At 38.3% G+C, this 63712-nt stretch overlaps 2 protein-coding genes and 2 long non-coding RNA genes across 7 annotated transcripts; all 4 read right to left on the reverse strand.

Moving 5' to 3' along the window:
* Positions 1-7192: 7192 nt before the first annotated feature.
* Positions 7193-9639, reverse strand: LOC147481849 (uncharacterized). Its single transcript, XR_015204720.1, has 2 exons — positions 9484-9639; positions 7193-7437 (listed from the first exon to the last, which is right to left on the reverse strand). It is a non-coding gene; the product is annotated as an uncharacterized LOC147481849 (long non-coding RNA).
* Positions 9640-11050: 1411 nt separating this feature from the next.
* LOC147481850 (auxin response factor 4-like) lies at positions 11051-23292 on the reverse strand. The gene is given in 15 exon segments (XM_086576791.1): positions 11051-11403; positions 11406-11515; positions 11622-11812; positions 11890-12447; positions 12540-12646; positions 12738-12900; positions 20211-20286; positions 20364-20483; positions 20805-20969; positions 21053-21143; positions 21224-21308; positions 21415-21603; positions 22219-22275; positions 22384-22720; positions 22971-23292. Coding segments are annotated over 14 exon segments (2430 nt in total). The 5' UTR covers positions 22690-22720; positions 22971-23292; the 3' UTR covers positions 11051-11191.
* A 7158-nt stretch (positions 23293-30450) lies between these two features.
* LOC147481851 (Peroxidase superfamily protein) lies at positions 30451-32697 on the reverse strand. Its single transcript, XM_086580830.1, has 5 exons — positions 32543-32697; positions 32196-32344; positions 31879-32067; positions 31116-31284; positions 30451-31016 (listed from the first exon to the last, which is right to left on the reverse strand). Exons 1-5 carry the CDS (start codon positions 32616-32618, stop codon positions 30610-30612), a joined length of 990 nt encoding a protein of 329 aa, XP_086436956.1. The 5' UTR covers positions 32619-32697; the 3' UTR covers positions 30451-30609.
* Positions 32698-37583: 4886 nt separating this feature from the next.
* Positions 37584-42272, reverse strand: LOC147481852 (uncharacterized). Of its 4 annotated transcripts, none has more exons than XR_015204729.1 (5): positions 42147-42272; positions 40675-40896; positions 39228-39315; positions 38829-38915; positions 37584-38139 (listed from the first exon to the last, which is right to left on the reverse strand). It is a non-coding gene; the product is annotated as an uncharacterized LOC147481852 (long non-coding RNA). The 4 variants fall into 4 exon arrangements; XR_015204730.1 differs by having other exon boundaries at positions 37584-37897; positions 38047-38915; XR_015204727.1 differs by having other exon boundaries at positions 37584-38915.
* Positions 42273-63712: the final 21440 nt, after the last annotated feature.

A 63712-nucleotide genomic window follows, 5' to 3' on the forward strand; every position in this document is an offset into this window, starting at 1 on the left:
TCTTGAATCTTGGCCTTTAATCACAGAACTCCTTAGCAACCGACCTTTGCTCTGTTATCTCGCTAAAGTGGTACATTTCTGCATATAATGGACTTTGAAGCCTGTTGAAATGCATAAAAACACATAATAAGTATTAACTCTTAATTATTACTCACATAATTGGTCTAAAAGTATGACTGTTACAGGGTTAAAACTACAGTTTTGGGCTCTTATCAAACCACCCCCAAACAGCATTTTGCTTGTCCTCAAGCAAAGATGAGAAATTAGAATAAGTGACCAAAATTGGAGTTCTATCTACTCTCGTTTACTTTGAGTCGCGATTGCATTGACCATATCTGAACAAGGCCTTAAACCACTAGGAATTCCCTAGTGGACGAAGTTATAACCTCGTGAGAGTTTTCCATGAAGGTACTCACAAACTTCATCTATACTACAACGACTAAGAAATAAAACTATTGTTTCCTAATTCATGTCTCAACTATCTATACATCTCACTAGCAATTGAATAAGAATAACCAAGTCAAAACCTAAACTAATATATGCATAATAATCAATCATCTATGATACAAATATATATACTATGAGTAATACTATGAAATGCCTAGCGTGTTCGTTTCTGAAAACTTCGAATAAGCGTCCTTAAGTAGGTCCTCACATAAATGTCAAGACAAAAACCACTCTGATTTTTCCGCTCAAGTTTATTACTCCGATTGTGTCAAGCGATTGGCACACTTTTTACCTTACAATCTCAATGACAATAAGGAAGCCGAGTCGATCAAATACATCGCCACTTACTATCACACTAACCTATTCCTAATTGAGCTAGAGGTCTTTATTAGGTGTTCATGGGGATTAGGAGATGGTTTAAGAAGGAAGGAAATGGATATTCAAAAGACAAGTCCGAGATAGTAGAGTCTTCATATTATGTAACTTAGAAAACCTTGTTATTTACTTTTTGCTTCTACAATTTGTTTCCATCCTTAGCCATATTTTTTTTTTTTTTTTTTCTTTGGCTTTTGACTCCTTTTTTTATTCTATTTTTTGGAGTTTTATTTTATTTCTATTTTTATTTTTCTTTTCTTTGGATGGAAACTTCTTTTCTTTATTTTCTGAAGTAATTAACTAACTTTTGTTTACACCGGTTTTTCTCTTCTTCTTTCTTCCTCATTCTATTCTCAGACTTATTCTAGATTGGGTAGGGTGATTTTTTTATTTTTTTATTTTGTTTTGTTTTTGTAACAGGGTAAAGGATTTGTGGGTTATGAAAGGCTAAAGAAAGGCTCAGAGGGGCGACTAGCGGAAAATAATTCATAGGTTTGAATTTCTGGCTATATCGATCCAAAGATGGCCTAAATTCTCACTTAGGATATGGCATAGTGATCAAGCAAGTGGACGTGTGATTTCTCTATCCGGATTTTACTTCTCCCTTGTGTCATTTCTCAAATGTTTCGCTCATATAAGGCTTTAGGCTATCTTCTCACAAGATTTGTAAAATAAGTACTCTAGCCTAGATTTCAGAAACTTACTGTTAACAATCATAGATACTCATGTAATATATTTATAGATAGATGCAAAGATTATTACCTACATATTAACCTAAGTTTCTAACAATTATTCTCGATGCAAAAGCTACGGAGACTTCTAGATTGTTAAGAGCATAGAAAAGAAAACAATACCAATATTCCTAAGTGTATAGCATAAACTTATTTATTTATATTTTTAAAAAATTTAACTTGAAAACAAATGCATGTTATACATATCTATATCCTAACAGATGCCTTAACCCCAAACAAAGAAGCATGCTTTGTCCTCAAAGCATGTAAATAAAGAGGGTAGAAAAATACCATGGAAACGCGGCGTGAAATTCGAACATCCGCAAAACAAGGTTAGAACATACTAATATAGGGAAAATAAAAATACCGACGATAAGAGTTCCACCCATTATGAGGTTAATGTAATTAAATTGCTTGGGACATAAGCGGATAATAACAAAACTAAAACTTACCTTATCTCCCGCTTTAAGCATCCTCCTCCCCATTAAAGAGATGAGGTTCCTTCCGCATCCCCGCCCGTCCATTTATAACTTGCCAAGCATTGCCGACATTTATCATCTACTAATGCTAACCTGTTAAGTGTTATTATGTCCGATGGGATGTACGGGCGACCAAATGAGGTCGCACTGCCATCCCATCCAAGTCATTATTCGCGAATGAGCGAACCACCCAATTGGTGGGTCTCATGACTTCAACCCTTTGCCAATCTGTGAATTGTGCACGTATCACGTAAACAACTACCCATGATGCGGCTTACCAAAACAGGCATAAGAAGATACTTACGCCTCATGCTTTGGGCTCTCTTAAGACTAGCGACTAAAACTTCGCGAATGTCATATCGGCGACGCCCCTCGCCTAAAGCGAGGAAAATGTCACCAGCCCGATCTTGTTTGCGAAATGAATCATTATTCCCCAAAATATTCATCGGGATGAATAACATGGTGGTGCCTACGTTTAGGAAAGGCTACCAAGGGCAATGCTATATATAGCCCACGGTCCATTACTTTCGAAATACCCTCCCCATAATACTCATGGAAATATGTATAATCATAAAGATATGCATTATTGGTCATATATGCCCATGTGTGAACGGGATCGGTATTGGTAATCCACGAAACTAAAGCGACCACATTTTTATTGAATTCTAGTGTCGGTGTCATCGACTCACTGACGGAGAATTCTTGTTCTCCATCCTGATTACAATAAAATTTAACGTGGTCATAGAAATAAGCAGTAAGCTATGGTGAATATGAATCGTCATCACTTACCAGTAGATGACGCCATCCTAACTGCAGGATCCTGTGTCGGAACCAATGTCCATAGGTCTCGGTTCCCAACACGTCTTCGAAAGACTGTTCAGGTATGACTATAGGAGATGTCATCTCAACGACTCTTTGAATAGTTCCAAAAATCCTGGAATGACCCTCAGAAAATTGGAATTTTCCGTGTTCACAGAGGGCAGGGCGCGAGTGCGCTTGCTTTGGGCGCGGTCGCGCTCGTGGGTTTTTGGAGTTACAGTGTTTGGGCGCGAGTTGCGCTCAACTTGGGCATTTTATAGTCTCAACAACTTGGGCATTTTATCCCCGGCAGCGGCGCTATTTGATAAAACGATAAAAGATAATTTACCTACGAAATGAACGATGAAACTCAAAACGTAAGTAAACTAAAACTTATTACGAGTCTATATTTATCAAGTTTTCTACTCTCAATTCTATCGAAATAGAGTCGAGTAAAAAATTCGTTCCACTCCTAGTTCTCTAGCATGGAATGATTTCATAGTTAACTAATCGGTCTTAAGTCTAATGAGAGGTTTACGAGGGGAATTCTATACTACGAGGTGAATGAAATTAACAAGTTACGAATAACGAAATGATACTGAATACTGAATGTGAATCTAGATAAAGAATTAGAGGGAATTGATTCCACCTCGAATCCAACTTAATCACCTAGCATAGACTGTTGTAATCCAATCGTTACGTTCTTACTGTAATGGATTGCTCGTTCTAATCCCTAATTAACATGGCATTTCTACCAATTATAACTAGCATGTGAGGTCGTTTACCCATTTTCATGGCGAAACATGACCTTCTAAAATGGAATAGACTCTACAACGATTCTACACTTATACAACTAAGCTTTCATCAAGGCTTCATCAACCCCTCTAATAGAGGTTTAGCCTTGATTCATCAAACCATCATTTCCCATATTATTATAACTAAACATCATTTCAAAATTCTAACTTGACTAATTTAACTAACAATACTTCGATCTAATTTAACAACTCAGAAATGATAATCAACAAGAATTAAAACTAGATCTATAATTTGAAATGACAAAATCGAAATTGACAAATAGTTATTTTATTTATTAAACTAATTAAGAACAATGATTCTAAGAGTTTAATCTAAAACAAGAATTGAATTTAAACTAAACTTAATTTAATTAATGAAAACTAGATCTAGAATTATCTATTGTTTTAGGTCTAACTAGCTACCATTAACAAAGAGCTAAGCTTTTGTTTTTATATGTTTTCAGATCCAAAAATCGTGCATGGGCTTGGAGCCATGTTTTGGGCCAAAGAATCAGGCCCAAAACCCAATCCTTTCAGTCCAAAAAGGCCTCTTCAGCTGCAGTTGGCTTCAACAGAATTTTCGTCCACTTCTGCTCCTCTGATTGGGTCAAGGCTTAAACTATTAGAAAGCTCTTTCCGAGCCGGTCGTTTTGACATAAGGTAGGCCCATTTCCAAGTTCTGAGTCCAAAGATACGGCCTTCGGAAGTTCTGCTGACTTTGAGTGTTGTTTCTGCCCGCGTCGACTTTTCAGCTTTTGACCGGGCTTTAGAAAGGCTTTGTCTTCTTGAATCTTGGCCTTTAATCACAGAACTCCTTAGCAACCGACCTTTGTTCCGTTATCTTGCTAACGTGGTACATTTCTGCACATAATGGACTTTGAAGCCTGAAATGCATAAAAACACGTAATAAGTATTAACTCTTAATTATTAATACTCACATAATTGGTCTAAAAGTATGACTGTTATAGGGTTAAAACTACAGTTTTGGGCTCTTATCAATGACAAAAGCACAAATTAGAAGGTTTACCCTTAGGCTTATTTAGTAGTTTCCTCTTTAAGAAAATAGTTTACCAAAAAAAGAAATCTTTAAGAAAAGGTAAAATGAAAAGAACGAAAAAATGACAAAAAAGAAAAGCAAAATTATACCCACTTTTCATGGAACTTCATATGTACTATCTTTTCAACAATTTGATAATCGCACTTTGAGACATTTGTGATAGATCTCATGCTTCAAGGAAATGCTTTCTGCTCTAGGCTATGAAAGCACCTTAATCTCAATGATCAATTTGAGTTATTCGACAAAGAAGCGTGATTAGACACGGAGTACTTACTCATAATTTAAGCACTACGCACAACATAAGGAAAGTATGAAGAATCACGGTTTCTGAATTAAAACTAAACAGAGATTTATTTCAAACCTTAGGTAGATGTGTTTCTCTTATCGAAAGTTCATGGGAATAGCTTGACTAATCTTAGATATATATATATATTGGATCAGTATTGAATAATGATTGAATTATATTGAGGTTTAAGTGAACTTGGTAATAAGAATCATAATGATGGAAGTATATTGACTCCTCCTTGTTTTTTTTTTTTTTTTTGTTGCTAAAAGGTAATTGATTAACTTAAAAGAATAAAGGTTACAAGAAGAAAAAATAAGAACATTCTGACATGACTCGACTAAGAAGGATAAAACAACCATGTACCCTTCTCAATACAACAGTGCTTAGTGAGTAAATCTAAAGTATGTAGTATTGTGGTTCTCAAGATGTCTCACGAATGGAGGTCGAGTCTGCCACCATACACTTTGCCCTTTTAGTTAGCCCCCGCTCCATGTCTAGCAATGACAATCTGCTCCCAAATTAGTTTCCTTCCAGATTGAGGTGATATTAATCCATGTTGCTTGCGCTTGTAATAGCTGCCGTTATACGACTCTCCGGTGCATATTACCTTGTTGGAAAGCTTGGACTACTGCAGAAGAGTCTGATTCCACCCATATATGCCTCCATCCCATTTCTATAGCTTTTGTGACTCCTTCCACAATCGCATATGTCTCCACCATGACTCCTCCTTGTGAGGTTTAAGAGAACTTGGTAATAGGAATTGGCCATAAATAGTTTAATATATTTAGAGAAGGGAGTATAAGAGTTTTACTCGTAGAATGAAGATGTTGAGTTTAGCTTTACTGCTTTAGTTTGAGACTACTAACTTTTGTCTAGGCTAGTAAGATTTATCCTAAATTTCCATAATTAGATTTTGAGTGTTGTGAAAATATTGGAGACTCTATGAAGCCACGAAAAACAGAGCCTAGAGGGTATAGCTATAATATATATCTAAGGATTCTTGTGAAATTGGCACGATGCGTGGAAGTGTATATAGCCCGAGACCTGTAGGTTCTGGGTTCTCAAGTCCCATTGTAAACATTTCATTATGATTTATGTTCCTTTTTAAATTTGGTACAAAAAGTTGAAAAAACTGAAAAAAATGTTCGAGTGAGGTTCCAAACCCGGGTTATTTACCTAAACAACCTTGACCAACTTCACTCCCACCACCCAATTGAATTTCTTATGGCCATTGTTTGTTTTTATTTCACGAAATGGACGGGTCCTCTATAAATGTGATAAAAATAGAGATAGTTTTAAAGGATGGTAACAATAGGAGGCCATGGGTGCCTTCTTTGAGTATGATCTGGTTTGCTTCTCCTCTTGCTCTGCGGTTTAGTGATTGGAATAGTGATTTTAAGATCAATGATGTGCTTAATCGATTCTTAACACATTGCACTGCTAAGGAGATTGAGTATACTTGAAAATCTTTCCTTACTAGCTACTATTTCTTACTGCATCTGGACTGAAAGAAACAACATCATTTTTGACAAGAGCTACAAGAAGCTTAACATTACTCAGATTTTACATCAAGCTAATCGATCCATAATACCTGTCAAGCCCCCATTGTCCTTAAGTATCTTATTCCAAAGAGTCATATCCCCTTATTATTCATGCTCTCTTATAATGGAAGTTTTGATCCACTTTCCACAACGGCTGGAGCAGGATTCACCATCAACTCGTGGAATGAATGGTGAAATTATATGTGTAGGAAGCAGGCATAGCTCAGTAGGTTGAGCAGAAGACGCGGAGCTACAAGCACTCCACATAGAATTGCAACAGGCCTTTCAACTAAATATTGAGAAGGTCGTTATCTGCTCAGACAACCAGTCCATTGTCAAGGAGTTGAATGGAGAATCGTCTAATGTCTCTTGGAGTCTATCGAGTCTTTTGGCATAAACATTAGCTCTAAAAAAGTCCTATTATTTCTGCAAATTTGTTTATTGTCCAAGAAGATTGATTCATCATGCCCATATCATGGCTGAATCCACCAAGTCTGTTTTTCATTTATCATGTAATGGCAATGTGCCTCTATGTCACAGCCCAAATTTCTAAACAATTAAAAAAATTGAATGTTTGAAATATAAATATCTCAAACATCACTATGTTCAATTGTCTAAAAACCCAGGCTATGACGGGGTGGATACAACACATGTCAAAACCTAAAACCCACATCATAAAGAATCTTAACAACAAAAATAATCTCCAAAATTCTCTTTATTACTTTATGAAAGTCTATCTTCCATCCAAAAATCATCAATATAACATTCTAAGAATAATAGGTCCTCCACATCGTATTCTCATTCCATGATAGATATAAAACTACGTTATTACATGTTTTCAAAAAGATCAGACCTAATAAAAACTAACGGACTGCTCCAGATCAAATCCAAATCAAACGCCACGGTTCCACTGCCTTCCACCTATGTTCCTAAGAACACACCCATGTTGCCAAAACAAAGCAAACATGGGTCAACAAAATGAAATTTGCTGGTATGAGTAGACTAACCACATATAAATATTTCCAGTCTTTAATTATCAAACTATCACTTTAAATATATCCTAACTTAATCATTCTCAGCTTGGAAGATAGGTAGTTCCGTCATTTCAACCGGCATAGTTTCTTCCCAAGCAAGACTTCCATTTTATTAACTCATTATAATAACTTGTTTTAATAACTAAGTCATTGAATTAAAACTTACCGATATCCATCGGCCAGATAAGGGTAGGACCCGGCGTTCTCAACAAAAATGTTATTAAGTCCTACCCTCCTGCAAAAGAAAGTTAGAACTTCTATATAACATATGTAGATATCCAATATGTATTCAAAAGTAAGCCCAAACACACTCGCCTAATCAAATCAATTTCTCTTATCAATTAATCAATTTCTGTTCTTATACACCCACCATTCAGTACCTAGGTACCTTAGGTCATTCCCGCCACATTCAAGGAATACCCAACCCTACATTCCCGTATACTCAAGGAATACAAATAACCCGCAAGGCGAATACCTTAGTTCCTCTCTAGGGTAGTCCAAACAATCTAGTCATTCATGGCACATTCAATGAATTCTCAAATCATTCATGGCACAGTCAATGAATACCCAATTATAACGCTAACGGGCCATTTATGACACATTCAATAAATGCCCACCTATCACATGACATCTTCACTCATAAGACTCCTTTCCAAAACTTGAGACGTGGAGAGATCTAAAAGGGTGCGGTAAATTTGTTTACACATTATTGAACTTTATTGCATATATTATTTCAGAGAACAAAGAAGTATCTTGTTTCTTGTATTATTGTTTACGCATTATTAATATATCGATGTCTAAGTGTCATAACGTTGTAATGTTGTATATCATAAAAGACTGAAAATATCACATAGTAGTTAATACACATATCCACGTATATATAGAAAGGTCTTAGCCTAAAGCCAAGCATGCTAATAGCCCTAGACCTATCCTAATAGCCAAAATCATAATCCGAGTTGAAAGTCAAATTGGGTCAACTGGTCAAAGTCAACTCTGGTCAACAGTCAACTCTAGTCCTAAACCGATTAGCTAAGCTGACCATGTTCAATAACCTAAGCCTTAACCCGGCCCATAAACTGGTTAGGCCCAACTTGAAATATCTATCTGAAATAGATACTATGGACCAGCCCACTAAAACTTAAAACACTGATTTGGCCCAACTATACGATCCACTTAAAGGACCAGCCCACATAAAACTTAAAACCGGCCCAAAACAAAAGTTGAATTTCGGCCCAACTAAAAATGAACAGGACGTTCTCCTTCTTCTTCTTCCTCACAGCTCGTCACCTCCACCCATTTGGCCATCACAAACCACCAACCTAACTTCAATTTAAAACCCACGGTTTCACTCCTTAAAAAAAACCCAAACTGCCGATAGCCTCAATTCTCAATTTCGTTATACTGTAAAAATCTCGATCGACGCCATTAATGCTCTGCAAAAGCTTTCTTCCAAGCTTCAACAGCCCCCATTCGATAGCCCTCACACCCACTACACTACCCCACTACAACCAATCATCAATCAACCGACCCAATCAACAGAACATCAGTTCAAAACTATTTTACAGGATGATGTTTGGGCGAGCCGCCATTGACGACCCCTCCAAGCTTCACCGCCTCACTCCATCACCCCACCACGACCACTAAACAGAAATCAGCCAACAACCAACACATAATACAAAAATAACAGTTCAAAAGAAATAAAATCTACACCACCACAGTATCACAGTATCACAGTTCAAAAGTATAAAGGAGGTGACGGTGTTTGGGGCTCGCGCCTCCATGAACAACCACTAAAGATTTATGACAGCAGTCAGAAAATTACGGCACAGAACGAACATGAAAAATAAACATAAAACTTATATATTTTGATAATAAATCTGTAGATTTTAAATAGACGAAAATCATATTTTTAGTAGTCAATGAGAGATAAAATCTACTCACCTGTAGCGCTCTCCGATTATCAGCCAGCTACAAGAAAAACCTTCATTTTCTTCTTTTAGTAAAATCCCGTTTTTCTGTATAAAACTCTCGCTGTGTTTTTCCCCAAAAACTCTACGTGAGAAAACTCTCCGAATAACAAAGACGACACTTATCTATTACTTACGGGACTTTTAAACAAGTACAACACTTATCTATTACTTACGGGACTTTTAAACAAGTACAACACTTATCTATTACTTACGGGACTTTTATCTTTAACTGATAGTTATCATCTATCCATTTTATCTATTTTTATGGCATCTAAAGAAGTTACAAAATGATATTGCTCTTTTGTGAGGGTTGAGGATTCAATTCCAAAAAAATTAACTTGTTGCACGGAAGTTAATTTTATTGCTACTGGTGCGGTGTTGTGCTATTGCTGCTGGTGTGCTGCGTGAGTGGTGAGTGTGTGTGATGCGTGAGTAGTGTGTGTGCTGCTGTGGTGTGTGCTGATTTAGTGTGTGCATGTTGTCTGAATCCATATTTGGCCTTCAAACGTAATTGAATTGACGATCATGATTTATACAAAAAATCTTATGGTGTATCGAGTATCAATTATCTTTGTTTTATTAATTATCTTGATGCACTTTCTTAACTAGGAATTGTTTTATATATATTAACTCGACTTGTATGCTTATTAATTAGATATGACATGCAAATGGACAAATGCGATGGAGAGTGTTCTTATCGATACATTCCATAGTGAGCTACTTCTAGGTCATAAGAATGAAAATTGATTTCTTCCAATATCAAAAGAGCGTGCAAGGGAAACACTCCAAAACATATTTATATTTGGTATCGACTTGACTATTAGTCATGTAACTAAACGAATGAAGACCTTACGATGGATAGCACGTGATATTGCTAATGTAACTATGTAAGAGGGGTTTTAATGGAGTTCTAAAGAACATAATATCATAGCTAACAACGATGTTTGGGATGGATCAAGCAATATCACGGAATCCGAGTATGTAAAAGTACAAAAATAGAATTTTTCCAAGGCACAATGACATTTTATATGTGTTTGGATAATAATAGTTGTTATGGTTCATTACACTTTCACTTTATTTTATGGTTATTTGAGAAGACATTTTGTGGATACTATTAAAAAGTTGAGTTGTATACTTGTATTGTCTTTAATTTTATTTTTTGTTATACTTCATTGAGTTTGAAAACCAAAAAAAATATTTCACAAAAGTTGAAATATCATTTGCCATTGGAGAAAAACCATGTAAACAAACACTGACAAAACTGACAAATCTTATATTTTCCCACTATAAATTTTTGCAAACAAACACTGGCAAATTGAAATTTTCCCACTAGAATTTGCCTGGCAAATCTATAATGGAAAAACACTGGCAAATCTTATATTTTCCCACTAGAAGTTTGCCAGTTAACAAACACACCCTAACTGTAAAAGCCAGCTTCGTCGAGTCCAAAATGAGTTTTTTTTTTTTCGATAAACGAGTCCGAGATGAGTTGTATCAACTTTTTGCTATCTATTAAAACACTATTTTTTTCTTAAAAAAAACAATAAGAGGCCATACAGAGAGTGCATTGGAAGCCCATTTTTGTAATGTTCCTTTAAATTTGAAGATAGAGAGCTATATATAGGTCTCATTGGTGATGCCCTTAAAGAACTCCGCTTTCTGAAATTTAGCACTCTTCTCTAGCAAAACCTGGAATGACTAAATCCTGCTAATAATGTTGCATGGAAAAAACTGAGCCTTGAACTACAAAGAACATGCACACAGATTAAGATTTCTGTACCGCCTTGGATTATGTATCTCTTAAGAATAACCACCAATATATCACACATAAAATACAACTGTGAAGAGTGAAACTGGCCAACAGAGGAGGATGTCAATACATAGATTAGACTGGTGCTTCTTCCAAACAACTTTGAGTGTCATCGCTACCTATACCAATAGTCATCTTCTCCACCTCCTCTTGCGTATAAATGTGGATCTTTGACACGATTTTGCAGAACTCTCTACGAAATGGCCAAGTAATAGAAGACAACAAGCAATTAAGCTGCCAAATCATAGGACCGATAATGTTAAATAATTCAATGATTTAAATGTCAGATAGACACTTACTTCCAGGGATCATCCCCAACAACCATCATATCATCTTCGCTGTCTGTGTAAACTACCTGCCATCCTTTATCTGGTATGCGCAGGAGACCTTCCATATTAAATAGCCGCTCAAGTTCATTCAGCAAGTCGTCATAGCCATTCAGTTTTGAGAGGTCAATAGCTCTACCAACCAAGTTTCCTTGCTTGTGAACCTTCATTTGGTTTACAGAACGAGTCATAAAGAGAAAAACAACAATTCATGTCTGAGCTTTCTTTAGCTACTGCTTACCTTAGTACAACTTCGGTTAGAATTCTGCAAATTCAGAGTAGGAAGTTGTCCATTCAAGGAGAACCCAAACAATTTACAGCCAGTACTAGCCCCATCCATGATGTTGTCTTTGTGGCGCTGTGGTTCCGTATCTATATGAGTAGCTGGAGTACAAGAATTATCGAATGGCCTCTGAACCCTAAGAAAATTATGTGGACTTGGATTGCTCACTTCTTCTTTACCAGCATCAGGCAACGTTCTTTTGACAGAAGAGATGTTGGACTTGAATGTTTCCGCTTGGCAACTGGTCATGTATGGTTGCCTTACTTGATCGCAGTCTGTTTTGTATCCTTCATGAAAAGGCATGTACATAGTACCAGTATTGCCCAGAGAAAGTGGGTAGAACCCGGGGTACGACCTATGGTATGTGTTGAACATGTTGCAACTGAGATTGCTATTTCCCTGAGCCATGTGATTGACTTTGGCTCTTTCATGCAGGAGTCTCAAAGGATTTATTTCTTGACCTTGCAAGACCTGGAATCTTGCAGACTCTGTTCCTATATAAGTAGGGAGAGTTGCCTGCATAATAGTAACAGTGTCAACCAATCTGGTTGCCCTGAGGCTTTTCTGCATACTGGATTGTGCGTCAAAAGAGACACGGGATGGCCTACCTTATTGCCACGATAGTGCGGTGAACTAAAACCTAACTTTTCTTGACCTTGCAAGACCTTAGAGGATCTCATAGGTACATCTGAATCCATGAAAAGATCAGCTCCTGCTGCAATGGAAAACAGCCAGGCCTATCTGAAAACAGAGAAGGAAAAAAAATAAAACCTTGTGTTGTAACTAATATGTTAATATTGTTGTACCAGTGATAGGGTATTCGACTGAGGGGGTTTTGAGATCTGTCCGAAAGTTTTTCACACTCGTGGTTGATGGAACACTCAGGGATGGTTTATAAATGGAACTAACAATCTCCCATGGAGAAATTTGTTCTTGATGACTGCTCGCAAGATCTACATCCCATCTGACCTGTCATTGCCAAAGGAAAAAGTGTTCAAGTTATATTGGCCAAATTGAGATTCCAGAATACATAGTTCATAGTGCCTTAAGTAAACAAACATCACAAATCACATTTTTGCAAGTGTTATAGTTTATAGTTTCATAGGTGGGAGCAGAAATACCAAGGCATAAGGAGAAAAATTTAGCGACTGAAAAGATACAGTCCATTTCCTTGTCAGTGAAAGTTCTTAAGATCTATGCCATATTAGTAAAAAAAAATATCCATGCACCTACTCGGTTAAAGATAATTTTAGTTAACTTCAACAAACTAAAAAGGACCAAACTCGAGTCATATCCAAAGAGGGTGAGAGATAACCTCTCCCTCTCTCTCCCACCCATATAGGTTTTCTTTCTCATGTGACCTTTGTTTTTGCTTCCTCACTCAACTGCAACAACCTTCTCACTCCTCTTGCCGTCTTCCACCCACTCAAATGAACAACAGACGCAACGGGTTTTGATCCTCACATGCACACTTAAACGAAAATAAATAGTGTTGTGGCCATCAGAGTCACGAGTTCAGTATTAAAGGAGTTTGAAAGAGCTACATCCATCGAAACATGGAATGCATGCACTGATGCACCAAAAGTAATATTATTGTAATAGCACTACCATTTGTTAAGCCATAACTTGTGTTGCTATACGGATGGGTACTCTTCTGATCCAGGGTCAGGACCTCCTCCTGTCGGACAGACTATGGTCACTCGTCACAGAGATGGCATTCATCGACCTTTAGTGCGCAATGATGGAACAGTTCAGTACCCCCTCCCTTGTGCTCTAGCTGCCCAGCTTACCTCCTCTATCGAGGAACCTACTTGTTATTCACAGGCAATTCGATTTCCTGAATGGCGTCAGGCGATGACTGACGAGTTTAATGCTTTTCTGAAGAACAAGACATGGACTCTTGTCCCTCCTCCCAGAGGTGAGCTTGTTGTTCCGAACAAATGGGTGTTCAAACTTAAGCTGAAATCGGATGATTCCATTGAGCGCCCTAAGGTTCGGTTAGTGGCTAAAGGTTTTCATCAACAACCTGGAATTAATTATGGCGAGACATTCAGTCCAGTTGTCAAACCTACTACTATTCGGACAGTATTGAGTCTGGCTGTATCTTATGGCTGGTCCTTGCGACAGCTAGATGTCAAGAATGCCTTTCTCCATGGTTTTCTTGATACTACAGTTTTTATGCGACAACCATCTGGCTTTGTTGATCCTACTCGTCCTGATCATGTATGCCAACTTCATAAAGTTATTTATGGTCTTAAGCAGGCTCCTCGAGCTTGGTTTCAGCGACTCAGCACCTTTCTTCTTCATTACGGGTTTCTTCAGAGTCGTGCAGATCCGTCCATGTTTGTTTTTCGCTGCTCATCAGAAATAATGATTCTGCTCCTATATGTTGATGACATTATTCTGACTGGAAATGTTCCATCTCTGTTATCCTCCTTCATCTCCATTCTTGGCGCAGAATTTGAGATGAAAAACCTTGGCACTCTCTCATACTTCTTGGGAATTGAAATCACCTCCACTACCTCTCGTCTTCATCTATCACAGACCAAGTACATCATTGATCTACTTCGGCATTATTCTATGACAAAATGTAAACCTTGTGGCACCCCTGTGTGTGCTAAGTCTCAGCTCTCTGTCTCGAGCGGAGATACCTTACCTGATGCGACCGAGTATCGTCAGCTTGTTGGTTCTCTTCAGTATTTAGCTTTCACTCGACCTGACATTGCATATGCCGTTCATCACGTTGCTCAATTTATGAGTACTCCACATACACTACACTTGATTGCGGCCAAGCGTATTCTCCGGTATATTAAGGGCTCTTTAGAGTGTGGCTTATTGATTCGTCGGGATCCTAATCCACTTGCCATCCGGGCTTATTCTGATGCTGACTCGGCTGGTTGTCCCGACACTCGACGTTCCACCACTGGTTTTTGTGTCTTCTTAGGTTCTAATCTTGTCTCTTAGACTGCCAAGAAACAACCTACTGTCTCGTGGTCCAGTGCTGAGGCTGAGTATTGGTCACTTGCTCATGTGTGTGCTGAAACTACTTGGGTATCTTACTTACTGTGAGAGCTCCAACTTACCGTTTCAGGTCCTATCACCCTTCTCTGTGATAACCTTAGTGCGACATACATGGCCTCCAATCCTGTCTTTCATGGTCGAACCAAACACATTGAGCTGGATTATCACTTTATCCGTGAGCGGCTCATTGCTGGGACTCATCGAGTTCAGTTTGTTCCTTCCCCTGACCAGCTTGCTGATATCTTTACTAAAGGGCTACACAAGCCTCGTTTTCAACTTCTACGCTCCAACCTCGTCTCTCCAGGACAGTCGAGTTTGCGGGGGAGTGTTAAGCCATAACTTGTGTTGCTATATTAGTGAAAATATTGTATTTATTCTACATACTCTAATTAGGATTGTATTAGTGTAATTACCGTTATACCCTTGTAATTCTCTACTTATACCTCCTTTATGAGAAGAATAAATACTGGAATATTATTCTCTTCACCATTAACATAATTTTGGTTATTCACAGTTATCCTATCAAGTATCAACTATTAAGCTTGGGTTGTATGCTACCATTTCATTCTTGGAGTTCAAAGCTTCACAAACAAGAAGTAACTTTGGGAAATCATATGAGTTATGGACCAACTATGTCACTGAAACCATGAGGTTCATCCAGATGTATTCATTGACATTGTAAGATTTGTAACTAGTGATCCTCAGAAAATATTTTTGAGATTATAGTGTTAAAGGAGAACTCTATGCTGCGAATTAGGTTTGACAAAACATCTGAAGGGAAGACAACAGAAATTCCTAAGTCTGCCATTGCTATCAATGGTAACAATCCGGAATTTTCCTTTGGTTTTTAGGATCATTTTAGAAAGTGGACAATGAAAATTGAGAATGGGCACCTGAAGAGCATTCTCATTGTAAGCGGGGAATGCATGAAGGGCTACTAGATGTTGTAACTTGAACGCCCGATTTTTCCAGATGCCTACCATGTCTACTATGCCTCTCGTAGTCCCAAAACTTTCAAGGCAGAAAAGACAACGTCAGGTGGCAATTTTCTGAAGCCGACAATGCCTTTGACAGGCTTGAATTGGAATGATTAATGACAATGTTCTAACACAGATTTCGGTGCATTGCCGACATTAGACATCTACCGTTTGAAAATTCGGCGTTCGTACGTTCCAATGTAATCATGTTTGCAGCTGGAAGAAGAATGTCTTTGCTCGAGAGCACGCCAATATCTCCAAGCACTTCATGACTTCACACAAGCTAGCAGAAAAAAACAGCACTCCTTGACTCAATTTGAGGAGCATAAGCTGGCAAGGTTCGGTTTACTCGGGCGAAAGAACCTGAATGCAATGCCTACATATCTTCTGGGATGGTGGGGACCAAAGAGTAAGCCACCTGGGAATATCTAGCTTGACTGGTTGTATTTGATAAAGTATTACCTGAAAGAAACTTTTCCCAAGTAGAGAATAGATGTTGGCCTCAAGTCCTTAAAAACCAAAAATAAAGAAACAACGAGAGGTCTTACAAATATAAATACACACATATTAAGCAAGGGATGCAAATTTCAGTTTAAAAAGAAATCTGCCACCAACAAAATAATCATAACACATAATAGCTTTGTTAAGAGTTTAGTTTTAATAACTAAACATGTGTGTATGATGTGTCCTAGAGTCTGTATAACAAGTCTGCAGAAGTCTCCACGTAATGGACTTGTGTTTATCTATAGGGAGTCAGTTAGTCAGTTACTAAGTTAGTTTCTTCTCTATGTGCCTATTTATGAAGAATATTGTACTGAATGAAATCTATCTCTTTTATCCATTCTCTCTTGTAATTCTACATAGTGGTATCAGAGCGATAATGGCCAAACTCGCTCCGAGTGTCCGAATAAATTTCAGGGAGAAACTGGTGAATCATCAAAGTTTACAGAACAAGAAGATGATGTTACACTTCTTATGGTTTGCAATACCAATGAAGAGAATCATTCAAACATGTGGTACTTAGATACTGGATCAAGTAACCATGTGTGGAGATAAAACTATGTTTTGTGAGTTGGATAATTCTTTTCACACATCTGTAAAATTTGGAGATGATTCGAAAATTGACATTATGGGGAAAGGAAACATTTCAGTTCAGACTTCTAATAACTCTCAGTTATATATGTCAAATGTGTTGTATGTTCCTGGTTTGAAAAATAATTTGTTGTGTTGGACAACTTCAAGAGAAGGGGTATGAAATCTTTATTAAAGAAGGAACTTGTCATATTCAAGATCCGAAAAAGGGGCTCGTTGCTCAAGTTAACATGACGACCAATAGGATGTTTCCCTTGTATATCCAGAATGATGTTCATCCATCTTGCTCTGCTAAGGTGAAAGATTCAGTTTGGCTATGGCATTATCGCTATGGACATCTAAACTTCAACGGATTGAAGACTCTTCAACAAAAAAACATGGTGACAGGCCTTGCAGAACTTCACACTTGTAAAAGACAGTGAAGTGTGAAGAGTGTGCTGTTGGTAAACAACACCGTGATCACTTCCCAAAAGGTAAAGCATGGAGAGCTAATGAAGCATTGGAGCTGGTTCATTCCGATATATGTGGGCGGCTAAATCCGACATCCAATGGTAATAAGAGGTATTTTATTACTTTCATTGATGATTTTGTCGGAAAACTTGGGTGTTCTTTTACAGCAAAAGTCCGAAGCTTTTTCAGCATTCAAAAGTTAAAAGTCTCTTGTTGAAAAAGAAGTTGGGCGAGCTATCAAAACACTTCGGACAGATCGTGGTGGAGAGTTTATCTCGCAGGATTTTGCAAATTTCTGTGAGACACATGGGATTAGGAGTCAACTTACAGCAGTCTACACACCACAGCAGAATGGTGTATCCCAAAGGAAAAACCATACTATTTTAAACATGGCGCGGAGTATGTTGGCGAGAAGATGTGTTCCAAAATGTTTCTGGCCTGAAGCAGTCAATTGGAGTATCCACATCTTGAATAGAAGTCCTACACTTGCTGTCCGAGACATGACACCTGAAGAAGCATGGAATGGACGCAGACCAAGTGTTGATCATCTTCAGATTTTTGGATGCATAGCTTATGCTCACGTACCAGACAAGAAAAGGAAGAAATTAGATGACAAAGGAGAAAGATGTATATTTCTTGGCATGAGTGACCAGTCGAAGGCCTACAGACTGTACAATCCCATAACTAAGAAGATTGTCATCAGCCAGGATGTTGTCTTTGATAAAGAAAAGAAATGGACATGGGCTGCCAATAGCACAGAGCATCTTGTTCCAGCAAGTTTCGATGATTTGGATGGGGGCAATAGTGTTTAGTTGCAGCAGCAATCAGATTTCATTCCTACCGGTCAACCACCACCAGCTTCATTTGGTGATTTACAGCCACCGAATCCATTGGTAGAGCCTGTTAATTCTCCTGAATCTCGTCTGCTACGCAACAAAAGGAGGCCGCCATGGATGCAAGACTTTGTAGTATGTGGAATTGATCAAGCAGATGAACCACTTACACATCTTGCTTTGTTTTCAGATTGTGATCCTGTTTCTTTCAAAGATGCCGTCAAAGAATTCAAGTGGCAGCAAGCAATGCATGAAAAAATTGAAGCAACTGAAAGAAATAGTACTTGGGAGTTAACTAATCTTCCACAAGGACAGAAGTCTATTGGTGTTAAATGGGTGTACAAACAAAGCTCAATGCGGAAGGAAACGTCGACAAGTACAAAGCTTGATTGGTGGCAAAAGGTTACAAGCAGGAATTTGGCATTGATTATAAAGAAGTTTTTGCTCCAGTTGCAAGGCATGATGCCATCCGGCTGGTACTTGCTGTGGCAGCACAAAACTCATGGCCCATCTTTCAATTGGATGTGAAATCCGCGTTCTTACATGGAGAATTGGAAGAACAGGTATACGTTGAACAACCCTGGTTATGTAGTACAAGGGAATGTAAACAAGGTTTACAAGTTAAAAAAGACTATATGGCCTGAAACAAGCTCCTCGAGCTTATTATAGTCGCATTGGTGCCTATTTTTAAAAAGAAGGTTTTCAGAAATGCCCGTATGAGCATGCACTTTATGTCAAAGTTGGAGATGGCGGCAGAATCCTCAATGTATGCTTATATGTAGATGATTTAATCTACACTGGAAATGATAGGGCCATGTTTGATTCCTTTAAACAGTCAATGATAACTGAATTCGATATGTCAGATTTGGGGTTGGTGCATTATTTTCTTGGTATTGAAGTAGTACAATCTCCTGCTGGTATCTTTGTTTCGCAAAAGAAGTATGTTCAAGAGATTTTGGACAGGTTTCAGATGAAGAATTGTATCCCAGTTGATACTCTGAACTTGGCTTGAAGCTTATGAAAAATCCTACGGGAAAGAAGGTTGATAACACAGCAACCAGGCCAGATATAATGCATGCCGTCAGTCTCATTAGTCGATATATGGAACGTCCAATAGAGTTACATCTTCATGCAGTCAAGAGAATCTTTCGGTACTTACAAGGTACAATTGATTTTGGTATATTCTATTGTCGGGGGGAAAAAGTCTAGACTAATAGGCTTTACGGATAGCGATTATGCGGGTGATCCAGATGATAGACGAAGCACTTCGGGTTATGTCTTTATGTTGGGATCAGGAGCTGTCTCATGGTCATCAAAGAAGCAAAACAACTGGTTACATTGTCGACTACTGAAGCTGAATACATTGCTGCTGCATCTTGTGTTTGTCAAGCCATCTGGTTAAGAAGGCTACTTGAGCAACTTGAGTATCCTCAACAAGGTGCTACTACAGTTTTCTGCAACAACAGTTCAGCAATCAAGTTGTCCAGAAATCCTGTTTTACATGGGAGAAGTAAACACATAGATGTGCGCTACCATTTCTTACGTGATCTCACAAAGGAAGGAACTATTGATCTAGTCTACTGCAGAAGTGAGGATCAAGTTGCAGATATTTTCACCAATCCCCTCAAATTGCCTGTGTTCATGAACCTGCGGAATTTACTAATTGTTTGTTCACTGAAGAATCCAACTTGAGGGAGGTGCTGCAAGATTTCTCAGCAACTATGAGCTGAGATGGTTATATGTTGTAGGTGCAATAAACTTTCTAAACTGACTGTCTGAAGAACACTCAGTTTAAGGGAGGGTGTTAAGAGTTTAGTTTTAATAACGGTGTTAAGAGTTTAGTTTTAATAAGCTTTAATTGTTAAAATGTCAATTTTCAAACATAAGACAAAAACTAGACATGTACCTTCAAACATCTCCATTTGGAACCAGGCCATCTTTGCGGATCAATATCACCTATCCCAGTTACTATACCACTGCATCTGCAAAAGAGTATATACTAATCATGCAGATTAAAAACATGTGATTGAGTGCGGAATAAGATCAATCTGTAACATACCTTCTCTCTGCTCTGTCTTCGATTTTTAAATTCATCTTAAAAGGCGTTCCAATGGTGACTGGATGAGTGATGCTTTTCATATACTTATTGTAAGGGATCACATATTCTGCAAGACTTCCCCTGCATTTTGGCATATCTTAGCAATTACTTGTTTGCAACCACTACCAAATGGTATAACAATTTCCAGATACTGTAGCAGCCATGAGTATGTTGTAGTCAATAAGAAATGCTTTTACTTCTTGGGATTCTTCTCAGATAGAAATTTATCAAGCTCTAATTACTTGTATGAAAAATTAAATCTTTTAGTATGAAGCTGCCACACATGCTTTTTAGTGTTCTCCATCTAAAGGGCAACTAGTAACCCGATCAGAAGATATGAACAGTAGAGATCAACTATTTCAGAATTCCACTCAAATCCTGAAAATAGAAATTAAAGAGTACCTTGGACAATAGAAAACATGAAACATGCTTTTGGTGGATATCGCGTTCGCTACTGCAGAAAGAACGTCACCATGCAAATTTTTGTTCCCACTGACAAAATTATGAAAACTATTCCTAGATTGACAAGCTCTTCTTACTCCCAACCTAAGTTCTCCATCTTCACCCCTACACAAACGTGATAAAACCACAGCCTCTTTTTCAAACAGATGAACAGAATCATTAGTTTAAATTTCTGACGAGGCATATACCTCAAGAAGATCACAGCATCCCCAGAAACAAGATTTTTTTGGCTAACGAAATTACTCCATCCGGTAGTAAGCAGATGGCGACGAGGCTGACCTGAGAAGTCATCCACTAACTATGTATATCTTTCTTCTGCTAAAAAGTAATATATGACACAATTTGTCATTGAAACACACCTCTGTAAATGTGACGAAACCTCCACTCCACTCCATGCAAGTCCTTGGCAACAATCTCCTGAGAGGGCCTTTGTTGCATATAATCCTATGACAAAGAAAATAACATAAAGCGTAACTACATATCCAAATCAATGTAACTGCATGTCTTAACTATCCAAAAACATAAAGGAAGGAAATAAGTGGAATCTTACTAAGGGTGGGAAGCAGTCTTCCGCAGCTCTACGAGGAACAGAAAATCCTCCATGGGTACTAGTATCAGAGGCAGTAAGAGTCTTACAGAACATGTGAGAGGTTGAACTGCTTGGTGGACCTCCATCACTGCACTCTTCTTCCACCCCCATCTCCTCATTTTCTTTGGCATCCACAATCTTTTTCCCTAACTGCACAAAATCTCTATAGAATTAAAAAAACCTAAGCCCAAGAAGAAGCCGGAATATAATACATGAAAAAAGGTGAACCGATTTCTCTCTTTTTCCTATATATAACTACTTTGATCTTTTGGCTTCACTTAGCTACAAAACTAGCCATAAATATCTACATACAAAATCACTACCAAATTCTCAGCCATTTGATGCAACCCAGATTAACAGGCACTGAATCAAGAACACCTAGATTACCCAAGAAACCAAATATAATAAATGTAACAGTGTCTGATGATCAAAGTACCGTACGTTTTGTTTGAAAATACTACTACATTAGTTATACAAAAAACATCATCCGAAAAATCTGAGCTGCTTCTCAGAACCCTATTGGGCATGTTAAGTTGCTCAATCATGAAGCAAGCATATCATAACTTCACCAAATTGAATGCAGTTTCTTTCACATTGCTACTAAAATTAGCATTTAGCAATCCGAAAACAAGAAGAAGAAGAAGAAGTAGAAAAAAGTCACCTGCTAGAATTGGAAATAATAAATTAACATATACTCACTCACATTACTACTAAAAGTATCCATGACTCATCCAGAAGCTGCATAGGAGCATTTGAACAACATACCTCAAGTTCAGGGAAGAGTGTCACCTGGGTATAAGCCTCATCATTCAGCTTGTTGGCCTAACCTCAGAAATTCCAAATGGAGTAAACAAGATTCAGTAACAGTTCAAAAGGATTTAATCAAAATGGAAAGGAAAACAATATAAATACTAAAATCCAACTACATACGAGTAGTTCGACATTGATGACCCTACAGACGATATGGGGTTGGAGATCAAAAGTTGGCATGCTTGAAGTTTGAAAAGCAATCTGTTCCAAGTGACCTTGTGGAAAGTAGACCACCAAACTCCCTTTTTTGGGCAGTCTGGTAAGAGGACCAGCACAAGCATGCCACAGCAAAGTTGAAGTAGAGATTGAAGTAGTTGAAGAGCAAAATGAAGACAAATAGTTACCACCACCACCACCTTTGTCTTGGTTTCCATTACTCAACGAAAACTTCCCCTCACTCAGAGCACAATTAAGATCAATTTCCATGAACACCCAATATTCTCTTTGTCTCAAATAACTGATAACAACAAATGAACAAAACATCACCATTCAACAATAAGCTAACAAGACAAATGTTCTTAAGTGCAACTAATAAAAGTTATTACAATATTCATATACTGAAAGAATAACATTAGAAAAAAAAACCAAAGTCTGATCAAAGCCCAATAAGAAATATATATTTCTGGATGATACCTACTAAGCTAAAGCATGATACCAAATGAACAGAACATAGCTAGTATCAAGAAACTCAAGTTTTTGAGTGTTACCTTATTAGAAAGCAAGAAGTAACATGTTAAAGAACTTCAAACTATGAAAACCGCTCCACTATATGGGATCAGCATGAGTAGATATAGTACCAGACATATATAGACATATGCAAGAGAAGTGCAGAAACAACAAGGGAAAAAAACCAATATTGGTGCCTGTGGTTTTTGGACTGCAACGCTGCTGATAAAAATGTGTGTGTGTGTGTGAGAGAGAGAGAGAGAATGGTGGGGGATAAAAAGGCTGAGACAGTATTTAGAAGAGCAACCCCACCATTGCTATCTTTTTCTTTTCCATACTCCTTTATCTCCCTCCTTTTTTTTTCACTTCTGTGATACCGAGAGTGAGAACTGAGAACTGAGTGAGAAGTGTACACACGAGCAGTCCTTTTGACAGGGTAACGTGGCGAAAATTCATTTAATGCAGACCAAATTCTATTCATGGTCTTAGGTCCACCTCGTCCGCCTTTTGAAAATATATCTTCAAATTTCTTTTTACAACTTTCTTTGTTGCATATCCACGTAGCTTTTATGTTTGTTTGCAATTTGTTAGAGTTAATTACATAGAGTGACTCTCAGGGACAAATCGAGTGAAATAATTACTCCCAAACTCAAACTTTTTTCATAATAACTCTGAAGGACCGGATAGATGAAAGGTCAAGTATATTCTTGATGGGAAATAAAAAATGGGTCGGGTAGATGAAAGATCAAGTATACTCCTGGCCCAGTGTATCTAGTATGAACAATCATTGTTCATATACAAAACATGCGAGCTCATTGTTCATACCTATTATAAAGTATGAGCAATGATTGTTCATACCTACTAGAGTATGAACAAAGCGTGTTCATCCATATTGGAACTATATGACTATGAACAATCATTATTCATAGTTCAATTGTGATATGAACAAAGAATATTCATAGCTCATGACTATGAACATTGATTGTTTATAGTACAATATGGACTATGAACAATGAGTGTTCATAGCTACCGAACTATGAACAATTATTGTTCATAGTCCAATTGTGATATGAACAAAGAATGTTCATAGCTCATGACTATGAACAATCATTGTTCATAGTCCAATTGTGGTATGAACAAAGAATATTCATAGCTCATGACTATAAACATTACTTGTTCTTAGTACATACAGTATAGACTATGAACACTCATTGTTCATAGCTACCGAACTATGAACAATCACTGTTCATAATCCAATTGTGATATGAACAAATAATATTCATAGCTCATGACTATTGTAGAGGAATTTCCGAATATCCCCTGATCTTCCTCTATGCCTTGTGATCTATAAGATTTTACTGAGTAGAGAAGTGATGAGATGATTGTGAGTTCAGGGTTGAACCGTCTGGTGGCTGCCTACGTATCTCCTTGTTTACTTTGGAGAATAAAGCCCTACCTTGCGTAGTTCCTAAGAGCGAATCCTTATGGTTTATATAGGAAGAGCTTTGAGAGTCCTAGGGTTAGGATTGTCCTCACCGCTTGTGAGTTCCCTTCCATCTTTGGACTCTACCTTCTTATTAGGAATTCTCTCATTATGGAAGTCTGAATCTAGACCATATCTTATGAGAGGTAGATTTCCTTGTTGATCATAATGTCCCATCGTATATGGGAAGATTATATCTAAAAGGTAACTCTTAAAGATATGCCATCACGATTCCCTCCTTATCATCAAAGATCGCATTCTTCAGTTTCCTTCTATTCAGGAACTGTTCATATCAGTTCCTAACGACTTGGAGAACTGTTATGTTTAGAGGCGGTTAGCCACGTGCCTGGCACATGTTCACTGATCACTTATTCATAGAACTGATCCGGTGGTCCTCGTCTCATTCTGGACATCTATAGTCTTAGGTTATTTCCCATACACGTGTCATCTATCCAATGACGAGAAATCCCCCTTACAGATGCCCCCTCTTGTGCCATCTAGCACGTGAGCGCTTGAAGCGACATTGCTTTTGGTGCTAGAATCTTTTTCCTAAACAGTTGTTGGAACTGCTTACATACTCAACTAATTAAGGCTCTGAAAAGACGGCTCGAACAGACACACAGTTTCCTGGAAAAGGTAATGATGGCAGTTCCATCCCGAAAATAGGCAATTTTTGGGCTAATCGTAACCGTCCATCTTATCTGTATATAAAGGATCTGGTGAGAGAATCCTCATTATCTCTTCCGCTACTTTTTTCTTGTATACTGAACCCTTAGATCTCCCATTTAGGGTTTAACCAAAACTTGAAATTTTCTCTCTTTTCTAATCATGAATCCCAACTGGTCACTTGCAAACTTCAGAGATCTTTCCTCCCTAGAACTAATCCGAGAGAAATTCCACATCCCGGATGATATCGGTCTGGAGTGGGGGAGGTTGTCTGATGATTTGGCCTACAAGGAAGTGGCGCTCATCACCATTAGTCCACCCACTGTTAAGAGAGTGCCTGATTCACTTCAATCTTGCCCTTGGTCAAGCAACGCCTTTGTTCTACAGAACTGTTATGTACTCTGCCATATTAGCCAAGAGGCATGGATTCGTTCTGAATGGTTGGGTGTTTGGGTACTTACGAAGTCCGGCGTATTCGAGACTAATCTTAATACTATCCCATGACCAGAGACAAGAACTCTCCGATTGTCTTTTTCGAGGAGAAGTAGAGTAACGAAGGCTGGGCTGATCACCACCTCCGTGTGTTGGGTGATGAGTGGGACGTTCGTCCTTCTGATGCTGACGGTGAGCCTGTGGGAATTCCTGTTCCCAGAAAACACACTCATGCTCCAACCAGTAAATCTCCTTCCTTAAGAATTTTGCAATCACTATAAGAGTGTTTCGACTGAGTTTCTTTGCTATTTTTTCCTTAGATGACTCTATCCCCTGGAATCAACTATCTGCAACTGATACTGCTACGGTGGACTTCATCAAGAAGATCCCCAAGGAACAAAGGATGCCTTGGGTGATAGTTCCTGATCCCACTTGTCTTTTTGAATATTTCAACATGTCTACTGAAGATTTGTTTTAACTTGCGCCTGGCTTTTCCCCTTTTAGGATAAACACTATGAATTCTGGGCGCACAGCACTTCCTCCTCCTGTGGATCAGGATGCTGGACTTCTTCCTCCTTCAGTTCAGGATGAATCCTCTTTGAATACCAGAAGAAGAGGAAACCGCAAAGAGAAGAGCTATGTGGCTGCCTCTGGTGATGCTGTGACATTGGGATCAGTTCAGGAGCTTGCGGTCAGTGATGATTGTGTGATCACTGGCGGGAGGGGCCATGAACTGCCTCATGAACTGCTAGCGGCAAGCAATTTTAAAAGGGTAGTACGTGCATCCAATCGTTCTAGATTGAAGAGAGCTGACCCTGCTCCTGCTTCTGATATTGCCCTATCTGGTAAGAAAATGAAATTTCATCCTCTCACTGTGAATGAATAAACACTTTTCAAGGTTCTTGATAGTATTCCTCACTTTGTTAAGTCTTTTGAGAAAGTAGTTGCATCCCTACCAGTTCCAGATCCTCATATAGATTCTGAACAAGTTGGTGACAATATACCTCTGACTGTTGACCATTCCCTCCCTAATAATATTAAGGGCAAAGGCATTGCAGAGACAACTGTTGTAACTGTTGCTCTCCCTCTTCCTTGATTTTGTGATAGGAGGAGGGTGAGTGATGACATTCCCTTCTCGCCACGATCCCCAGATTCCCCTGAAAGGGAGATGATCGTGGAGATGAGGCGTTGGGGCTTCCTGTTACCAACAAACACTCTGTTAATGATGTTGATATCGCGACTTGAGTCCCGAAAGGCGCTGCGACTTCCCGCTGACAAAGCCGAAACCCAACATGGTCGAGTCCGGACTGTCCTTTCACCCGACTGGCCGTTCACCTTGCCAAGGTAAGACTTTCTTCTTTGTTCAATGTTCGGTTTCTCTCATTGTGTTGTTACTTATACATTCTATATTCTTTTCCAATTGTGGTATGGACATTGATTGTTAATAGTATGTACAGTATGGACTATAAACACTCATTGTTCATAGCTCATAACTATGAACAATGAGTGTTCATAGCTACCAAACTATGAACAATCAATGTTAATAGTCCAATTGTGATATGAACAAAGAATGGTCATAGCTCATAACTATGAACAATCATTGTTCATAGTCCAATTGTTCTAGAGTTTGGTCGATCGGTTGATTATCATATCAAAGACTCAAAATCTGTTTTGATTATCATAATATCGAAACACGGTAACAAACTAACAACTCCAACTGAATTTTCTTTGGTAGGGTTGTATACTTGTATTGTCTTCATAGAACAAGTGGGAGACATGGATTTTTTTTTTAATAATGAAGATGCTCTAATCCTGTTCCCGTCTTGAAGCTAGCTAAACTGCACATATTCTGATAATGTGCTTTCTATACAATGAAAACATTGTTAAAGAAAATTACCTATAAATTAAAGAAGAACAATGAATGTAAATTTTTGTTCGCCATAGATGGGAGGTATACATTATTGGGAAAAGTTTACAACGTCTAGCACAATTCAAAGTTGTGAAATTTACAATTAGAAAAAATAAAATAAAATAAATACTAGATAATATTCTAGCATCTTGCTTTTTCTATATCAATGAAACATTTTGTTAGAATATGTCAGTATTTGAATATGTCCAATATGGAAAGTCTCATATTTCTATAAGTGTGAACATTCATATCTAGTAATTTCTATTATCATGTTTTAGTTTTAGTATAAGTATGTAACTCTAGGTAGAAAACACTATATGAAATACAAGAACTCTCTAACCCTAATCAATCTCTAGTCTTCTCTATTATTCTTCTTGGTTTCTCTAATATATCAATGTCACAACTCTCCTAACATCACCACTAATATAGAATTCAACACATTTTAAACAGTCTATACGTGCATTCAACATTTCATAGAGATATACTGCTGTAGGACGTTCTTTTGGATTCCCTTTGGTACACTGGTGGAACAGATCAACCAGGAATCTCAAAGTTCTGGTTTCAGCTTCCACTCCAACTGAATCTTTACATAATTCCACCGTTGCAGACTCATTTGATAAAACCAATGCCTCCAGTATTTGGGGTTGGAGAAGGAAGGGGTTTTGGGTTTTCTCATCCGTAATTTTGTTTATTAACAAGAAAGGGTAAAAGTGGGATTTAAAAAAAATAAAAATGGTCGGGCCAACTTATTTTGTCTTTAAGGGTTATTAAAATTTAAAAATTGGATTCGTGGGCTATTTAAATGTGGGAATTGGGTTTGTGAGTAATTATAAAAAAAAAAATCATGTTTTCTAGAGTTGTTTTGAAATGAAATTGGGCTTTGGGGCTAATTTCTTGTTAATTATATCTATTATTATTAAAATATATATATATAAAAGTTAGTTGCTTTGTTGGTAATTATTGGAAGCTTAGTTTCTTCCACCGGGCAATTAGTGCCACATTGCACCACATAAGAATGAAATGGATCGACAAAACGTGAACAAGATAATATTAATTAGTATTTCCATTCCAAGTGGATTCCAACTAGCTGTTGGCATCTTTGAAAATTGTAAGTGATAGTTAAAATTGAAAGATGAGAGGGGACAGAGAACTAAACATGGGTGGTGTAAGTAAAGAGTGAGAGAGACCAGTCTTCTTTAACAAAGTAAGCTTTTCGTTAGAGTTGTCAAAATTATTGTTATTATTATTGGCCCATGGGGGCTTTGGCTGCATTTGTTGGAGCGTGTTTGTTGTTAGGACTCTTCCTCCATGTCTCAGTGTCTCAGACTGACTTAACTTTAAAGAGTGAAAATAAATGTGAAGTGGCAGTGATCTTGGGCCTGCGCCTTTGGTGCTGACTTGCCTTTTTTCCTCTCCCCAACAACAAATACATTCTCCTTTCCCTTTCATCATCCAGACTTCGTTAGATTCCCTCAGCCTTTTCTTTCCAAATTAGCTATTAAGTAATAACCCTTGTGTCATTTGTGCGTGGATCTTGTACTTCAGGCGGTAGTGCGGTACCGTGCCAGGCACTTGATCAAGTTTCTTAGTTTGAAGCATAATGTGCTTACTTTTTGGTAAATAGTAAGGAAATAGTTAATTCCTTACATAATTTGTTCAATTTGCATTAACGACGCGTGGTGATTATCTGTTCAACCTAACGAGGGTTGTTAATTATTGTGGTTAGGCACTTGGGCCCGTTTAGTAAGATATCGATCAGAGTCCTAATTGTGAGTTGTCAGTTGTGACTAGCTCGTTCGGTTCGTTGTTGGCCCAACCATGCACAAACCTATGTCCCTCAACATTAAAGATACCTTTTGTGTTTGGCGGACATAATCGCATAATGTTTCCTTTCAACTTTAAGTTGTCGACAAGAAAATTAAGAAAGAATTAATTAGACTAAACTACTTCATTCATGTCATATTTTCCACGCTCACTTTTCACATTTTCCCGGATTAATTACCACTGTAATTTTTTTTTTTTGGCTAACCGTCCGGGCCAGCAACAACTGTAATGTATAGTTAGTAAAACTAGCTAGCACAATGGGAGCACGCAGCCATCATGGACCTCATCCAACACTCTTAATTACTAAGGTAAGTCTTCAGATTTGAAGAGAAGAAGTTCATATACTGTTCATTGGTGCAGATTTGTAATACCAAAACTTAGATTAATGGAAAGGTTTATTCACCAAAAAAAAATGTCTGACGAGAATTGATGCTTTCTTCTGTCCGAAATGGCATAGGTTCTTTTGCTCCTTTCAGCAAAAGAAATTTTGCTTATACATTTATTTGGATTTTGTATACAAAATTTGGTAAAGTTTGATGTTAATTTGATCTGCGACAATTAACTCTAAGCAAATTCTGTATCACATTCACATGCTCATGGTCTCATAGTCATGCACATGGCTAATGGCTTCTATACTGAAAGCAATATAAAAACCGTTGCTGGGAGAAATGAATGGGCTATCATAGATTGTTGGCTGTGACTTGAATGGTACGTATCATCACCCCGCGTAGTCCTCGGGAGATACTTTGGGCAGAGTGTATCTGTGCAAGGGCAGTTAGATCGCTCTCGCGCTTTTATCGTTAGGCAAAGGGGACACAACAATAACTCTCTACCTTCTGGTCTTGTCTTGTCTTGTCTTTGTTGGTTTGCTATTGTCATCAGTATTGCTGGGGCCCTTTCCTTCCCATTTTTCTGTGTCCTTATTGTAGGTGGTAGCAGCCAAACTGATAAAACGGATCAGGCCGAGGTTAAAAATTTTAATACACAAGGTGGTCAAGTGGACCAGTCTAGCTCTGTTATTGGATCGGGTTTAGATGAATTTAGGTGGTCTGGATCTGATCCAATAAGCATAAATGTGGATGCCAACCTAAATCAAATTTTCAAGTGGTAACGTGAAGTGTTCTAAGCAAATTTTCTTGAGACAATTCTAAGAAAATTCAGCAATGCAATTTGGTTTTAGTACATAATCACAATCCACACGCATATATATAGCAACAAAAAGATCATGATAATTTGCATGTGTGCGCTAGTTAAACAACGACCGGCCATGATATACAATAAACAAATTAAGGGTTACTGGTTACACCTCCTACCAGCTTATTAATAAGGCCCAGAGATTTCTCAGTGAAATCAAGAGCTACTTGCACTATGCTTTATTAACAAAGCGGCAATCTCTTCGTATCTCACCCTCGTCGCCTGTAAGCGGATTATTTTCCGATAACAGCAACAGGCCCCTTGAGAATTGGTCATGGAAGTAGCCATTATCAGAAGCCATTTTCTCAACAAGTGGATATGTAGTAGAATCAGAAGTCAATTGCTGGTCAATTATCAATAGTCCTTTGTGGCTCATCAGATTCTTGTAGTACAAGTTATCAATAACCATTGGTGTTTCACGATCATTTCTTGCATATTCTACCGCCTTTGGATCCGGTTGAGGATTTGGACACCGGCGTTTGAGGTAATTAGCATAGTCTGGATCTAATGTTGGATCGACATCAGGGTACAGTCTATTCACCATATTGACACAGTGAACTCGACCAACTGAATGAGCTCCTGCATGGGAATTACAAGTTTCACACGAGATTTTGTTGTCAACTGAAAATTTAGATGAAAGCTATACTACAATAGCAATATTACGAATATAAAATATACCAAGCAGTGCTACAACTCCTTCAGTATCAATTCCAACAGATTGAAAACGGGAAAGCACCAAGGACAGTGTATCAGTGTGGTTGGGGATGAAGTCGTCAATCACTGAATTATAGCTTTCCGTACTATCCTTTCTCCCCGTCTTCATATCGCTAATGTAAGGTCCCTCTAACTGCAATGGGATTATGAACTAACTTAGCACCTTTTCGACTCAAGCATTTGCAAATATCTCTAGCTCATCAACCAATAATTACATTCAAGTTAAAAAGATAGAAAATAAAAGAAAATAAATTAGGGTTAGTTAGTGTTATCTCCACTAGATGAGCCAATTGATTAGGATTCTCCCTTTCTAGATGGGGAAATTAGGATTTCTCCTCCAAATACACAAAAAAAAAATAAACCCAAACTAATTGATTTTTTTTTTTAGTACTTGGGGAAGAGAGAACCCTAATTTCCCCATCTAGAAGGAGAGGAGAAATCCTAATTGACTCATCTAGTGGGGGGGTAATACTAGTATTATTCACAATAATTAGCTACCCAATCGCTATGTTCAAATCACATAATTACTAGATATACGTAATTGCATACTACCACGTATTAATTGCCTATGAAGTGGTGCTCTGCCTCTAGTGCTCTAGAAATTTAGTATTTGTTGGTATTTTCCTCCTGCAATAATGTCTGGAGCACCTAGTGTTTCCGTTGCTATACGACCACTAGAAAAACCAAAGAAAAATAAAGTTTGCTTATTATTGCAGAATGCACATACCAATGCAGCACCTTCTCTTGCAGAAAGAGCTATAATATCGGCACAAGAAACTGTCATAGGGCATTCGCTTTCGAGGGCCTCCTTAATTGTGTCAATATACTTAAAATTTCTCATTCCAAAGTTTCTCTTTGCTGTCTTCTCAGAGATCACTCCATCAGCCGTCTCTAACAGAAGCGAGGCATCACAAGACTATATTGGGGGAAAAAAAACCGGAAAAAACTATTAATAAATACAAATATATGCGCCAAAGTATGTAGACTGTAGTACTATATTTCGAATATGCGTATCGCGCGTCCGTGTTAAGCATAGTCCAGTACCTTAACCATGCAATCGTGGAATAGATTTCTGACCCATGAAACAGCCGTGTTTCCATGCTTATGGTACAATTGTGTTACTTCTTCCTTTACGATTTCTTCAGCTCTGGGACAACTCTTAGCATAGTAATTCAACTGAAGTTGACTAGCTCCTTAAACACCAGCAACAATTTCGTTATAATTAATGGCAAGTAACAACATCAAAGCCCTATTTGAATATGTTGCATATATTGTTTTCCGTTGTAGAGTACGTCATGTCCATTTTTCTATATCGTTCAGTATATCATTTGATAAATCAGGCTTAAATTAATAACCACATAATATACATTATTCAAGTTATAAAATGCTACCTGAATTGAACAGTAAGAGTATTGGGAACAACAGGTACATGAGGTTTGGATTTGTGTAAGACTTCTTCATGGCCATATATCTTTCTTAGCTTTAAGTTTGATATGATTTTGAGGCCGGAGTTGATGGAAAAACCTGTTTTCATCAGCTGTCAATTTATAGAGGTTAGTTTAACTGATATTTGGGTGGGAAAATTATTATTATTATCAGTAAGCTCTCCACTAATACGATAACATGCACAACCATGCACCGTCCACTTACTTTCACAAGTATCAAATTCAATTGCGCGTGCTGGTCCAAGATGCAAGAGGAGTGGCTTTACCTCTCGTCCTCTCATATATATGTAACTAGTGGATGACTGGATGTATGTGTGTAATTGTAAAATACAGTAATATATGTCCATTGATACCGCGTACCTTAGAGCGAGGAAAATAAAATGGACAGAAAATATGTCTCAAGACTCAATTAACGGGCAGTGTACCATGTACCGTATAATTCTATTCTCTAGATCTTTGAACATAATAGAGCAGTATTGTTGCTGCTGATGGTAAACAAGTAATTGGGGCTGAGAGCCCAATTTTCCAAAAAAATTCGCCCCAAATCCACTTTGAATTTTAATTTCGAATTTAAGGAAAAAATACGATGTTAGCAATGTAAATTTAAATTTACATATGAAAATTAAATAATATGTAAATTTACAATTTCATATGAATAAATTTAAATTTTCATATGTTAAAATACTATGTAAATAATTTAATTTTTCATATGTAAAATACTTTGTAAATTATGAAAATTTAAATTTATATAGGTAAAGAAAAAGATGTAAATACAAATTTACATATGATGACGTCAGTTCGGTTTGTCCTTGAGTTGAAATTATTAATGAAAATTTGTCCTTGAGCCAAAATTATAAGTAGAGATTAATAACGTTAGCCAGATTTTCCTTAAATTCGTTTGAAATTAAAATTTAGGATGGACTTATGGCGAAATTATTATTAGGCTCTATTCTTGGGCCGTAATCACTGGTTGGTAAATTGTGACGTTTCATTTCTTTCTTTGAGGTTGCCCCAGTTATCATCAATCATTTGAATGCTTCAAAGTTGAAAGATTAAATATATGTGCTACTGGCTTAGGCCTAACTAAGGTCTTACATCTACTTCCAAAGTAATTAGCCACGAAGGCATTCCAACTAGGGGTGGAAATTTGACCCTAACCAAGCCCTAGCTGGTCCTACCCTAAGCCTTATAAACCCCTTACAACTAAAGCCCTCACAGAGTTTAGGATAGGGCCGGGTTGGTCCTAATGCATTCTAAGTCAGGGTTAGGGCTAAGGTTCTGAAACATAGGCCCGACCCTAGCTAATTCAGCACTCAACCCTCACCAAGCCCTCGTTATAGTTTCAATATAAACATATCATAATTGTCCACCTCCTTGTTAAATATTTTCAATTAAAATACATTGTCCTTTGTAATTTATCACTTACCATATGGGTACTTCTAATAACTTGTCTTATATCATAAAATTAAACTTGTAAACCCGGCCAATTGTTTCTATCTCACAACTCACAACTCCCCATCTAACCTAGCTGCCAAGAAGAATAATGAGCACTAGGTATTAGCCAAATGAAAAGTAGGTTGAAGCTAGCATGACAGTAAAAGTTCATTCCAAACTCTTATTTGTCTTTGTGCTTTTTAATGTTAAATGTAATTTTGGTGAGCGAGGTTTAAGTACAATAATAAAGAACAGATTGATATAATGTCAGTGAAAGCTCCTTCCAAAATGTGTCTTGTGTATTTTAACTGTAATTTTAAAATACAAGTATGAGTCTCTATGTACTTCAGTTCATTAGATTGTGGATGTGCATTCTAAATTGTTGGACTTATCAGGGATTATGTCTAGATATATTGGTTGTTATTCCAATTTCAAAGTGGTGGGATATTGAGTTTGCATATCTTTGTAAATTTTTTGTAATATAAATGAGTTTTAAAACTGATGTAGTAAAAAGAAGAAAATATATAGGGTAGGGCCATGGCTTGAGATTTAGATGACTTATGACCCGGCCCTATGCTGACTTTAGGGTCGGGATGGGCCGACCTTAATATCTAAAGGCCTTTAAATATTTAAAGTCAGGCTAGCCCTGCCCGGTCCGTTGCACACCCACCTCTAATTCCAACCATAGTTCGAGATTTCAAAAAAATTGGAATTCTGAAAATCTCAAAAACCGAAATTCACAATATTTCTACCCTATGTTGTATTTTGATTTCGACTATTTCGAAATTAACAATATATATTTTGACCCTATGTTGTTTATTCCAATTTTTTCAAAAAACCAAAATATTCGTCGAAATTTCGACATTCTGTTCTAAATCGTGAACACTGATTCCAACACAAAGTTAGCCATAAAACAAATAAATCATACAAAAGATTCAGAAGTCAAGCGCGCTACAAATTGTACCGCAAGTCCCTTCTAAATAGCAAAACATATCTTTCTGAATACATACGCAAACGGACAATTGTCATCACATTGATGTGTACGTATGTCCAATATATAAAACTTTATGTACCCTAGTAAAAGTTCAACTACTTTTGGTACTGAAAATGCAAAGGTATCCAAAACAAAGGTTGGTTAGCCTCACGTACATGCTTTCTCATGTTTCTCCACCTTTACTACATATTGCTACACTAATAGTTGTTTGTTGATAAGTGCTCAAAAAATATATTTTAACACTCAGTTATATATACCTCTTGTTTAGCCCTCTTAGTGGACTAATAATGCTTGTAAGTTATGTTTTATGACTTTATAGGTGAAAAAGAGAGTTTTGCAAAATATTAGAATAAAATGGGCAAAAATGAGCAATTTGGAGCATTAAGGATCACATGGGAAGCCCATGGATAATTATGAAGAAGGCCCAAAGATTTGAAGCTATGAAAATATAGGACTTGGACTTGTTTTAAAGCTTATTTGGAAGTCCAAGGCAAAAGAACCCATTATTTGGACCAAAGCCTGCAAAAGATAAATCAAAAGAGGAAATTCAGACTCATCCGTCTAACGCATGGATTTGTATTGTCCCGTGCGTCCAAACGCATGGAACAGACTCAACAACTCCACCTCTTAATGTTTTTGGAAACGAAGATGGAATCGAAAGGAGGTCGATATGTAATAGGAAATTAGGTCCAATAGCCCATGTTTTGAGATGTTTCTAGAACCTATATATATATATATATATATATATATATATATATATATATATATATATATATATATATATATATATATATATATAAGGAGCACCTTAGTGCCAGTTGTAATGACGAAGTCACATTATTCTTATTTCCAGATCTTGAAGCAAAAAGAGGTTAATAATAAAATATTTAGTTTTCACTAGCCAAGTCTTAATAAATTAATCTCTCTAGTCTTATGTTTTTCTTTTCTTCTTATTCTTTGTGTTCTTCTTTCTTATGGAAGACCGATCTTCTCCTTCAAGGGAGGAGATGAAGCCGGTGCTTAGGGTTCGGTGATTCTTCTGGTTCATGGTGTTCTCCAATCAGGTAATTAGTTCTTTATGTTTTTAATTATTAGTCTCATTGCCCACACCAAGGGATGGAAGTATAGAATAGAGTTTATATTTTTCAATATTAATATCATGCTAGTGTTATTTACTTTTCTTCAAGTAGTGTAGTTCTTTAGAGTTAGAGAAGTATTCTTTGCATGTGTTGCCCTAGAAGGTGTAACTCAAGGAGTGGCTGTCTAGGGGAAGTATTTTTTGTGTTTGCCTTAAGTGGTGATTCATTGAATGACTACCTAATTAGAAAGTTCTCTTTGATATGATGTTGCTCTCAGTAATACATTGAATGGCTGCCCGAGCTTACATAAAAGAAAAGAAGATAATAATATCATAAACATAGGAACAACCTTAAGTAGAAATAAGTGTTAACGATGTTTCATCCAATATGGCATCAACACTCACTTGATTGCTTAATTGTTGTCTATTTGTGAGAACTAACTATGAAGCAGAAGGTCCCGGATCACAGGTACAGTGGATTCAAATCTTTTGAATTCTCTCTCATGCATATAATCAATCACTAGTTTAGTTTAGTTTAGTTTAGCTTAGCATTAATTAGTAATTCACAATCTCTACAACTATTGTTTTTAATCCTTCAAACTTTCTTTCCAATCCTATCCTTATTCACAATACAACTTAAAAGTGGAACTATATCCTACTCATTCTTTATTCATTGAGAGATAATTAGGTTTTGATCTTGCGTAGTTTTGGTCAACGACATCCATCATCCATCATCATCCATAATATAATATCTCATCCCACATACCATTCTCAACCATAAAAACAATGCGTGTCACTTATCATACCTCAAAGACACCATACCATTACCTAACCCAACCATTGGAAATACTGTTGTGATGTCTATGCATACATAGTTACCTTCAGACCAATTATACATCAAAATATCTACCTGTCGAAGTGTATCTACCTCCTATAGGGTCTATAATGAAGTTAACATGAGTCTCTTTCTTCATCTATATACCTGCTCGCCTAACTACATCATTCAAATAAATATCTCGCACGTAATGATCCTGTCTGTATTTGAAGCCTGTGAAGTGCTACTACACCAGAAAAGGCGTTTACTAATGGTTATATCCATTACTTATATTTTTACTCCATTAGCTCTGGGGCGTCACTCTCACTTAGGCCAAATTTAATAACGGATATAACCGTTACTAATAATAATTTTAGTAATAGTTATATTCGTTACTAAAATTCTTTGTAACAGATAGCCAACTGTTGGTGGCCGATTAAATTTGTCATTTCTAACGGATATATCCGTTAGTAATGGACGTGCTATTTACTTAACTATTGTTTATAACGGAAATATCCGCTACTAATGGTCGATATATTTTTTAAAAAAATCAGTTTTAATTTTGGGGATACTTGCACCCCTTACAAGAAATAGTTAATACTCCACGTGACTTTGGGTTGGCATCCACTGTACACTACCAAATCCACTATACACTCTACCAAATCTTACAAAATAGACAACTTTTATAAAAAATAAATAAAAATCAACCAAGTAATAACAATATAAAACCACTTATATTCATCCACAAATTACACCAACTCTACCATTCAAATAATTTAACAAATATATATATTACAACCTCAACGATGAACTTCAAATAATACTTCTAGTGTATTTTATTCATCCACAAAGTAAACTACTTGCAAAAGAATCCATCTCTGTGCTCTCATTACCTTGTTTGTGATTTATACTTTTTGTGTCGTCTGAAAGAGGCTCCTCTCTGATAGGAGTAATATACTGTCAACCCACCTCATTATTCTCCTGAACATTTTCAAACTCATTTCGAGATGAAACTTGCATTTCAATCATGTATCGGTTTTAATACTATGGAAGCAAACAACTCAGTTCTTTAGCCGATGAACAATAATTTAATAATGGAGGAAAAAGTATCGGTAGTTTGAATAAAATACCTTGTTTTTTACAAGTGTAGAACAAAGTTCAGGAGAGCATTGTCTTTGTGTCCATTCAAACATCTCACTATCAAAAGCATCTGCAAGTTTGGACTAAATATCCATTTTCTCCGTCAAGAATAAAACAATAAGAAAGTAAGGCATCAAACAAGAATAACCATGGCTAGATACTCTCACAAGATCTATTAAAATCCATTAACACGCTCCAAAGATACGCTCAGCAGTAAGTTACATCAATATGATTGTAACTTTGAATCACTCCAAGATAAAGTAATCTAGAAGCAAGCACGACTTCAAAGAATTCCAAACCACAAGAGATTATAGAGATAGTTAAAAACTCATGCATGCATACAAATAAAGTCACTTGAATGTGTCAAGAAGTTGTATCTTGGTTGGAAGCAAAAGTATATTGAACACAAACTCAACGACATGGAATATATTTCAAGTGAAGAAAGATAACATTACTTGTGCGAATATCATAATAGGACACCTATATGAATGTGCATGTCAAGACTTCACAATCATAACATGTGAAGGTTTAAATGCATTACATCTATGATTACAATCATTAGCGGGCTAAACATAGACAATAATAAAGAGGTTCTCTCTTTTGACATTAGGCAAAACACAAGCGCAAATCTCACAGAACGAAAACAACTAAGTTCTAGTAGTTCTTTACTAAGTTTATTTGCATGAAACATGCATAGGATCGGATCAGGAAGAGTAAGCCCAATATCAAAGAAAAGTACAAGAGAAAAAACCATGTTCCAACACAAACTCACCTTTCGTATCCCATGATACATAAGACTAGATTCTATTGCTGATCGGGCAGTACTTGCTTCAATTCTCCATACTTCATCCATCTGTACCTTTAAGTGCAAAGTATAAATACAAATCAGGATAATGAAATTTCAATTATGAACTTAGAAACAAAAAATGCAAAAAAATTGGAATGTAAACATACTCTCCAATTGTTCTGTCCACTCGAATTCATGTGCCCAAATTTTTTTATTTTGGAATGTTTCAACTGCGGGCCTATGTTAACAATAGTATAGACAGTGTTTTCAAAGTTTCAATTCAAGTAAATGCAGCAGTAGATAATTATTTTGAGGAAAGATCAACGGTATAATTAAACTAAAACAATTTAGATGAGTAACTAAGAAGAACAAAAGAATACTCACACAAAATTGTCATGCAAAGTTCCAATTTCATAATGGTACTAACAAGCTTCAAAGATGGTAGGAGCAATCCAATTCCCATTTTATGAACCTAGCATACATCAAATGAAAATGACATTCTCAGTAACATAAAGGTAACAAAATTGAAATTAAAATAGAAAGATGGAAAAAAACTGACCACATGTTTACGTATCCCCTACCCGACTGACTACGATCCGGTACATAGTCATTTCAGGGGTACAATGCGGATAGGGCCAACTTGGATATTGAACCGGATATAAGCGCATCCCACTTCTAGTAGGTTTTATATGCCAATGAACAAGAGCTAGGGGTGAGTTCGGATCGGATCAGATCGGATAAAGGGTTTTCGGAAAAATTTCCAATTTTTCGGATGGTAATATCTTTTCCAAATCTGATCCAATTATTTTTTGGATGACAATTTTTTTTCCGAATTCGGAAAGTTGGGAAAATCATAAAATTGTTGGAAATTTTGCAATCCGCAAAATATGGAAGTAAATCGGAAATTTGAATTATATAATCGGATTTTCTTTTAAAATAACCATTTTTTATCCAGTTAATACATTCATTTAGCAAACATTTTGAAATGTATTAATTCAATAAACAACTTAGACCTTTTAACACGTTCATTCAACAAAAAATTTCTTCATGCATGTTAATGTATTAATTCAGTAAATAGGAATATGAGATAAATTGAGACATGTACTAGAATGACAATATTAATTTCTTGAAGTTGTGAGAGAGACAATGTTCTACTTCTCTAGGGTTTTTATTTGGTTTGTAAATTATATGTAATTTTAATTTAGTAACTATATGAAATAGACCGCTATATGTTAAAAATTCGAAAATTAATCGGAAATCGGATCGGATTTTGAAAGCACACCCAATTCCGATCCAATTATTTTTCGGAAAAATCGGATATCAAAATTTTAGATATCGAAACACAAATATCATTGCCAAATTCAGAAAAATATTGGATCGGAATTCGGAAAAATTGGGTTTTCGGAAAAAAGAGACACCCCTAACAGGAGTAGATCTCTGTTGAACAGAATGCTTATCCTTTTGTATTGTCTATTTTTTCATATAAGGAGGACAGAGTTTAGTAAAAGCCTGAGCAACAACAACTTCCTCCAACCTCATCTTTTTGCTGAGGAAGATGAGGAAGACTGGAAATGTAGAACCAAGTGAGCGCTAGGAGAGAGAAATCAAGGGTCAGCAGCACACTTGCGAACAGTATAATATTAATCATCCAAAATAATAGGCCAAGCAAAAAATGGTGCAGGAAGCACCACAAACTCCACTCAAACTAAAAAGAGTGTGTGTGAAGGAAATGCCAAAACAAGTTTGTAGCATACAATAATCAATTTGAAGACTCACCTCAAACATAACCAATTGCGCGGAATAAAAAAGAGGGGAAAAAAGATGTACATACATTCTTTAAGTGTGGACCAAGCAGCCATGGAAGTATTTTTTGAGCTTGCTTCTTGGTGTTTGCTGGTTTTCCTGTGAAGCTCCATCTCGCAATCTCAACTGTTCAATGAAAGACAGGTTCATGGCTTGGTTCAGGACGAACAATGGTATAAATGGGAAGTCTTAAACCATCTCTATGGGCTGTTTCTTGTAGTAAATTTGTGTACGTAAACCCAGTTTCATCCTGTTAAATCATATATTAGCATAACAATCTAAACAAATCAGCATTATATTAGACTTTATATAGTTCTTCTAATCCTTGTCAGATACCTCAAGTCACAATTAATTGGATTATGATAGATATCAACTTCTGAAGAAATAAATCATTAACTAGATGTCTTGATCAAGTGTGTAGCAAGTCATTTTAAATGTATTTTTTTTAGCCAAATCAGGTCCTTTAATCAAATAAAGATTCCAATCTATATAACGTTATAAAAGCTAGCATGCTTCAATTCAACAGTTCCAACACTTGTACTTGATGCCAAAACTTGGATTGGCCCTTACTTCGCCTTAATTCAAGCTCCGGTTACGCCTCCCTGGTCAACCCATAAAAGCCCCCAACCCACGAAAACACACAAGAGATAGTAAGTCACTCTTAAGTGCCTGAGAGGGCAGTGATGGCTTTATCCTTAAGCCTGATTTTTATTGGCTTCGGAGTCCAGGATTTGTTAGATCAAATCATGTTTAGCAAAGACCCGGGAAATCCATAAATCTATGGTCAAGAGTAGAAGGTTTGGAACCCTTTCCATTGAATTCATTTGAGACATAAGTACATAACTTCTCATTAGGTACTGTTTTAAAAGGACATATCCATTTCTCATGAAAAAACCAACTCAAATTGATATTTCTAACCATATCAGAAAGTCGGTAGGTACGTACCATTCACCCAAATCTGTTAGTCAGAGCATTCACTCTCGAGCCTTTTCAGTATGTATGGAATGTAATAAAAGTTCACTTGTTTACAGTCATTCAAGTATACATAGAATACAATCAAAACATTAATCTCACTGAAAATATAAACAAAAAGTAAACTTCTTCAAACGATCTATTAAACCACGAAAGAGTTAACACCCAAGTTTCTTTTATCTGAAATAGACTTACCAGCAAAAGGGAAATTTTGACAAAATTAGAAGTTTTGCTCTAGCATTATTGTTTCAGTCGAAATCCTTCAACAAGTAGACAGATGGAATATGAGACAAGGAAAGGAATTTATAACAAACAAAAACATAAAAATTGTGAAGATAACTTATAAAATTTCTTTTTTGAAGTATCTGGGTAACAAAAACTTGTTCAAACAACCCAATACGAAACCACAAAACATTGTTCTTCAATATTAGCAGGTCAACCAAGATCAATGATTCATAAGTCACAAAACAAAGAAAGAAATTATTAGAAATGAGCGGGCTTTTGGGATCAGAACGGGAGTGAGCTTACCAGTTCGTCTGGGTGATTAAGGTTAAGTTTTTTAATTAATTATTGCAATAGAGAAAGAGAATAATTGCAATAGTTGGAGAGAGAATGATAAGCCATTGTTAGGGTTGTCTGGGGAGAGAAAAAAACGGAAAGGAGATGGGTGTGTGATCAAAAGTGTAGGCTTCTTTTATTTTTATTTTTATTATTTTTTAAGACTATTTTGAAACATTACTAACGGATAAATACGTTAGCCACTGCCGAAAATAACCGTGAAAAGTTATTAAATTTTTATTTTTGATATTTACTAACGGTTTCTTCCATAAGTAACAACTATATCCGTGACAAAATTGGTAACAGATATATCCGTTACTAAATGAAATTTTGGGCTTTTAGAAATTGACAGTTTTGGTGTAGTCTGCCAGAAGTAGCTAGATTAAGTATGTCAAAGTTAATGTTGACAACTCCTCAATATGAAATCCTAGACAAGTAAGGTGGGCTGCAACTTATCGAGATCATAATGGGGAGTTTCTACTCGTGGGTTGTAAGGGCTTGGGGGTGGAGACGAACTATGTGGCTGAGTGCTATATATGCAACTTTGGAGAATGCAAAAATAGCAATTGAGTAAAGTTGGCTAGACTTATGGTTAGAATTTGACGCAACGGTTGTGGTAGAAGCTTTTAGTACGGACAAGATACCATGACAACTCAGTAAACGATGGGGGAGGTGTAAAAGCAAATTGCAAAGATGATGCTCTCTCATACTTGGAGAGAAGCAAATTTTGCAGCTAACATTGCTGCAAATAAAAGAGGATCTAGCTGCTTAGATAAGGATGAAGTGAGTGTGTATGCAGGAAATCCCCCATGGTTGTATAAATGAGAGAATCCTAATTGGTTGTATTTTAGATTTCAAACATGAACTTGATATGAGATGTTATCGACCAGCATGTGGCTGGTGAGTAACCCTAATGGAGTTCACACACTTTTGTAATTTTCCTTTTTCTTATATACAATAGATAAACTTACCAAAAAAAATAATAATAAAAAATAATAAAATAAAAATAAAATAAAAAATAATAATTGTGAAATGCTTGCAATGGCCTGCATAGCTCCCAAAAGCATTAAGTATTCAAGTCGGGTCTTCTTTGCATACAGGGCATAAGACACCATCAATATAGAAGGGGCGGATCAACATACGGTAACTAACAGAGAATGGCATGCATGGCACAATACTGAACGGGTGACATAGGCAGAATAGGTAATAATAATTTTCTTATTATTGTTTTTATTAAGTTTAAAGACAAAAATGTTTCATCCAATTATTTATTTATAACTTAATTGGTTAAGACAAATAACTTCATTCTATTCTATGAAAACCAACTCGAATTAAGAAAATTATTTCGAATAGATTAAAATACTGCTTGTAATCAAACAATTGTGAGTATTAAGTAGTTCTTATTGATCATGCTTGCAATTAACTAATCGTACATACATTACTATATGGGTGTAATACGGGGCGGGTTGGTTCAACCACGGGTCAAATAGTGATGGGTTGGGGCGGGTTTAGGGGATACAAATTCAGTGGTCCCCGATGGGCGGGGCGGGGTGGGTTGAAGTGTCATATCTTAGTACCATCACCCGGCTTGTTGGGTCAGCTTACGGGGTGGGTTTTGGGTGGGTCATCCGGATCGGGTGGAAATTATCATTTTAATCCAATTTCACCAAAAAAAAACTTTCAAATTCTGCAAGTAATATATTTCCAATTCACAAGATAGAGAAAAAAATTGAATCAATCAATGAAAAATAAACAAAAATAAAAAAACTTGAACTTGAACCCAAAACCATATTTGCAAATTTGAAACTTCTTTCTCGTGATTTACCATTTGTAAATTGATTATTTTCCATAGTATGATAAAGTGAAGATGGGAGCGAGGATCTATGGTAGAAAACAATAAAATATAAACTAAAAGAATTCGAAATTAATACAATGATGAATAATCCGTCTTCTCCAAAATTCGAAAATTGAATTTGAATTTTTGATATTTGCCTAATATTCAAACTTGAATATTTGAAATTGATGTTGAACTCATAAATATTCAAACTTGAATATTTGAAATTGATGTTGAACTCATAAGTTTGTGTTCATATCTCCCAAATTTCTACAAAAATTAAAAGAAAATATAAACAAAATACAAAAATATTATACTTGAGTCTTGAAATTATACGGGTCAGCGGGGTTGGGTCAACGGTTTTTGACACGGTGCGAGTTGGGCGGCTTGATGGGTCGGGTTTGAACATAGAACCTGCACCCATAGCCCGCCCGCATAAAAACGGTGGCGAGGCAGAGCGGGTCTGTTTTCAGGTCCGTGCGGGTTTGGGTGGCGAGTGAAAACCGGGGACCCTACCGGATGATGGGTCAACGGTTTTTTTTTACACTCCTAACTATATATATACTACCGCACATACATACCGTTGATATCACTTTTTAGTGCACATCTATCTACACACTGGCATACCTAGTTGAGAAATAGTGGTAGTCTGGTAGATAATATTTTGCTGGGCGGCTAATGAAGCACTAACCCACAAATATTTAGAAGCTATCCGCTGCGTAAACTGGAAATTCGAAAAACCAAAGTTTGTGAAAAACTATAGGGATGAAAAAACATTCGAGTTATGCACTTTTGCAAGTTTGCTACATTGCGATGCCTTCATGCCTAGTCTTCTCAGCATTGCAACTTTGTACAGTGGCATCCTTTTTTGCATTTTGGTTCCAGGATAAAAATACAGCCACCTGGTGTTTGTCAACCCACCAGGACATGCAAGCTTATTATCCTTTTTGCTTAATTCGATCAATTTGAACAATATTATCCTTTAAGCTTTTGCTTGTTCCAATCTTGCGTCAATTTAAATGTGTACGTCAATGCATGCATCGACACGTTTGCATTAAGCATAATGCACAAACGCCTCAATTAGGTGGGTTCATTTCAGTATCCAATCAAGCTCCTCCAACCTGTTTAGCAACTACAAAATGGACATAGAATCATGCTTTGGTTTATGCTAAAAGCCATCATTTTCCTGCTTTTGTCTCCACAACGTGTAAGAGTAGGACCATTTATTTTCATCTTTTGGACTACATTTTATTCTATTGCCTTCGTTATCTCTTCTTCCCATGATCGTTTGTTGATATGCGGTGGTTACTAAATTATAAATTAGAACCTCTCTCTATCTAACGAGACATTTGAAAATTACCTTTATTTATTTATTTATTTTTAACCTGAAAAAGGAAAAATATATAAATTGCGTAAAGAGATGTTTTTTTTTTTTTTGAAATATTTAGAGGGTTAAAGCATACCCACACCATAATATCTCTTTACAACACTCAGTGGATGCAATATACTCGGCTTCTGTAATGGAGAGAGCAACACACTTTTGCAACTTAGATTGCCAAGAAACTGCTCCCCCTGTAAAAGTAAACAAATAACCAGAGGTGGACTTCATAGAGTCAACATCACCTGCCATGTCTGCATCTGTGTAGCCTTTAAGAAAGGTTTTACTCCCACCAAAACACAAACACGCTTTGGAAGTGCCCTTGAGATATCTCAATATCCACTTAACACCTTCACAATGCTCTTTATCTGAATTTGACAGAAAACGGCTTACAACACCAACGGCGAAAGCAATATCTGGTCTTGTACATACATACATCAAGCTGCCCACTGCGGATGTATAAGGAATTTTTTCATTTAACTCTGCTCATGCTCACCCTTTGGACACATATCTTTGGTCATGCGGAACTGGCCATCAAGTGGACAACTAACTGGCTTCGCTTGATCCATGTTAAATCTCTTCAACACCTTCTCAATGTAGCTTTCTTGAGAAAGCCACAACTTTCCACTCTTTCTATCACGAGTAATCCGCATACCAAGTATCTGCTTTGCTTGACCCAAATCTTTCATCTCAAATGACTTACTCAAGTCTTTCTTCATCTTGGATATCTTGTTGATATTTTGGCCAACTATCAACATATCATCCATATACAACAAGAGCACTATGAAATCCCCATCTAGAAATTTCTGAACAAACACACAATGATCAGAAGTGGACTTCATGTAGCCATGTTTTACCATAAAGGAATCAAACTTTATGTACCACTGTCTCGGTGCCTGCTTCAACCCATACAAACTATTTATCAGCTTGCATACTAGATGCTCCTTGCCTTTAACCTAAAACCCTTCTGGCTGGTCCATGTAGACATCTTCTTCAAGGTCTCCATGAAGAAAAGTTGTCTTAACATCTAGTTGCTCAACCTCTAGGTTCATACTTGCGGCCAGACCCAATACCACCCTGATAGAAGTCATTTTAACTACAGGAGAGAAAATTTCATCAAAGTCAATACCTTTCCTTTGATCGAATCCCTTCACAACAAGGCTAGCTTTTTGCCTTGGATGTGGATTATTCTCCTCATGCTTGACTTTGTAGATCCACTTATTCTTAAGAACTTTTATTCCTTTTGGTTTCTCAACTAAATCATAAGTGTGATTCTTATGCAAAGAATCCATCTCATCATGCATGGCCTTCAACCCTTTCTCTTTGTCTGTACCTTCAAGAGCCTCTTGATAGTACATAGGTTCTCCACTATCAGATAGTAAAATATACGTATGTGGTGGATACTTGGTTGAAGCTTGTTTCTCTCTGTCAAACCTCTTTACCTCATCTTCTTGTGGCTCAGGAGGATGCATTTCTGATTGCTCAGGTGGTGGTTCATGCACTTCATCTGTATCTTCTATATCAATAGGTTCTATCCCATCATGAGCAATAGGACCATCACCATGAGCTTCAAACCTATGGTTCTCTGCATTCTCAATACCTTCTGCACGTTCCATAGTAGGAACTTCTGGTTCTGAATCAATAAGATCATTAGTGAAAGCTTCTAGCTTCTCACCATCCTCAAAGTCTGTTATTGTTTGGTCTTCCAAGAACACAACATCTCGACTTCAGATTACCTTCTTGTTAATCAGATCATAAAGTTTGTAGCCAAATTTCTCATCCCCATAACCCAGAAAAATGCACTGCTTAGCTTTGTCATCAAGCTTTGATCTCTCATCCTTGGGAATATGAACAAATGTCTTGCACCCAAATATCCTCAAGTATCCATAATCAACATCTCTGCCTGACCATACTCTCCCTGCATAATCACTATTCAGAGGCTTCGAAGGTGATAGGTTGATCACATGTATGGCTGTGCGCATTGCTTCTACCCAGTAACTTCTAGGTAACTTAGAGTGAGACAGCATACATCTCATTCTCTCTATAATAGTACGATTCATCCTCTCAGCTATACCATTGTGTTATGGAATCTTAAGAATGATCTGCTCATGACGAATCCCATGACTCTTGCAATACTCTTCAAATGGCCCAATGTACTCACCCCTATTATCTGAGCGAATACACTTCAAAGGCTTTCCTGTCTTTCTTTCCACCATGCTATGGAAAGTCTTAAACACGCCAAGTACTTCATCCTTGGTCTTCAGACTATATGCCCATATCTCTCTTGACGTATCATCAATGAGAGTCAAGAAGTACAAAGCTCCCCCATGGGACTTCACTTTCATAGGACCACATAAATATATGTGTACAAGCTCAAGGACATTGTCCTTTCTGTGAGAAGGGAATCTTTGGAAAGACACCCTGTGTTGCTTTCCTACCAAATAATAAGTACATCTATTTAAATGCGTACCTTTGATGTTTGGCAAGGCCTTTTCCTTGGCAAGAACTTCCATGCCTTTTTCTCCCATATGACACAGTCTCTTATGTCATAGTTCGGAGGAAGCTTCTTCTTGTGCCGAATTTAACTCTGTTTTACACAAACTAGCATGTGTCTTGTAAAGCGAGCAAGTTTTCTTCCCTTTGGCTACTATAATAGAACATTTGCTCAGTTTCCATACCCTGTTGTAAATGTTATATTTCGTCTAACCTTACAGGTGTAGGTAATTTGGTGGAAATAGAGTGGTTGAGTGGGTTTGACCGTGTTCGTATGGACGAACTGCTTACGTATCAAGTTCTCTCTGGATTGGGGGAACTTGAATCAGGTTAGATGTAGTTCCTCATCCTCTTTATATAGCCAATGGGTTGTGCCTCCTGCTCTCGCACGTCAGGTCAGATCCAGGTCTTCAGGTCACTCCCGAGCCATGATGGCGAGTTATTATGAAGCGTGCCTAAAGCTCCAGTCTTGATGGTAGTAATAAAGACATACGTTACCGACTGTTGAGATTAGTGAGAGCCTGGGAGATTGCTACCATGAAAGGTCGTTCGTGTGTAGCGAGTTACTATGAAGTAAGCTCGTGTGACGAAGACTTCCGGTTCGGTTGACTATAGATTAGTCAGATCGATTGCCCTAGTTGAGTCACAATGAAGCGAGCTATGAGGACGAGGATTGATGGTCGATCTGCATTCATGTTTGTGCTGGACACATGTTTGATATTCATTGGATGTGAATATTACTCCCTCACACCGCCCCATCTCAGTAGGTCGTTCTGTTCGTGTAAGCGATCTGCTGAGAGATTTAAGCTTGAACGCGGATGGCACATGGTACGTTTGATTTGAAAGGTCGTAGCTGAGGCGCCTCATTTTGCTTGAATACGTGGCACGCTAGGGTTAGATAAAATGATTGTGTTTTATTTTTGAAAAATGAATCAGTGGGTGGCTTATGATGTACGCCTGGAGAGTTGTGGGGTTCCTCATTCGCTTCCCTTGAGAACGAGAGCTAAGGTTAGTTTTCGCCATTTTTGTTTCTTGTACTTTCCTTTCTGGTTCCTTTACCTTTGCTCGGTTTCTGGTTTCAGTCTTGGTTGAGTAGTTGTTGTGGGCTTGAAAAGAGAAAGAATAATGTCTGATTCTGATGATACCCGATCTGAGGAGGTTAGGGAGGTTGATTTTAGTGAGGAGATAGAGGATGTTGGTTCTGAATCTGCGGTCACGGTGGCGAGCAGTTCTGGTGCCTCATCCTCTAGTGGTTTGCCTCCTAGGGTAGTACATAAGCTAGCACTGAAAAGCTTTGGTGAGTTGAGGCGCGCTTATGATATTCGTGTGAGCGATCTGGAGATTCACGAACTGGGTGAGGACGCTGCCATTTTTAGTAGCGCGTTTGTCCCCTATGATTATGGTGTGGTTATCTGCGAGGGGCAACTGATAACGGGGTTGAGATTATCGTTTCTAGGTTGACATGTGAGTTTTTAAATTTTTATGAGAAAGCGCCTTGCCAATTCGTTGGAAACACATGGCGTTTGCTTAGGGTATTCGATCTTTTGAATGAGAGTGGAGAATACAACATTGGTGTTGTGGATATTGCTGAGCACTTTGTTGTAAAACGATATAGCGCGAACAATTTTAGCTTATAGACTTTGACTGGAAAGTCTAGCGTACTGGATGGGGTTAGTAACGAACCCTGGGAGAAGAGGCCTTTTTTTATAGTTGGAAATTATTGCACCTCTGGTTATAGTGTGGAGACTAGGGTTTGTAGTTTTACTGGTACGTACTAGGCTGTATGGTGAATCATGCCTCTGTTTTGTATGTTGACAAGTATGTGCTAATAACGAACTGACCTTTGACTTTCTTATGTTTGCAGAGGTCGCTATTGCGAGAAAGAAAGGTCGTAGTGTGATAAAGAAGTTTGCTTGTCTGACTCATGCTAAGAAGCGAGAGAAGTTGCCTGAAGTGGCCAGCTATTTTGTTGAAAGAGGTCGGAGGACGCGGGATCAAGGCAAAGAGGAGGCAGCAGAAGAAGAGGTCCAGAGGTAAGGACATCACCAGGTCATCTAGCAGTTCAAGCATGGAGCGTCAAGACAGCGAGATAGTGAGTAGGGAGCAGAGGAAGAAGAATGGCGGTGGGTCAATGCGACTGTGGGGAGCGCGGTGGTAGTGAGGGGAAGCGACACGAAGTGGATAGATGCACTCGGGTGGAAGGGGGGAAAGGACAAGAGAGCTTCCCCATTGATCACGGAGGACATCTCTTTTAGCGAAAAGAGTTCCTTGAAGAGGAAGGTTGACGAGCCTGTTTCTAGGGCTGCGAAGGTCGCTAGAGCGGCTGAGGTCGTCCTCGGTAGCAATTTTGGTGCTGCTAATGGGAAGCGAACTGGTGGGAAGACAGCTCGGTCCTCCCGATCTAGGCCCTCGGTGGACTTTAGCGTTTTGGGTCTCAGGGATGCTGGTACTGTCCCTGAGAGGGTGAAGGAGAAAGCTCCTAGTGCAAAAGTTGGGAAGGGTCATCTTAGTGCTGGTGGGGATGACCTGGAGCATAACCTATTTATGTGAACGAGCGAACTGGTCGAGAGGTGACCGTGATGAGGTCGGACTGCAGTTATAAGTCCGCACCTATAGCGTCATGCTTGTTGGAAGGGATTACACTGGATGGTGATCGGAAGGATCTGGACTCGAAGGATCTGGATGCAAACTTGCGAGCGTTGGACCGGGCTCACTGCTTGGTAAGTGCCAAACCGCGATTTGAAGATGAGGCTTTGTTTGTACGAGCTTTATTTATGTTTCTAACCGTGTTCACTTGGCTACAGATTATAGCTGGGTACCAGAAGATGAAAATTGTTGTTTAGTTTGCTGAAATGGAGAAAGACGAAATTTGAAGCCGGAAGGACAAGCTTGCCATTGTTTGCGGATGCAAAGTCAACAGAAAGAGTTGAGCGACCTTAGGGGGCAAGTCGTTACCCCTTCCTTGCAGAGCACGATCGCGGAGAACCGGGCAAGCGAGTTGGAAGGGAAGTTGGCCACAGTAAATGAATTCGCTGGTAAGTGTAAAAGGTGGCAAGAGAAGGGTATTGTCACACCCGAATTTCGGCCGAAATCGAAAAACATTATTTGTTTCCGACTCTTCGATTTCCGAGGTGTGACGCACTCTCCACTTCCAAAAACCCATAAACAGTTTAAAATATGCGGATAATTAAAAACCAATCAAAATTTCAATTATACATAAGTCCTCTTCATTACAAAAATTCCCAATTAAGATTAGGTTATAAATCTCTTTTCAATAACTCTTTAATTAAAATATACAAATGAGAATACAAAAACATTGTCTAGACTAAAAGCTATATCACCTCAAGGAAAAACAAAACGTATCCGAGATGTAACGCTTAATGCAAAACCACAAGCAGCAAATTAACCTTCTTCAACACTAAACCCTCGCTAAAACTTATCAACTATGTTCATTGAATGAACACACCCGATAAACAAACATGGAAATCGGTGAGATTATAAAAAATGTTGGTGTGAGTAGCCCTAAAATACAACATATAATTATACATATACATACACAATCCATAATGGCTTAGTTCCTCCATCGAGTAGAACGACGAATATAACATACTTAAGCACAATAATAAAGGCGGTAGTTCCTCCAATCGAAGGCCTTAACTTCCCACTAACCACACAACAAACTATACACATCATAAATAAGGCATGTAGTTCCTCCATCGAGGCGAGGGTTCTAACTAAACAAATAACCAACCAAACATATTACCATAATTAGATTATTTCGGGCTTTCTTTGTGTGTCCCTAAAATCACGTCCGATCTATGTCTTACCTAGTTTCCCTGGCTACCACAATGCAACCCAACGCCGAACATGTACATCCACATGCCTCCCCTTACATAATGAGCCACCGCGCGAACCACCGGAGGATGCCGCGACACCGTAAATCCTCACACGATAGCCAAATCTATGTAAGCACCGCCACTATTCGGCATAAAATATTAAGCGATCATCGTTCTATTTTGCTTAACGGAATAATCAAAAATGGCGCCGGGGGACGGCCCATTCCCTTTAAACCAAACGGGGGCCATTCAAATTTTAACCGAAACCCGTAGGCCAATCACACGAGTTGTGGTAGTCGTTCTCTAGGATTTTCGTTATGTAATTTATTCCGTGTCATACATTAATGACTCATAAACATTTCTACTATATCACGCAAGAGTCAATTACCTTATTGCACTAAGCCATAATATCTTTAATATCTCAATTATATCTCATAGTCACTTTCATTCTTTCATGTGCCATATATTATTGCACAACGCCACACTCCTGTGGGCAAATATTCACCAATACTATATTAATATCTCACATATAAAATAATGGAGTGTATATACATTTCTCCATGATATTGCAGTAATATAACTATCCCAACATATTATATCATGTCACAATGCTTCAACGTATCGCATACATTTTTATTATAACGATTAGGAATATAATGTCTCCTAACATCTCAATATCGTCACGCGTCAAAAATACACAACATCAAGGTCAAATCTTTCTTAGATAATGACAACCAAAAGTTATACAAGCTTCCACAAAGATTTTATTACTACATATGTCCATATAATATATAAACATAAAACGTTTACAATTAAACAAATCCATATCCACAATCAAAGCCTAATATGCTTTTACACACTACTCACGCCAAATCTAAATTAGATAATTTACCAACCAAGTTATACAATATCCGACAATTTTTTTATTACTATATATATCCATATAAACAAACATATGAAAACTGAAAAAGTCAACATTCATACGGTCAAAGGTCAAATAAAGTCAACGGTCAAAGGTCAAAGGTCAACACCTCATGGTCAAGGTCAAACTGAACATGTCATGGTCAAAGTCAAACTGTCATCGTCAAAGTCAAAGGTGAAAGTCAACCGTCCATGGTCAAAGGTCAAAGTCAACCACAAAGTCAATAAATACGGTCAAAGTCAAACCGTCCTAGTCAAAGTCAAACGGTCAAAGTCAAACTGTCCAAGTCAAAGTCAAACTGTCGTTTTAGTTGTTCGACAAACTCATGGTCATAGCCATAGTTAATGGCTAAGGTCAAAAGGTGCATGGCTCTCATGGGCTCATGGCCAAGGTCATGGTTCGGAAACTAACCGCCAAGCCCAAACCTTAGAACCCAAAATCTAAAACCAATTTATTAATTCTACCCCACCCAAATGGGATCTATATTAAATTATATGGACCGCCCAAGTATTAGAAGCGGGCCCAAAAACAGCTGTTAAGTTTATTTAAACCGGTCCCCAAATCAAATATTAGAACCGCCCAACAATTTAATTAAAATCGGGCCTAAACAAAACTATAAGAATTTCGCCCTTGAACAATAAAGGGGTTTGGCCCAACCAATTGTCATGTTCATCTTCTCCCTCTGTTTTTTCTCCACCACCACCAAAAAATCCGCCACCACCATCTCCCACTTCATCATATCGGTTTCACTCACAAACAAAAACACACACTTTTAATGAAAACGATAACCCCAAATCATCAAATTCCCATACTCCCTCAAAACTAGATCTAGGAATTTCGCCTCCATTAAAGCTTTTGTTTAAGCTTCACTTTCCCCATTTACAGCCCTCACACACACTACCCTAGCCATCACACACAATCCGCTTCCAAGCGGCGGTTAATTCCAACCAATGAACACTTCACAAAGTTCAACTCCAAAGATATCAAGAAAATTAATGGCTTCCCCAACCTTCATAAAGACTACTCAATCCTACAACCACCAACCTATAACACAAACAAATCAGTTCACAACAACGAAAAATCCAAACAAAACCAAGCCACAAACAGCCCAACCGACCGCCGAACATCAACGCCTCAAGCTCCCCGGATTTCGTCCAACCACAACACACAAACCCAATCGGGCAGCCACCTTCCACCCACCATCAATAGCCACGCCGATTCTACCCTTTCACCACCAACCAAAACAAATAACAATGTATCCCTACTCCACAAGATCACAAGAATGCATACCGGACGGAGGGGATTCATTACTTAGGGGCTTTAGCCACAGAACAACCCGAAAAAAGCCTCGTTTAACTAAGGATTCCCACGTTTTCAATAAAACAAAAAAGGTATCGAAAAATACATAAGTAGAAAACCGGATCGAAAAATCGGGAGGGTTTTGTTCACGCCAAAAACTCTAGTTTCGATATAAAAATAAAAACGTAACTACTCACAATAATGAATGAACTCGGACGAAATTCCTCCGAAGTCCGAAAGGCGTGAACACCTCCTCTCCAAAAGAAACCAACTTCTCTCTCGCCTCCATTTTAATATATTTTATTCTCCGGAACCCTATTTTCTAGAAAATGTGTTTATATACTTGGGTCCTAAACCCAAGCCAACACGCACTTCGGGCCAAAAACCGTGCCCACGATCCCGAAAGTCCAATCCGACAAATTTTGAAAATAAATAAATTTAATTAATTAATAAAATAGAAAAATACGTATTTAAAAATACGGGCGTTACACGTATGATCGTATGATCACTGAATTAGAAGAGCTGGAGGATATGCATGAGCAGCTGGGGGTAGAGCATGAACAACTCAAGGAGGCGTATACACATGCGGTTGCGGGTGAGAAGGGGGTCTCTCCTACCGTAGATTCCAGTACCATTCTTGCTGTGGTACCCACTGCTACTGCTCATGTTGTTGAATCGCTTGTTGAGACTGAGGTGGGGACGAACTCTGAAGTCCCTTATGTCTTGACCTATCTCCAGGTCGCCTCCGGCTCTTTATTGGATTCTCTTCAAGTTTATGAGTTAATCCATCCTTTGTAAAAGTTTAAGTTTCTTTTAATTGGCTGTGAGCCTGATACATTAGAACTGATAAGGAAACTTGGGCAGTTTGCTTCTATGATATGTTTTGAACAAGATTAAATGAGCTGGTTTCCTGGATTGTTCTGGGTGGTTCATTGTGTGATGAATGATTGCTAGCTGAGTTGGTTTTTGGGACGCCCCAAAGAACTGGCTAGCGCATCTAACCGGTTTCCGAAATTGCTCAGTGGTTCATTCTTTTGCCTTTATGAAATGCATGCTCTTTCTTGTTGCTCTTTTTCTTGATGACGTGAATGTATATTGCCTGATTTTGTTGCATAGTATAGTGTTGCATGCTCCAATTAGTAGGAAGTGTCCAGGCTATGTAGCCTTTAAGCTCAAGTGAGCGTCTTGCTCCTGTAGAGCATTTTTCACTGAGTCATGTCTAACGTTGTAGGGCTCCACTAGTAAAGATCGTTAAGACTATGCAGCCGGTGGGCTCGAGTGAGCATTCTTCATGTTATAGCGTTCTAGTTTAGAGTGGGCCTTAGCACGTGTGTGGCACACGTGAGGATGTGAACCGTTTAAGAGAGCCAGAAATGGTAACCTCCCTATTTTTTGGAATTTGAAAAGATGGCGGTATACGCGGCACATCGGTTAGGGTTTCAATGCATTTATGATATGTCTTGGGAAGTGAAACGGCTCACCCTAAAAGACTTTTGTGAGAGGTTTGGGGGTACTGGTTCGTCACCTTCCTCAAGCTAGTTGCCAAAGCTCTCTTCGAAGCTCTTGCCCAAGTTCTCTAGCGTTTCAGGTTTGCTCCGACTTCTTTTCATTTCTCTTCTTTGTGATATGTAAGCTTAGTACGCTTCTTTTGCTAAAATTTGTGTTGTCCACGGAGTGTAGAATGTCAAGGGCAGATGGTGATGATTTTGACTCTTTGGTCCCTCAAATGGGAAGGGTGAAGGAGATCTCTCCGCTCATCTTGGAGGAGATTGAATTCTTGCCACACTGTTCACACAATCTGGGTAAGCGAAAGGTGATCTCTTTTGAGACGAGGGCCACAAAACAATCCAAAATTGTGGGTTGCTCTGCTTCTGGTTCGCGCAAACTGAACTAGAGGTGTGGTGTTCATGAACCCAAGTTCAAGGGGTGGGGCCGACCTGGGTGCTTGTGACTGTGCTGTGGTAGGTAAGGGAAAAGCTGTTGTTGGGGAGAGCTCTGGGGCTAGTGCATTGGGGGGGATGGCGATCTGGGGAGACAGTTCGTCTACACTGGGAAAACGGGGAAGAGGCATGCAGTAAAACGATCTGACTACAGCCTTGGGTCGACACCCATAGCTAACTGTCCTCTGGAAGGTATTGTCTTGGAGGGTGACAAGGAGATGCTGAAAGACCAAAATTTGGATAAGACTACGGAGACCATGGATATGGTTTGCTGTTTGGTAAGCTTTTACTATTCTCTGGTCCCTTTTTCTTTTATTGGCGAGATTAATATGTATGTGTTTATTGTAGTTTCTTACCGGGTATTATAAGTTGAAGCATACGACCCGAGTTATGGAAAATGTGGAAAATGATGCAGGCAAGATCAAGCAGGACCTGTTAAGCTTGCAACTCACTCGAGAACCTGAGAGGAAGGAACTGGTTGAATTGAGGAAGCTGCATCGACTCGCGGTCCGGAGAGGTCGCTTCTTTGTCGGGCCTGATGGTTGATGTGCAAGAAAGACTGGGAGCAGTAACTGAGTATGCCAAGCAATGCAAGTCGGTTGCTCGTCATGCTCAGCAGGCATATGACAGAGTGTTCCAAGATTACCCGTTACTGGAGGAGACGTACTTTGAATTAAAAGGAGAGCGTGAATGTGAGGCTCTAGGTACGAGTGTGTTTGTCATGCCTGGAGATGCTAGTAACGCTCTGTCTACCAGTACTGCTCCTGATCGAGCTACCGTGCTTGCTAAAGATAAGCATGTTACTCCTGATGCTTGACCATCGCTTCCACATTTCTTCTTCCTTGGTGGGGTTTCTTTAAATGTTTATCTAATTTTAACATTTGTAAGTGATTGTAAAACAATAGAATTGGTTTATTGGGCTTGCCTGGGCAATTCGCTTCTTGAAATGGTTGGGGCTCGGCCCAGATACATTAAGAGCTGATAACCTGGGGAAACCTGGTCAATTCGCTTTATCTATCGCTTTAGTTTTGAGATCGAGATGAACTGGTTTCCACATATGTGGCAGTTTGTTAGCTTTTAAAGAACTAGTTTCCTGAGTGTGTTTAAGTAGTTCATATTTGCATTTATGACATGCGTGTGTATTTTAAAGTATGATCTTACGTTTGTCGAAGTGTGTGTTGCATATCCTTTCGTAGGAATTGACCTAGAAATGTATGTCCTATTGTCTGGGAAGACATTGGATGGTATGAAGCTTTTGAGCTTCTTTGAGCGTTTAGTCATTCAGAACGTTTGAGCTTTGGAGAGCGTTTGAGTTCGTTTGAATGTGTTTCTCTTAGAGAGCGTTCTGCACTTAGTTGACCCTAGAAATATGGGTCTCCAACTAGCGAGAAGTGTTAAGACTAAGTAGCCTGTGAGCTAAGCAGCCTAGAACTCGGGTGAGCGTTTAGTCATTCAGAACATTTGAGCTTCGGAGGGCATTTGAGTTCGTTTGAATGTTTTGCTCTTATAGAGCGTTCTGCACTTAGTTGACCATAGAAATATAGGTCTCCAACTAGTGAGAAATGTTAAGGCTAAGTAGCATGTGAGCTATGCAGCCAAGAGCTCGGGTGAGCGTTTAGTCATTATTCAGAACGTTTGAGCTTCGGAGGGCGTTTGAGTTCGTTTGAATGTTTTGCTCATAGAGAGCATTTTGCACTTAGTTGACCCTAGAAATATAGGTCTCAAACTAGCGAGAAGTGTTAAGGCTAAATAGCCTGTGAGCTATGCAGCCCAAAACTCGGGTGAGTTTTTAATGAGGAGAACGTTTAAACTCTATAGAGCATTTTAGTTCATAGCCTTGACATCATTGGGATACTGCAGTTCATTGACGCTGAATAAAACTAAATGGATAATGCTAAGAAAAAAAATTCATGGAAATGAAATTTTTTATTGATAAACTTTCTTTAACAAGAAAGTATTCTAAGGACGTGGAAGTGCCTGTCCATCCTGGGTTTTGATCCACTATGCTCCATTGCCAACGACTCGTTCCACTATATAAGGGCCTTCCCACGTTGGTGCCAGTTTCGAGTCGTCCTTAGTCTTTTTCAAGACTAGGTCGCCTGGTTGGAAACTGCGAGGGTTAACTAGCTTGTTGTATGTCTTCCTCAGAGTTTGTTGGTAGGATGTCACTCGAATGGCTACTAAGTCGCATCGTTCTTCAAGTAAATCGACCTCACGAGCTAGAATGGAATCGTTCTGGCCAAATTCGACGATCTCTGATCGAGTCGTTGTAATTGTCAGCTCAGTAGGGATGACGACCTTAATACCGTAGCATAACGAGAATGGTGACTCGCCTATACTAGAACGAGTTGTCGTTCTATGAGCCCATAGAATGTTTTCTAGTTGTATTGGCCACTGGCTTTTGTTCTTCTCAATCTTCTTTTTCAAGTTTTTCAGAATTGCTTTGTTACTAGCTTCCGCTTGACCATTGCTCTAGGCGTACTGAGGAGTGGAGAATGCGTGAACGATCTTCCACTTAGCCAAGAATTCTTTAACTATTTTTCCTTTGAACTGAAAGCCGTTGTCCATCACCAATGTGTAGGGGAGGCCAAATCTGGTAATGATGTTGGTCCAAATGAAGTTTCTGACATTAGCTTCTTTGACGTGTGCCAATGGAATCGCTTCCACCCATTTGGTGAAGTAGTCTGTTGCAGCTAGGACGAACCGAAAGCCTGTGCTCTTCTATAGAATGAATGAGCCCATTATGTCCAAGCCCCACATGTGGAATGGCCAAGGGCTGGCAATGTTGATCAGTTCACGAGCTGGCTGAATGATGTTGTGGCCAAATGTTTGGCACTTAATGCATTTGAGTACATACTTCTTGGTGTCGATTTGCATTCTCGGCCAGAAGTATCCTTGTGAGATCACTTTGTGAGCCAGAGAGCGACCTCCTGCGTGGTTTCTGCATTCTCCCTCATAGATTTCTACGAAAATTGTTTGACCTTTTCTGGGCTGATGCACCTATTTTTTGAAAAGTTTGCCATTGACGAGACAGTAACGACTTGAGTGATACTGAACCTGTCTGGCTTTTGTGCGATCTTCTGGTGATTTGCCGAGCTAGATGTAATCTATAAGAGGTTGCATCCATGTTTGACTCATCTGAGTTTCAGAGAGTGGGCATAGGTCGGTAACTTCTAGGACGTGCTCATTTTGGTAAGCAGGTCGGTCGACTACCTCGATAAGTAGTTTCCTTAGGTCACAGTTCGGTGTTTGGGTTGCGAGGTATGCCAAGCTGTCAGTGTGGCGATTCTCTTCCCATAGGAAATGTTGTATGGTGACTCTTTTGAAAAACGGTAATAACTGATCTACAACTTAAAGGTACTTAGAAAGGTTACCTTCATTGGTGGTATACTCATGAGTGACCTGGCGAACGACCAGTTGTGAATCGCTAAAGACCTTGAGCTCCTGAACATCGAGCTTTAACGCCATACGGAGTCCCATGATCAGGGCTTCGTACTCCGCTTTGTTATTGGAGGTCGCAAAATCGATGCGAACTGACTTTTCCACCATAGAGCCATCTGGTGATACTAGGACTATGTCAACTCCACTGCCCCCTGGGTTGCTAGCTCCATCCACGAATAATGACCATACCGATGGGTCTAGTTGTTTAGAAGTCGGGGCGTTCTCTTCTGGTTCCCAGTTCATGTCGTCAACTGGGAAATCTGCTAAGAAATCAGCAACGGCCTGACCCTTCTGGGAGGTTCTTGGAGTGAATTCAATATGGTGTTCACCGAGTTCTTCTGCCCATACTGTCATGCGAGTCGTCTTGTTGGCTTTGAGAAGTATCTTCTTCAGTGGCAGGTCGGTGAGCACTTTGATTGGGTGTGCTTGGAAGTAAGGCCTGAACTTTCTTGCTTAATAAAGTAGTACCAGTACTGCTTTTTCAATATGTGAGTAGTTTTTCTCAACTGGCAATAGCATTTTGCTAGTGAAGTAGATCGGTTTCTCTGTGTTCTGTTCCTCTTTGAAGAGAACTCAACTGATAGCAAAGTCAGAAACAGCTAGGTACAGCCCTAGCGTTTCACCATCAATCGGTTTTTCCATCACAGGTAGTGTTGTGAGGTAGTCTTTGAAAGTGGAGAACGCCTGGTGGCATTGTTCATTCCATGAGAATTGTTCGCCCTTCTTGAGAATCTGTAGGAAGGGTCGGCATTTGTCTGATGCTCTTGATATGAATCGGTTTAGAGCTGCCACCATTCCTGACAGTTTCTGTATCTGCTTCTTTGTTTTTGGATTTGGCATATCCAAGAATGCTCGAATCTAGTATGGGTTCGCTTCTTTCCCTCGCTGAGATACTTGATACCCTAGGAATTTCTCGGAGAAGACGCCGAAGAGGCATTTCTCTAGGTTGAGCTTCATCTAAGTTCGCCTGAGTCTGGAGAACGCTTGTTCGAGATGATCTAAGTGATCTCCAAATTTCTTGCTTTTTACAACCATGTCGTCTATATAAACTTCCATGGTGTCTCCTAACATGTCGTGGAACATTTCGGTGACCAATCGTTGGTAGGTTGCTCCAGCGTTCTTTAGGCTGAACGGGAGGACGTTGTAACAGTAGATGCCCTGTTATGTTACAAATGATGTTTTCTCTTGGTCTTCTTCGGCCAGTGGGATCTGGTTGTAGCCACTGTAGGCATCCATGAATAACATGAGTTCGTGGCCAGCTGTTTGGTCTACTAGTTAGTCGATTTTTGGTAAGGGGAAGGCGTCTTTAGGGGTTTCTTGGTTGACATTGGTGAAGTCGACACATAGGCAAACTGTGCAGTTTTTTTTTGGTACTGCTACTATGTTGGCAATCCATTCAGGGTATTCCACCTCTCTAATGAAGCCTAATTTTTTGAGATTGTCGATCTTGTCGTTTATTGCTTTTCTGAACCTAAGAGATAGTTTCCTAGGTCGTTGGCGAACTGGCTTAGCATTAGGGTTAACATTTAACTTGTGGCATGCAATATTGGGATCAATTCCCAGCATATCGATATACGACCAAGCAAAAACATCTTTATTTAATGATAAAAAGCTTACAAGTTGTGCCTTGAGAGTAAGATCAAGGTTAGCTCCTACATAAACGAACTTGGGGTCATCCTCAGTTTCTAGGTTGACATTTTCCTTTATCTCGGTCTGGGTAGCCGCCTTAGTGGGGTGAGCGACCTCTGGGTGTCTCTTTCGCTTGAAGGGGTGGGGTAACCTCTGGGGCCTGGACTTTAGGAGGGACGTTTTTGACCGAGCCCCCAGTGTTCTCTTTAGCGAGCTCGCTGCAGGGGGTATTGGTCAGGGTCTTGACCTCAGAGATGAAGTCTTCTGCCAGCTTGGTTTTGGTAATCTCTTCTTTATTTTTGTGTGAATCCCCATCGGGTTTGCCAACTGAGTGGATCTTATTACAGTTGTGAGCATCGAGCTGGTTGCTTCGTAGCTCCATCATGCCTCTGGGGCCGGGGAAATGCAACACTTGATGAAGTGTTAATGGGACTGCTTGCATCTTGTGGATCCAACGGCGTCCTAGTATAGCAGTGTAAGATGAATTGACATCTAGAACGTTGAAGCGTGTATTGATGTTGACTTTGTCTTCATGTGATCCCACTGAGACAGGTAGAATGATGTCACCTATTTGGTCGGCTTGTGAGCTGTTAAAACCATAGAGGGGGGCTATTGGATCGACCATGACTGACTTGGACATATTCATCTCCTTCAGTGTTCTATATAATAGGATATCGCACGAACTTCCTGGGTCGATCAGGACGCGTTTGACAGTCCAGTCGATGATTTTGACATGGACTACCAAGGCATCATTATGTGGGAGGCACACCTTGTTGAGGTCGGCCTCAGTGAAGGTGATGTCTCCTAAGCTATATCCATTGGTGCGTGGGATGGGAGCCACTTGTGAGGAGAACTGGTAGACTTCCTGGAGGGCACCTACTCGTCTCCTTTTCTCTCTGGAGGATGTGACCGAGTCGTCCTAGAAGGTGATCATGTTGATGGTTCTGTTGGTGTCTCTGTCAGAGGAGTGCTAGTGACGCAATCGCTCGTGTGAACGTCCTCTAGCATGAGAGCGAGCTTTGTTGCTTGGTCGCGGTGGAGTTTGGCTCCGTTCTCTGTGAACCATGAGTTTGTGGCACAGGTCGCCATCAGGTATATCAGTCACTGTCACCAAGTACGGTACGGGTTTAAAACGGTGTACTTGAAAAATATTTAGTTCGTGTTTTAAACGGAACGTCTTAGCAAAAAAACGGAAAAAAAAGCGTAAAAAGACGCAGGGCATAAAAAACGGGTTTAAAACATATAATACGTAAAAAAAAATGGTAAGAAACGATAAAAATAAATACCATAGATAAGGAGATTGATTTTATATAGGAGTGGAAAAAGGAATGAGCAAAAATAATAATAAGGAATTAAGGAGTTGATCATTTTTGTAAACTTTTTCTTTTAGCCTTTTTCTACCATTTGATTTTGATTTTTCCCCTACATATATTTTTTGAAATCCTTGTAAATCCTGTATCGACTTTTTCTTGGTTTTTTTGAGAAATTTTTTGTAAAGAATGCAAATTGGTTTCTCGCATATTGTAATCAACCTTGGTTTTGCTTGATGTATTATTTTCTTGTGTTATTAGGATTTAGGGACCTTCCTGTACTTACTGCCATTGTGGTAGATGTTAAAGATTGGAGTATAATCATGAACTAAGAAGTGAAAATCTTACACTAATTTATATCAAGCAGGGATCTATCCAACAAGTTGCAAGCTCTATATACTCATTTTTACTTGATTTGTAGTAGCAACAATTTTGACAAGAAACTTGGCCTAGGAGATATTAATTGCACGATGATGCAAGGCCATTCTATATTTCTAATTTCTATTACTACTTTAACAAAAGTACAAAACATTTTCGATATATCTTAGCATTCCCCATGATCATATTATCAAGTCCTCCTGTCAAACAGGGGTACTACTTTATTCTATGAAACAGGGGTACTAAAGATTCATTAAGAGCATCGTCAAAGCAATTACTTAATTTGGAGTGCAAAGTGATGTCATCCACTTAAAAGATGATGCTAGTTGAAGTATGAAATTTTTTCTGCACCAACGCACCACACTCCAAATTATTGTTTTATAATGAAATATATCTTATAGACACAATTCACTTACGGTAAATTGTTACGACTCCTCTTTCCTTGCCACCAACCCATATCTCGTCCATATACCTTACCACTCTCTGCCTTACATCTTTCTACAAATAAAAAAAGAAGCTTAGTTCCACCCATTTTTAATCCCAATTTTAGCACAATGATTTTTGGTGTAAATTCATCTCTTCATGAAATTAAGATGGATGAGTCAAATCAAGATCAAACACTACTTGCTCATTTCATTCAAACAAATCACACGATAATTGGGAATTTGAGGTTAATGAAAATGATGAAGGAAGGTTCCAACGGTTCCTTGGTCGGCATCGTGAAATTCGTTGTAGGCAGACTCATATAGTTTTTCAGGCTGCTTTGATAGATCATTTGTGGGAATTGCGTGGGCAAAATTAATTCAGCAATGGTTGATATGTGCTGCTTTATGTCACTTTCTTATTTTGGTGCAAGTTTGTTTCACTTATTATTTTGTTGTAAGTTATTTTGAACTGAATGTGAAATGGTTTTTTCAACTGAATGTGAAGTATTGCTTTGTTCAGGCTTTCTCTTTAACGAACATGTTTGAAGGTAGCTTATATATAGTGTTTTGAACAACTTTGTTCTCGGCAAACTTATATCGACACAATTTATAAGCCGTGGTACCTACACTATATAACAGAGAAAGTTTATA

This window comes from Coptis chinensis, chromosome 8, assembly GCF_015680905.1.
Source record: "Coptis chinensis isolate HL-2020 chromosome 8, ASM1568090v1, whole genome shotgun sequence".
Taxonomy (NCBI): domain Eukaryota; kingdom Viridiplantae; phylum Streptophyta; class Magnoliopsida; order Ranunculales; family Ranunculaceae; genus Coptis; species Coptis chinensis.

What these genes read in the sequence shown, in the direction of transcription:
- LOC147481851 (XM_086580830.1), bottom strand. Translation starts at nt 32,618, where the DNA reads ATGGCCATGAAGAAGTCTTACACAAATCCAAACCTCATGTACCTGTTG. An exon ending in ACTCTTACTGTTCAATTCAG is followed by an intron (nt 32,345 to 32,542) that starts GTAGCATTTTAT and finishes CTGGTGTTTAAG; the next exon opens with GAGCTAGTCAACTTCAGTTG. An exon ending in CAAGAGAAGGTGCTGCATTG is followed by an intron (nt 31,285 to 31,878) that starts GTATGTGCATTC and finishes ATCCCATTGCAG; the next exon opens with TTAGAGGGACCTTACATTAG.